The sequence below is a fragment of the Lathyrus oleraceus genome, chromosome 1 (genome assembly GCF_024323335.1).
Source record: "Lathyrus oleraceus cultivar Zhongwan6 chromosome 1, CAAS_Psat_ZW6_1.0, whole genome shotgun sequence".
Taxonomy (NCBI): Eukaryota; Viridiplantae; Streptophyta; class Magnoliopsida; order Fabales; family Fabaceae; genus Lathyrus; species Lathyrus oleraceus.
In genome coordinates, this window is record NC_066579.1 from 414434673 (window position 1) to 414506761 (window position 72089).

At 35.7% G+C, this 72089-nt stretch overlaps 2 protein-coding genes across 3 annotated transcripts; both read right to left on the reverse strand.

The window, feature by feature from the left end:
* Positions 1–11697: 11697 nt before the first annotated feature.
* On the reverse strand, positions 11698–17290 carry LOC127077183 (uncharacterized membrane protein At1g16860). Of its 2 annotated transcripts, XM_051018702.1 has the most exons (4): positions 16398–17288; positions 14275–14430; positions 12864–13075; positions 11698–12615 (listed from the first exon to the last, which is right to left on the reverse strand). In XM_051018702.1, exons 1-4 carry the CDS (start codon positions 17148–17150, stop codon positions 12423–12425), a joined length of 1314 nt encoding a protein of 437 aa, XP_050874659.1. In that variant the 5' UTR covers positions 17151–17288; the 3' UTR covers positions 11698–12422. The 2 variants fall into 2 exon arrangements, with proteins under 2 accessions (XP_050874659.1, XP_050874660.1); XM_051018703.1 differs by lacking the exon at positions 14275–14430 and having other exon boundaries at positions 16398–17290.
* Positions 17291–35584: 18294 nt separating this feature from the next.
* Positions 35585–39852, reverse strand: LOC127077209 (EH domain-containing protein 2). The gene is made up of 15 exons (XM_051018704.1): positions 39635–39852; positions 39404–39552; positions 39251–39308; positions 39039–39094; positions 38920–38962; positions 38744–38811; positions 37939–38052; positions 37686–37788; positions 37497–37546; positions 37219–37347; positions 36884–37135; positions 36695–36777; positions 36247–36373; positions 35953–36096; positions 35585–35869 (listed from the first exon to the last, which is right to left on the reverse strand). Exons 1-15 carry the CDS (start codon positions 39702–39704, stop codon positions 35684–35686), a joined length of 1632 nt encoding a protein of 543 aa, XP_050874661.1. The 5' UTR covers positions 39705–39852; the 3' UTR covers positions 35585–35683.
* Positions 39853–72089: the final 32237 nt, after the last annotated feature.

The following is a 72089-nucleotide window of genomic DNA, read 5'->3' on the forward strand; positions in this document are numbered from 1 at the left end:
ACATGGAATGGCCAAATTGGTTGATTTTTCTTTGAGCAAACCACATTTCATATGAACTTTCATGGTGCATTATTACATTTCATCAAAAATCATCATGGCAAAATGGCATTTTTCAAGTGAATTCATTTGCATTTTTAGCATGAAATGGTGATTTTGAGAATTACTTGGTTTTTGCATACAAGGCCTATTCATACACATCCCAAATAGCATTTAGAACTTGCTCCAACTGTCATTTACTGTTACATTGCTTAATTTGGCAAAGGCTATTTTGGACTTTCACTTGAAAATGCATTACACTAATCCAATCCAATTTTGCTAATTGTGATTAAGAGATGGATTAGGCATTGGTATAAAGTGTTAAGCATAACAGAAAATCATAATCACTTCACATTCTTCAAGATCATACAGAATTTCCCTCCAATTTTCACCAAATTCTCTCAAACTTTTTCCAACATTTTTCATCATTTCTCATCCAATTCTTCATCAATTGCAATGGTTCTTGTTTGATCCACATTCTACAAGTGTTGGTGCACAATTGTTTCATCAAATCAAGGCCAATAGCTTCAAGATTCGCAACTGTTGCAACTTCACTCTTCCATGGCAAATTGAAGAATCTTCGATCTGAAGCACAACTGAGCTAAGGCATTCATTCCAATCACTTTCTTAAGCATCAAGCTCCATCTGTTTTGGTGTTTTAGCCTTTGAAACATCCAAATTCATCATCTGCCATATCCATAAGGTTAGAACTCGAAATTCTTAATTGCGTGAATTGAGATGTGGTTTGTGTAGATCTTTCAATGTAGATTATCATGCAACTTGTGTTTCTGGATTTGGTTGAGTGTAGAGAGAGATATCTCGATTAGAAGTTTGATGTGCATACCTTATTTCGCTCGATCCGGTTGATGTGTTGAGAGTTAGGTAAAATGATTGCCATATCCATGATCTAGGTTGAAAGACGAACACAGTGATATATGATTTGTTGCATTTGGTTGAGAAATGCTCATCTGCATTTTCTGGAAATTTCTGGTTGTTCTTGATGAAGAACACTTCCAATTGCTCGTTTGATCCGTGTCTGCCTTGGCCTTTGTTTGAAGTGTGTTTACCGTCGTTTCCTAGCCAATGAGAGCGTGCCAACGAATTAATGGAAACGGCCGCGTTTTGCCTTGCTGAAGGATAATTACAAAAATGCCATTATTCCATTAAAAATCATTTTATTTCATTTTCTTTTTTTCAATTTCATTTCATTTTGATGCATGAACTTAGAAAATTCATATCTAATTCATTTCTTGTCCAAATTTTGTGAGGTTTTTGCATGATTCTCTTTATGATGTGTAGTTTTTAATGGTGATTTTTATGATTTTTGTGCACATGTGGAAAAATAAAATGCTTAGGGATTGTTTGGATGTATGCAATTTGTACATGCCTTGCCATATCACTCATGAAATGATGATGCTTCCAAAGAAATTGATGAAATTTTTTGTGCTTATTCTTGACTCTTTGCTGGTGTATTTGGTATGTAGTTTGTAATTTTTGGATCCCTGGTTGAGGAGATATGGATTTTTGATTAGAGGTGTGACAATTTGTGTCACACCATGCTTGATAAACTTCATGATTTTATTTTCCTTGCTTAGGGATGTTGAATTGAGCCAAATTTTTGTATGAATGAGCATATGTATGTTGAGATAACATGTGAATTTTTATGGATTTATTGCTTACATTTCCTATTTGATTGGAATTTTCTCTTCTGTTTGGTCATTTGGTGATTTTTTGTGACACATGTTGGCATTTGATTTGTGAAATTCTCATGGTTAATTGGATGGATGTGAAATTTGACATGTGAATTCTAGACACATTATAGGTCATTGTGGTTTTGATCCCATTCATTTATCATGTATTGTCACTGTTGTATGATTTTTGGAAGTTGATGCTTGTGTTGATGCCTTGTGTTGGCTTGTTTGAACTTGTATGAACTTTATGATTTTCATTGACCTACTTCCCTTAATCCAAATGAGCTGAAATTTGATATGCTATTCATTGAATATGTTCTGTTTAGACTTGAATTTTTGTGGAATTTATTGAAATGTTTTGATGTTGATTTGATTGAGATCATTCTGTTTGGTCCTTTGAGGTTGCAAATTGCATATTTGGTGCTATTTTGTGCATGAAATGATAATGGTGATGGATATGAGCATGGGACCAATTGCGTTTGTTTCTAAATTGTTTGATTGTGGTTTTAGATAATTTTCACTTGCTGTTTTGATTTTTTCATCTCCTTTGGACCCTAGGCTTGGCCTAGTGGTCTTGTTTCTCATGTTTGGTTTGGATTTTCAGGTTGAGATGCAAATGCCTTAAGGAGAAAAATGCAAGTTGATTAAATTGAGTTTGGTTGCTTGATTGTAAACTAACTTGTGTGTTTTGTAGGATGCTTGACTCAAATGAGTTGGTTGTGCTTTGCACATGGCATTGCTTGTACAGATTAACTGTTGGTTCTTATCTGTTTGTTTTGGCTTTTTGTCTGGTATACTGATTGTATTTGATTGATTTCAGGTACATTAGTTGCTAATAGTTCCTTGAGAACTTGCTTGCTGTGCTTGGTTGTGTAAACCAATTGAGGTATACTCTCTTGTCTCCATGTAGTCTGGAAGACCTGGCCTGTTACTTGGCCAGGCAACTGTCTGAAGTCCTCCTTAAGAGGCGATGTTTGTGATTGTTTAACTTTGTCCCCAAGCAGGTAAAGACCTTGATTAAGGCAATTGGCAGAACCCAAGGGATGTGCAATCCATCCCCTGCTATTCTTGTTGAGTCGTCCCTCTGCTCACACCACTGTGTTGATGCATTGGGACATTAACCCAAGATCTTGTACTGTTGTACAGTTGAGTCAGTGTCTTGAGTGTAGAAGGGTTCCCACTTTCTGAACCCACACTCCTTTGTCTGAAGCTCTCCCTAGTCAGGGATAAGAGCTGTGAAGTCTAATCTTCACTCACCTTTCATCTGGCTTCACCCTGACTCTCAATGTCAGGGTTAAGAGCTAACACTACCCTTGTACAGATGACTTGCCTTGGCAGTCTGACCCATTGTTTGAGCCCACTTCTGACTGGATATAGTGTGTGATAAATGTGAATGTTTGCTTTGTTTTGTTTATGCTTGCATGCTTGTTTTTCCTGGTTAGGATTAGCTTGTTGTTGTGCAAGTAGATAGAGAACCATAACATAGGGCAATGATGCATGATAACACCTAGGCTCGAGTCCGGCTCTCTAGTAATGCGTCTCCCTTTGTTTCTGGTTAGGAGATAGTTTCTCCCCTGTTTAGGGGAACTACGTTGCCCTGATCCTCATACCAGATGAGGTACGTAGGCAGGAGGTCGCACGAGATCTCTCCGGGCACCCTTTTTGTTAACACTTTTTTTTTTCTTTTTGTGTGTTTGCTTATTGTTTGTTCCCTTTTGTGTGTCAGGATATGGATGTAAGTCCAGCGATTGGCTGTCCGTATCCTGAGTGTGTTTGTTTGGTTCGGAAGCCGATGTAAGTCCAGCTATTGGCGTTCGGGTTCCATGTTTGCCTTTTTGTGTGTGTGTCTTGTTCGGCGTGCGTGAGCCGAACTACGGCAGCTCTGATTCTCGTTCCAGACGAGATACGTAGGCATAGGACGCGATGTCCTAGCGAGCCCTCTTCCCCTTTTTCCCACCTGTGTTTCTTGTGTGTGATGTTTGTTTTAGCAACCTTTTTCTATCTTTGAGCGTGGATCCCGTCGAGTACGACGGACGTGAGGGGTGCTAATACCTTCCCCTTGCGTAACCGACTCCCGATCCCATCTCTTTGGTCGCGAGATCATGCTTTTTCCCAGGTTTACTCTGAGCGTTTCCTTTCCCTCTTTTGGGATAAATAACGCATGGTGGCGGCTCTGTTTGTGTTTTGTTTTAGCCCGCCGGTTGTTTTTCGCGGATGCGACAGATATGAGTGATGCCCTAAGGCGAAGGAGGAATAATTAGGAGTATGCTCACCAAGGATTCACATCCTCGTGCCTACGTATTCTCATTGTGCAATGAGAAATTCAAAGCAATCATAGTTCGGAACCACGATAATAAAGGGAGAAAGGACATTTGTCTAAGCAACGGGTGCTCACAAGACAAACACCAATTCAAGGGATGATTGTAGTACTGTAGTACAAGGAATAGTATCACTTGCTGGGGAAACGAATAGTTCGAGATCAGAGGATGGTATCTTGGATCCAGGAAGGATATAGTCTCTGAATCGAAGAGCAAGGTAGGCATTTACCAATACATGGACTAGCAAGCCGCCACTATAAGGTAAAGCCAAAAAGAAAGACTGGATTAAGTGTTTGAGGTTGTAGCCCAAACAACTCTCGATTAATGAGGTGGACTGTCGTTAAGACATCCTAAAAGGATAGACAAGGAGTCCAAGAAGAAATATGATTGATCTCAAAAAGATGGTATAAATTGAATGAATGGAGAATGATGATTGATAAATAGGGTAGCTCGCGAAGAAACTGGGTTCTCCTGCCTATGTATCCTTATAGTGCAATAAGGAAATCAGAGCTTTCGTAGTTCAGCCCACTGGGGCTAAAAGCGAGGAGAGACTCGATATGATTTCCCAGAGGTAAGGTAGATTGCTTAACAAGCAAGGATGCGGTATTAACCAAAGATGGTGATCAATCACAAAGACAAACGAGGTTTAGCCAGAGTCCGAACTCCATAAGGCAAGAATGCCAAGATATGTATCTTATGGGCAAAGAATAAATCCAGAGTCTAAACTCCATGGGCTGAAGGGATTTGCCAAGGTTTGCACCTTGAGGCAAAGGATCAAGCCAAAGTCCGAACTCCATGGGCTAGAATGTTGTCAAGGTCTGCACCTTGAGGGAAAGCAATAAAGTAAGCCATAGTCTGAACTGATAGGCAATGCCTGAAGCTAATGATTGAGAAATGGGCATGTGACCCTTGCGTGGAATGGATGAGGATTGACTGATCGGAATTGAGGTGATATGAACAGAGAGAGAATAATTTCCGTTGTCTCTTGTGTGGATGAAGACCTTATCAATCGTTCGATTTGAGTTGCGCTAAAGTCTATGAATAGAGGTGAATACGATGAGCGTTGGGTCATTCGTCCCATACCCAAAGATACTCAGAATGGGGGTAGGAATTCTCCAGTCTCACTCCTTCTTTATTGCTTAAGGCTCGTGTCGTACAACTTGATTCATGATTGATAAGTTGTTGATGTAGTCCTTTCTTGTTGCCTTGCTTTGTAGTGGAGAGAGACTTGTCAATCATACAATTAGAATTATGCTAGAGTCTATGAATAGAGGTGAATACGATGAGCGATGGGTCATTCGTCCCATACCCGAAGATACTCAGAATGGGGGTAGGAATACTTCAGTCTCATTCCTTCTCTGTTGCTTAAGGCTCATGCCACACGCTTCTAACTTTGATTTGACAAGTTCTTGAAGATACCACTTTTGATATGCTTGTATTATCCACTGCTTGGTATGAATGAGGATGCCTTGATTGAAGATCTTGACTTGAGGCCTCGGGTTCCACAGCTTATAAGAAAAGTCTTATTAAGTGACCAAGTGTCTTTTGGTCACTCAAATTAGACTGTGGGATTATACAAGTTCAAAGATTTAATTAATCAAAATTTCTTTTGATCAATTTAATCATGGATTTATTTTGGTTTGAAAACTAGGTTAACACCTAATCTAATGGTTAGAAATAATTATAAGTTAATCCTAAGGGATCATGTCATGGTTAATTGCAAATTCTATGTTAGCAATCTTAAGGGAGAATGTCATGGTTAAGACTTTTGGATTAAAATTATAAGTCAAATTCTATTCCTAAGGGAGCATGTGATTATATGAGTGAAATGTCTAAAATTACTCCTAAAGGGTAAAATGGTCTTTTGACAAATTTATCCAATTATGAACCCAAACTTAATCAAAGTCTAATTAGAAAACTATACAAAACTCTAATTAATTATAATTAAAGTCCAAAGCCTAATTGGACCTAATTAAAATGTTAACAAGACAATTAGTAAAATTACCAACACAAAGCAAACTTAGGATTGAAGGTAATTGAAATGGTAATTAACGTGTTGGGCCAAGGGGGTGCAGGCCCTGAATAAAGAATGCAAAATTCAGCAACAGGGGCTTTGGGCTTAACAGGATAAGCCCAAATACTAAAAATGTAATTGGATTCAACAACTATGCTGCCAAGCAAAACATGGGTGTAGAAAGCAGAGTATTGGGCTTAATGGCTAAGCCCAACAAAAATTGCAAAGAGACATGTAGAAAAATCAGCACTCACTCTCTCATCTCTACACATCATTTTCCAATTTTCATGTCAAAACAAAAACACCACCGAAGTTCCGGCACCACCGCACCGGAGGCGGCGGAGCCGGCCGGAATCAAGAAAAAGCATCAATTTCTCACTCCTCTCAACCTCTTCTGTCCTAATCCCTCAATCATTCTAACCACAAATTAATTAATTCTGGAAATTGAGCCAATAAGGTCAAGAACCCTAAGTACGAAAATCTGCAATTAAATGGAGGTGGAGGAGAATCAAACCATCAAACCTTAGGGTTTTGATTCTCCACTACACAAGCTACAATATGGTATAAAAAATCCAACAAACAAGCACAGATGAAAGATGAACATTCACCAACCCACAAGACGGAGGATTGTCTTGGAATTTGTTGCAATTTGGAAATGATGAAGATGAAGAAGAGAAAACCAGAGATTATGCTACTTTGAACCTTTAATCTTCTCCTTCTACTACGAACTCCTCCTCTTCAAGAATCAACTATGAAAAATTCTGAATTGAATTATTGTTGTTAATGTTGATCATGTGAATGTAGGTATGATTATTGAGTGCAAGAGATTTAGCTTAATTGATAACAAACTTCAATGTGAAGCTTACTCCAATGGTGATTTGAGCTTTAGTGTAGGGAACGGAATTGGAGAAGATGAATGCATAAAGTTGAAGGTGATTTTTGTAGAAAAGGTGAGGGCCCTGAAATGATGGTGAAGATGTAAATTTATAGTGATTAGGCTTGGAATCAATATGGCTTGGAGTTAGGCTTGGAGTTAGTTAAATGAGGTCTGGAGTTAGTTGGGATGAACTCAGTGAGTTTAGGTGGTTAACTCACTGAGTTGGAAGTTAGTTAATTGGTTAATTTAGTGGAATGTATTCAAGTGATTGTTTATGATTGGTTATTGCAGGTTAAAACTTGAATGAAATTAGGCTTTATTGTTGGTTAATGACCTGATATCTATTTGCTTAGGTGCAAGGTAACTTGCAGCTGTGGGTTACTCATTGTATGGTTATGTTGTGCAAGAGTGATTTTGGGTTATGTTGTGTTTGTGCAGGTTCAAGTGTTTGGGAATTGGCTGCACTTGGTTTGTTGTAGAATTATTGTGTTCACAATGCATATGGTTAAAGCTTGATGAAGTAATGAACCTTGGAGTGTTGTTGAATGCTCACGGTTCTCCCGGTGCTCATGCAATTGTGCATACTTGTCTTGGACGACAAGCCATAGCTAACTTCAATGATGAAGGATTATGCTTCAACCCAAAAGTTCCCTTCTCACATTAGTAGTGCAAAATCCTACAAAATAAGCTATGAATCGACTCAAACAGGGAATGAGTCGACTCAAACAGAATTTTTCCCAGGGTTGAGTCGACCTGTCCGGACCCGCGACGAAATGAATCAAAGGAAAACTGGAAATGAGTCGACACAAGGCATGAATGAGTCGACTCAACTTGGATTCCCCAGAATTGAGTCGACCTGGGGGTCGACCTGTTCCGACCTAGGGGTCGACCTGTTCCGACCCGAGGGAACAAGGTTCAAAGAAAAAGGTGAATGAGTCGACGTGAAGAGTGAGTGAGTCGACTCACTCAAGTTTCCCAGAATTGAGTCGACCGGAGGGTCGACCTGTTCGAACCCGGGGGTTTTGAGCCGAGTCATGAGTCGACTCATAGAGTAAAAACACCCAAAAATGAGTTTTTGCAATGTATTACACCTTTTTTGCATTTTTTTTTTGTATGTAATGCATATTTTAGGGATGGAAATGAAAGGAAATGGTCAATTTAATGAAAACGAATCGACTTAATACATGAACCTGACCATAAACCCAAACTCAAGATCTAAAACTGACACATGGAAGCGAGAGACGGGAACCTATGGACCAAGCAATAGTGGTATGACAATGGTCAAGTGAATGAATGAAAGTGGATGGAAGTTATGAGACCAAGGACTTGGATTATGACCAAAAGACTCGAGCACCAATGGGACAAAATGGATGGATCAAGTACCGGATGCTGAGTGCGACACACTGAGATCACCTGAGATTAGGGTTTTGGAGGCCTTTGTGCCTTGGTGCAAGTCCAAACCAAGCATTTCCAGTTATTGTACCAACAAACCAAAGCCCTACAAGCCAACCACTTGAAATCTATAGTAATGAATGATGTTTATGCATGAGTTATTAATGTATGCAATTGAATTCTAGTTAGATGGTTCGATGGAGATGTGAAGAAAGGGGGAGGGCAAATTTTGGGGTACAACAGCTGCCCCTATTTAATCTTCTTGAACCTGAATACAAGAATTGCGGAAGCTTTTCACGTATTCAAGGTAGAAGAGGATTAAATACTAACGTATCCAAAAAAAATCTCGTTGGAATGGATGTAATGCGATGAAAGCCAAGCTAAGGTTAGGGTTTGGGTTAGTCATCAGAGTTGGATTTCTGGCTTTTTTGTTTGCACGGTTTCATGTTATGCTTTATGAATGATATGCATGAGTGAAACGACGTGGTTTATGCATGATGATGATTTATGCAATGGTTAATCCAGATTCTCACATAAAGGGTGGTGGGAATTTTGGGCTAGGATAAGGTCATTCAGACGTGATTCTCTGACACCTACTTCGAGATGAAAATTGTTGTTACACCTCTGGCCTTGATCTGAAACATGGAGGGAGCCTGCTTCTGCCCCAATATACTGAATATTTGCACCAACTGCCCCAGTTACAAGTTATGGAGTAGTCTCATCGTTTGAATATCTCAAACCGGCCTGCCCCGACGTCTTGAAACTGTGTTCTCTTGATTAACCATCTTGGGAGTAATTTATTAGCCATAGGTTTTTGAAGATGATGGGGATGAACGTTATGAGGGAGGAAGAGAAATGATTTTTTTACATGGTAGCTTTTGTATGTTGTAGGTGGGGTTACATGAACATGAAGGATGAAGATGTTATGTGACTTACATCAAGAAGGAAATAAGATGAAGGTTATCATGGACGAGGGTGGTTTAATGTTGTTGCAGTAGAAATGATGAGTTTGTGTTTACGTATGAGACAGAGCCAAAAGGGAAAAGGAAATGCAAGTTATTGGTGGAGGAAAAATGATGAACATGTTGCACTCCCAGAAGAAAATTAAATCTCTTTTTGTTCTCTTCTTCTTTTCTCCACTTTTAAAAATGAGAGAGACTGAGTGTGTATGGGGAAGCACCACTTGACTCATGGATTGATTATCAGTCTTCCTCCTTTGGTTAATAGCATTGAAAGTCTATATAGTAAATAATTCTAGGGTTTTCTTTTAATTCAAAAAGCCAACAAGATCCCCTTAGATGACTTAAGGGACAAGAAATGAGCTTTTTTAAAGTTAAATGGTAAAAAAATTAATAGAGAAATAAAAATCAAATGACTATGCATTTGTCTCTATTTACTTTTTTCTCAATATTTTTATAAAAAATAAAAATAATAAAATAAATTGAAATGAATAACAATCGGGCGCGAAACTGCGTGAAAAAAATAAAATGAATGCATTAAAATTATCTACGTGAAATAAAGTTCTGGAAAATAGACAGATAAAAATCAAATTTTGTAGTAAAAAGTGTCTGGTTGAAAAGACTTAGGCTAATCAAAATGCGAACGCAAATTGAAACAAAAAAAATAGAACGAGCACATCAGGTTGAACTACGCGAACTGTAGATCAATAAAACTGACAGCTGCAGGCCCGATCTTGAAATTTTTTATCCGTTAAATTTACGCACATTTGAGAATCGATTCAACCTATATGTCTGTAAAACCGGAATTTTATTCTTATAGACTTTTTAAGCGTTGTGCTGAAAGAAATGCATGTTATGATATGCAGATGATACAAATGTCACGATGAATGCATTTATTTATTGAATTATGGACAAATTGGGGTATGACATAAGTATAGTTAATTTTCTCTTTTGTTGGGCTTAGTTGTAGTCATATTACTCATATTTTGATCCCGGTCATGACGCTCTATGTAATTCTTCTCATGCTTTAACATTTATAAATTAATTGTTTTTACTGCTTATTTTGGATTAGCTACCTTAAACATGTTTTCATGATATGACCTAATATTCGAAAGGTACTGGTCATTAATAGATTCAAGTTTTTCATCTATTGGATATGTTAAATTCTAGACATAGATTTAGGTCCGGTATTTGTATTAATTGTTAAAACGTAGTGTTATCATATTGGTTAATAGGATGAGAGGTTGTCTATTAGATAATATGACTAAACTCATATTGTTGATATAAACATGAGTTGCAATGAGAGTTTCTGACGGTAATATTAATAGCCGATTAAAATTGCATATTAGTGATCAAGTGCACTACATGAGAATAGGTCAATAAAATCTAATTGCAGCAAATTTTCTAAACGGTTAAACACCTAAGTTTCATTTTATTTTATGTTATTTACTTTCAGTATTTATAAACAAACCAAACACCTAAATAAATCATCCTCAAAGTTAATGAAACTATTGAACGGTCTTTAAAAAGCACAATCAGTGTGTGTGTGAAGGCGATAAAACTGCACTTACACTTCTATACTACAATACTTGTTAGGATTATTATTTTCAAACATTTCAAATAAATTGGCAAAAATTCTTAACATGTTTCAAAGAAAATTAATAAATAATCAAAAGTAGAAAGATAACAAAACTAAATACAAATGCTCGACATGACTTCTAAAAACCAAAACCTTTAAAACCTATTTTTATTTTTTATTTTTTAAAATTCTTAAATAGAAAATAGTTTACAAGTAAACTCAAGCTACCAAACAATTTTATTTATTTTCAAATTTTAAAAATTACAAAACAATTTTACAAAAGCAAATCAAACATACCTAAATGTTTCTTTTTAAGAATGCCAAAAAAATTTGTTTCAACTTCATACTAAGCTAGCGATAACAATGATAAAGATTATCAATACAACATTTAAAAGGAGCAAATCAATGAAACCAAATTACAAAGACACTGAAAACGCATAAAACATGATGCAATCACAGTATAAAGGGCAAATCCCACCTCAAAATGTTGGGTAGAATTATCCTTGTATAAATAGCGAGTTGTGATTTAGGAAATTGGAGTGCAAATGCAGATTAGAATTCGAAGGTCTCTGAAGTAAAATGAAGGATTTGTGAGAAAGACTAAAGTTAAAAACACCCCTAAACAAGGACTAGAAGAAACATATTTAATCCTAAAAAATACATCTAATTCCTAGAGATCTCCAAATTATTTGGAGATTCTAGAAAGATCTTGAACTAAAACACTGCAATTAAATCATCCAACTTATCAATAATTTGTATCCAACACAAGAAAACTCATTACCTCCATGTTTGGCAACGCACAAAAGAACAACAACTTAATTTAAGCCAACATTTACACAGCTTTATCGTGCTAACATTGATAGTTTTCAATTTTTACAACTAGTAACAGTGGCATAACAAAATAATATCAACTTAAGAATAAAACTTAACCAAGCATTGACAATTAATATTTGTCAACAAAACTACAATCCTTCTAGAAATCAGCTCAAACATAATAAAGCAACTACTATGAACCCCTTTGGGCTCCTCTAGCTATATGTACATAAAATAAATAGAAAAATAACAATGCTCAACTTCGTGGAAACATTGATATCATATTCCCAAACTGTTTTTAGTTTGGCCTTGATGAATCCTCACATAATATGGGTTTGAATTTTTGTGGTAAGTTATGCAACGCTTCACGCAGTCAGTATGTTGGTGATAGTTGGATTGACACCGGAGTTAGTTCACATTTAAATTTATATTTTAATTTGAAAAAACTAAAATACCGATCTTGAATTTAAATTGTCCGATCTCAATCCAAAGGCCATCAACGAGCTAACTGTGTGAATGCGTAGATTGTTGACCGCAGCAAATCCAAATCTCATGTCATATCAATGAGGTGGTATTCTGATTATTAGGAAAATATTAGTAATCTGCTATGGATCTTCTTCGGAAAACGTGCATGTGGAAAGGAAATAATACTTATTCCGTAGCATAGGATTTCCCCATCGGTTTGTGCCAACTCAGTATTGTGACATCTATTTCCGAGGAACAGAAAGCGAGGGAAGATTACACTAAACAGCAATGACATCGGCATTTTGGTTGTCCTCACATGTCATGATAAGACCTTCAACGTTGGTTGGCAAAAGGCAGCGGCTCCATTGACAACCAGTTGAGGCAGGCTCTGTTGGAGGAACAATCATGAGCACATTCTCGTGTCGACGGACTATTCCCATCACACTTACTGTGCTGCCTTCTTTGATGTACCTGTACATTTCCCAAATAGAAGCAAAACTGTAAGAAAATACCTAGGAGCATGAGGAAAATGGTAAATTTCACTCTCCCTATTGCAGTATCTAGATATCTTTCTTTTCATCTTTTTATTACTTAATATATGTTTTCCTTTGGTGTAAGGCAAAGAGCCCCTTTTTTGTTGGATAAATATTATTCAGAGATTTTCAGTTCCTATCAAACTTAACTCGGACAGTAATCCGTAGAATAATGAGAGACCGTACCCTTCCTTGAGGCGCATTATTCGGTCATCAGTAGAGAGTTTGCGGTCTGCGAGCCAGCCTAAGAAGTTTGGAGATAACTCTCTGTTCTCCTTTGTAACATCAACAACAGTAGTGGGTTCCACGAAAGGAGCAACTTTGGCACCATAGCCTGCTTTCACTAATGCTCTTAACCCGGTCTGGAAGTCTGATATATAGAAGTCTGCTACGTATTTCTGCTCATAGAAAATTATAAAATTATTGTCATTATGCCGCGTAAGTGAGGCAAACACACCATACATTAATCAAGAAACAAGACAGAACCAACCAACCACAGAAGTTTTTGTATTTGGAGTTTATTGACTCTTAAAACAGGCATACACACAAGAAAATACTTGCACCCAAATATCTTTGAACTGTGCATTGAAGATAGTATCAATTTGAGATTCAAATCTTGAATCAAAAGACCAATTTCTGAATCATGCGTTGAACTTTATTATGAATCGTAAGAACAGTAAGATACATTACCATTAAAAAACAGGACACTTATAAGTAAAAACAAATGAAATAAAATTATATGCTGATATATCATATATGAGCCTCAACAATTCATGTCATAAATCAAATGACAAGAAAAGTGGCCATACAGAGTTGAGAACAAAAAGAAGCTGACTACACTAAGTTTAGATAGTGATTCATTAGAATGAATTGAGATCCATCATTCATCATAGAGAATCAAGATTCATAATAATGAATCAGGATTCAAGATGAGATTCATGTCCAAAATAGACACTAGAAATTCATATCAACTGGGTTGAATTTTGCATCAAATCGAGATAGGAGATACGACGTACATACTATATTGTAAGATACTGATGACCATGCGTATAACAATAATCTAATGTTTTGGGTATTTGTCCTCCTGACAATACAATCCATTTAAAGATATGCATGTTAATTAGTTTATTTAGTCCTTGCGTTTATGGCTTTCACATCTTACGTGGATCGGTGCAGCTGCCACTGGGCAGCACTAGTGATGGACAGTTGGGCTTGATCCTGCTGAAAGCCTGTGATCAGTGTGCTCTTTAAGATTGGTTGAAATAAGCTATTTTGCTTTTAAGTGAGCATCTGCAGTACTCTTTTTGCTAATCCTATTTTATGGAATCAACAATTTCAGTTTCATTTGGCTTTGGTGTCATAATATTTAATATGGATGTGTAGAAATATCTTCTGTTTAAATAGTGAACATACGGCGGTGTCATTATATATCAACAACTCTTGCCTAAATTTAACTATTATTCCTTAAGCATCTAGTCATTCTATATGTCATTCGAATTAACAAAGGTTTATTTGTGTCCGTGACGCCGGACTCTTATCAAACTGAGTATAATCCTCCCGTGTCAGTACACATAAATCATAAATAAAGTAAACTAACCTCAGAGTATCTAGAACCCCAAGTAAGACATCGATGTTTAGGATTCGCTGATTTCCCACCCCATCCTTTATATTCATATAATTCTGTGGAGACATACACACATCTAGATACTCTTTGATAAGATGACTCCAAAGGAATACTGCCACAAGTTACAACCTACAAAAGGGAAAAAAAGTAAGTATAAAAATATACAATGGAGTCATGCCAAGTTCTTCCCCTCCAGGCAAGGCTACTAAACTCTATTTCTCACTCATATCACTCCAGAACTATAATAATAAGGTGTCAGCTTAACAGTAAGGAGTCTGACCTTGTATAATCTTAATGGAAGAATTTCAAATCCCTTTGGGGACGGTTGTAAAATGACTATTAGTACCACTTATAATTTCCAAAAACAAAACTATATCAATAAGGAAACAGTGCCATATAAGACTATAAAAGATTAGTTATTAGGGAGATGTATGGAAAATGACCATATGTTTCATAGAATTAAGAGTATGAGTATACCCTATTCGGAAGGAAATATGATAAAAATCTGAAGCATTGACACCTCTAATAGAAAGCGTGTCCGGTGTCCGACACAACAAATCATGTCATTGCATTCAATTAATTAATTTTCTTAAATTATTACCACTGTCATGTTCAATTTTCGTGTATGTGATTCATAGACAAAAATAACTAAGAATATAACAACCTTACTAGCATGATATATCCATAATGTCTAGCAAAAGTTTTTTTTCCTGCAGCCTGCTACTTAAACGGCCACATGAAAATATTAGGTGTGAAGAGTGATTCAAAAAAAGATTTCATAAATGCTATGCAATTCTATAGCAATGTGAACTTCCCAAAAATATCACAACAGCAGAACCCAAAAAGCCAATGTTAATAACTAAATATCCATTTTTAAAACACAAATTTTTTCACATGGTATGCTTTTTTGGTACAACAACAACCAAGCTTTAACCCGCTAAATGGGGTCGTCTACATGATCAACTTTTGTCATAATGTTCTATCCAAATCATTAATCTCAAATCTTTCTTGATAACTTCTCTTATAGTTTTTTTAGGTCTTCCTCTACCTCTAGTTTGACTCCTCTCCATCTGGTCTACATGATCAACTTTTGTCATAATGTTCTATCCAAATCATTAATCTCAAATCTTTCTAGATAACTTCTCTTATAGTTTTTTTAGATCTTCCTCTACCTCTAGTTTGACTCCTCTCCATCTGGCCTACATGATCAACTTTTGTCATAATGTTCTATCCAAATCATTAATCTCAAATCTTTCTTGATAACTTCTCTTATAGTTTTTTTAGGTCTTCCTCTACCTCTAGTTTGACTCTTCTCCATCTGATCTGCTCTCTTTACCACATAATCTACCTATCTTCTGATATGACATGGCATGCATTTTTAATAACAAAGCAAAAAGCTTCCTAATTCAGACATTCTTAGAGAAGCAAATATCTGATCCTTATTAAGTTAATTGACCACATAAATGCACATCAGACATCATTATTATTCCTTAACATCATCTACACGCCTAATTCAAGTGGTCACCATAATCACCACTTTAAGTAGAATAAGAAAAACATTCCCCAAAATGCAAGTTAACTCCAACCTTTCTAGCCATGATTTTCGCCCCTGCTAATCATTAGGTAATACCAATAGTAGAACCTATCTATACATTATAAACATCATTTACTGGCTATGTTCTTTTACAAAAAGCAAAATTCAGTAGCTTAAATACTGATATTGGACATTCCAGCAACCCCTACCTAGATAGAGCCATCAATATATAGGTCAACTACAAAAGAAAAGTCTCAATCAAACATCAAGCCAAATTCATTCCCTATCATATATAGTAAGTATCAAATCCATACCAAGAAAATCTCATACCTAACAATAAAATAATAAACTATTTGAATATAATAAACAAACAAACCTCTCCACACACTCTCCTAATCCAAATCCAATAAAACAAATAACATAGAGAAAAGAAAGCGTGATCAGAATCAAAATTAAACAATGTGAACTAAACACAACTAAATAAATAATCATAAAAATGAGATACCATAAATTATTAATATTATGACTCTGCAAAAGAGAAAAGATTGAGAAAGAAAATTACCCCAGTAACCTTAACATACTGTCCATCAGTGGCACCTCTAAGTTCAGCATCAGGATACCTTTTAACAAACCCTAAAAGCCCTTTTCTTCCCCAAACACAATTCCAAGTAATCAAAACAACAACCGGCACAATAATCCCTCCAAGTGCAAACAAGATCACCGGTTTCTTCACAGCCACCATCAAAAACACTCCAACAAGCAAACACATTGCAACCACCACCATAAAAATCCACACCACCGACCTCGAAACCCTAAACCCAACTTTCACTTCATCGCCCAAACTCGTCACCGCCGAACCATAAACCGCTTTCCCTGCTCCAACCGAACCGGGTTGCTCCAGCTGACCCGACCGCCTACTCACATTAATCGGACCGGATCCCACTGGTCCCGACGTGATTAACCCAGTCGGCTGCAACGCTATAGGACCGGAGCCAGTTGATTTCCTTGACATATTACCGGAACCGCTATTCCTTCCAATTTGACCCGAACCGCTATTCCTTCCAATTGGACCCGAGTTCGGTCTGGATCTCGCCTGACCACTGTTATGTTGAGAGGAAGAAGACGGATGAGAAGATTTAGGATCCAATCCAGGAATATCAAGCATTTTACCAAGCTCGCCGGATTTCTTGGGGTCACCGCCGGTGTACGGAACAGAGCGCGACGACATTGTCGGTAACCGCTCCTTCGGCTGTTCGGGTCGACCCGAAACATAGAGTCCACTGCTTAACTGATGCGAAGGGATTCGAGTCCCCATTGAGAAAGCGAGAAGCTTTCAGAGAGTCGGAAACTCTTGTTTTTCTTCTTCGCTTTTTGTAGTTACTGTTACACTGTTTTTGATGCGAGTGAGTGTGTGTGAGTGAGTGAAGGTAAGAAGCACTACTAAGTGAGGAAGGTTCAACGGAATTATAGAAATGGGAATCAGTTTTCTTGAAATGACATATATGTCCCGGCTTTGACAAACTATTTATAAAACGGTGTTGTGCTAGTTGGGGGTGAGATGGGTAAATCAAAATTTGTTGTTCTTGTTTTTTCTGTCCCCACTCTGCTCTGATTATTTTTACATTCTTACCCTTTTTATTTATGTATCTTTTTGTTTTCCCTTTTATTCTTTTTAAACAAACTTTATATCTTTTCTTGCTTTACTTTCTGCACCTTATCTCCTAAATACGGTAATAGTTACTCTCTCCACAATCATATGTAATTTTTTTATTTCAAAATAATTGTTTTTTTTATAATATTTATTATTCTTTTTCTATGCTATATTTTTATTAATTAATTTTTATTTTATTCAATAATTTTATAATTACAATTAATAAAAATATTTTAATAAATGATATTATTAAATTTATCATTAGGATATTTAATAATTTTTTTTAAAATCATACATAATTTAAATAAGATATTTTTTATGAGACATTGAGAATAATAATGTTGAATGTTCCCTCTTATTCTTTTTATAAAAAACATTATTGTAATAACTTTTGACAAATAATGTTTTATTATTATGATGAAATGTTTTTGGATTGATTTTAAGAGAAATAATTATTCAATTTAAAGGTAATATATGTGCAAGTAAGAGTGTAATCAGTTCAATTTAAACTATTTTTTATTTAAAAAATTGCTCAAACCGATAATATCTATATCGATTTGGTTTGGTTCGGCTGTGTTTTTCAAAAATTGAACCGAACCGAACTTACAATTTGATTTGGTTTTGTTTGGTTTCGATGATTAGTTTACATTGTTATTCAGGATCATACAAACATACCTCAAACAGGTAAAAAAAACATATATATTTCTCCATTATAGATATACTTTACACACAAGATATGACAAAAAATAAAAGGAAGGTTAGCCCCATAATCGAAACGACTTTCCCATCTTTGAGCATGTGATTCGGCCGAACCTGTTCTCTCTAAATACAGGTAAAAACAAAAAACGTATATATTTCTCTATTACAGATATACTTTACACACAAGATGTGACAAAAATGGAAGGAAGGTTATCCCCGTAAGCGAAACGACATTCTCACCTTTGAGCTTGTGATTCTGTCGAACTTGTTCCCTCAAAATACCCTGAGGATGGTGAAAATGCTTCATTTGCTACAAGGTGTTCTCTAAAGACTATGAAACAGATCAAACACTGGCAATAGAACAACCAGTTAAACATTGAGCCAAGGAAGCATTCTCACGATGCAGAGACTCTAGATCTCTTTGAGCCGCCGAAAGAGACGCTTGAGTAGACGTCAAAGTAGCCTGGGCACAAGCAAGAGACTTGTCCTTCCTCGCTACACCTCTCCCCTAAATAGTCACATGGTCAGTAAGAGATCCAGTGAGATTAAGGGGCGTAAAGCATCACCTATCCTTGTAAGAAAAGTGGAAGATGTATATATTTCTTGTATGTACATATCACGTGGAAGCGTCAGGCTACGATAATTTTTCTCAAGTCATGGTTTCTCTTTGCGTTCGTGGTAAGGCCAAATAGCGTCCTATTGACCGACTCCGCTAGTGACTAAAGCAACAGATGTGCGTCGAGTTTAACGCGTTAGATTTGCCAAGTCTTCCTTTAGGGCATGCTCGAACATGTTGGCTAAGTATGAGCAATCCTCCTTTGAATGAGGAACTTGGCATTCCTTAAAATAGTGTGGACCTGACTCTCTCAATGGCATGAGGGTCGGAGCACCCGATGCGCGCGGCCACTAAGGAGCATTCAAAGTAGCAACATCCATGGAAGGCTCTGAAGTAGTTGAAGAGGACGTTACTTTTCACCCTAGTCGGATTCCCCACTGTAAAAGACAAAGCACTTCCTCACCCTTCCTTGAATCTGCACGAAATCATTAGCAAAATAAATACATTATAAGTAAACAAGTTAAAGGCAAAGAAGCCAAGAGCTTTTGAGATTTACCAAAATTAGTCTTCCTATCTTCCCTAGTACGAACATCCATTAGTAAACGAGTGTCCATGAGGAGTTTCAAGCGTTTATAGAAAGTTTCATCCTAAAGAGTAATGTCCCTGGGGTAACCCATGTAAGTATGTAAGTATTGAGTGTGTAACCTAAGATGGGGTGAATTAGGTTTGACGAAATTTTCTTGTTCAAATTAGAGGAAAAGTTGAAAGGCGATAAGGAATGGCAATAACTTTTTATGCTTTAAGTTTTTTAATAATTAAATCTAACTTAAGAGGCATGGACCATTCTGACATTGATATAGGTGTTCCTATTCTAAAAGGGTCATTGGGTAAATGAGTAAACTTTGGGCGGCAAAATTCAAATTCACCTTGATTCAAAGCTTCTGGTAAGTATTGTTGTAATAATATAAAATTTTGTTTCCTAATTTGAAGTTTATTGTGCCATGCTTTAGCATCTAAATGTAAAACACTTGTAATATTTCTATAGTCATATAAAAAATTGAAATATTTTTGGAATTTCATGATTTTCTCAAAATGTGCACTTGATCTTTTAGCACTGGGATCTTCCATCGACAAAGAAAAAATTGAAATTATTCTATCAATAACAATGAATTTCATCGGTGTATTTTGATGATTTGTCGCATTTTCGATTATCATTTTGTGTAATTTAATTTTGACCACTCATTATAGTATTGTAGCTTGATCTACTCATTACATTCAATTAGATTGAATCCATTACTTTGTTTTTTAGCTTGAGAAGATTGGTCAAAGTCAAAAACATATGTGCCTTGAATCACAAGTTAGAAAGCTTAAAACAATGTGTTTTTGAAGCTTAATTCAAATTATGGATTTTGTTTATTCTTGGGAATTTTGGGAATTTGACATTATTACGATGATTTAAATCTAGGTTGTGTCTGAGTCGAATAAAAGACCTCCTTGATGTGAATCCTGATTCAAATCATGATCAGTTGAATTATTTTAAAAATCACTTATGGTTGTGTGATTCAAATCAAGTATTTTCTTGATTTGAATCACATGATTCAATCCAGTGGTTCAAATCAAACATGTTATTTCCAAAGTTTATTACCTTGATTTATGTCATTCTTTCAACTGATTCAAAATATAATTGTATGATTTGACTCAAATCAACTACTCATTTTCTCACTTATTTTTTGCCTTACCTCTAACCCCTATATATTTAATTTTTCTGTCACTCTCCATACATAAAAAAATGAGTTTTTGAAATTGTTATTGTTCAACAATATTGAAAAGAATCAGAAACCATACTTTCACATATCGAGAAAAGCCATGAGTGCTCTTCTTCCATGTCTTCTTTCTTAAGTCAAGCCTATAGAAAAACTTCATAGTGTGTTGATTGAGGTATGCATGTTTAGGAGTTATGTGAGATTCTTTAGATCATAATCATCGTTAACATTGAGCCAAGAAACCCCATTTTTATGGTGGTCAACTCTAAATATTGAGTGTGAGTGGTAGATGCAATGTACATTAGCGATTTTAATGTTTTTTGAAGCTTTTTATGTGTATTAGATTGAAGATTTGATATTATAATTATGGTGCTTGAAGGTTGACTTCCAGCAGGAAATAGAAAGATTATTTTCTCCTCCATTGAAGACATCGGTAGAACCAAGTGAAGGTTGTTACATAATGAAGTTGGGAGTTTTCAAGCTCCTTTAGTAGAACAAAGGGTCGGAAAATAGACTTCTGGTATGGTTGAGTGAAGACTGCTTTGGGTCTAGCAAGAAAATTGGGTCAAAACCAATGATGATCTTGTGAATTTGTCAGTTTTGAGTGTTTTGCCTCAATAGAAGGGTAATCCAAATTTAGACTTGTGTTGACTTAATAAATTTGTCTTGAAGTGTTAAGCATTGTCTTGATTATCCATTATACTAAAAACTCTTGTATATTAATTTGCAAAATAATGGAAGACCTAACAAAATTTCAATGGTTCTCCATTGAAGAGTGGACTACGCGCAAAGTGAAGGCAAATGTGAATGCGCTGAACAAGTATAATGTTGGTGTACAATATCTCTCTACCTATATTTTTACATTTCAGTTCAGATTTTCAAGATTAGGTTTTATTGCTTCCTAGAACTACATGTTGATAGCTTTTATATGCTTATAGTGATTTATTGTGTAAGCGCAAGTGTGTGATTGATCTAATAATTGAAATTATCTTTATGACGATTATGATTGTATAAATTCTTAGATTGATTGTTTGATTAATAAAATTTAATTGAGCCTTCTGTGTAAATTGAGTTATGTTAATTGTTGCATTTCTTGTTTAAGCAACTTCATTTGTCTTAGTTGTTGTAAGTTTTGATAATTTGAGTTAACTGTAAAATCCATTCAATCTTATTTTTATAAAACTCCTATATCTTTTGATTTTGTTTGTAAACTGCGCTTCTGCTTATAAAATTTTGATTTTAAAATAAAATATTTTCGAAAAGGATTTTAGGGGAACTTTCTATTCAACCCCCCCCCCCCTCCTCTTTTAGACCATTCTATATGATTATTGTCCCTTAATAGAAACATCAACAATTGGTCTCGAAAAACTATCATCAAAAGACTTCAAAGTTTTATTAAATTTATTGGTTCACCAGGTGTCAGAGTTAAGCGTTGTATAAGAGCAAGTTACTACAAGGAGATTATATAAACCAAGTTTCATTTTATCTCCACAAATTAATAATTTGTCCATATTATCTTGCTAAAGAGATAGAGATAGTTATCAATAAGTATGATTGGATAAGGTTAAATTTGGGTGAGCTCAACTTATCTAAATACTAGTTGAGGTTGATAAGGAAACACCATAGTTTCTTTCTGTGATATTTTGGATCGAACTATAATCTTAACATGGGTAGCCTCTTGGTTTGATTGGGTTGTGGCATGCTATAGTCGAAGTCTGATCTAGCATGCAATAGTCGAAAAGGTGCATGTTATAGTTGAAGTCTGATCTATCATGCAATGTTTTAAGTTAGTTATGTACTTTGTAATATAATAGTTATGTATGTCATGTATGAGCGTTATCACCATATATGACATACATAAATTATGAGTCTATATATAGGATGTACTCTAGTTTGTTAGAGAGAAGGTTACGTTGTTGTTCACTTGTAATCTTTTAACCCTAATTAAGAAAGTGAATAGAAAAAATATTTTTTAACCAATCTTCTCTCTCTCTCTCTCTCCATAAATGAATCGTTTTCTTGTGTTTGTTCAAGAAAACTTCTCTTTCTCAATATTTCTTCGCTCTTGTTACGATGATTGTCACAACAAACTGGTGCGTTGAGTGTGTATCAAGATGTCGTCAATGAAGTATGATATTGAGAAATTCATCGGTGTTAATGATTTCGGATCATGGCACTTGAAGATGCGAGTTCTTCTTGTTCAACAAGATTTGTTAGAAACGTTGAAGGGATCAAAAAGAACAGACGTTACCCTAACGAATAAGGAAAAGATGATGATGGTGGAGAAATTCCACAGTGTAATCATCTTGAGCCTTGGTGATAAGGTTCTGAGACAAGTTTCAAATAAGAAAACTGCAGCGGATGTGCGGAGGAAACTCAAAGGTTTGTATATGAAAAAAATTGTATGTTGGGAAATGGGGCACATGCTACCAATTTTATATAAGTTGCGACCTTGTCAGGGTCGGTCTTGACTTTTTAAAGGCCCATGGCAAATAATAAAAATGGACCATTAATAAAAATATATAATTTAAAAAAACATTCTTGAATTTGCCATATAAAAAGATTTTACTGCACTCATCTCTCTACCAAATCTTTGTATTTGTCAGTATCGATATTAGTTATAATTACTTCCTTCTCCGACCTAAATACCACAACAACCTTTACATAAGTCTAAATAAATAATAAAACAATATTATGATCGACCTTTATATAGTTGGTCACAAATGAAAATTATCATATTTTGTAACATTTCTTAATAACAAAGAAAGAACGACCTTATACTAAATATTCTTGAAAAAGAATACAAGAATCTTTTATACGTTCACATAAATACCTCATTCCATATTTACAAAATCAGCAAGAGCTTCAACGGTATGCGCGCCTTTAACATCGTACACGATACCAACACATCAACGATGATGATAATTTTAAAAAATAAAAAATAAATATAATCACACGTGTCACTATCCAGAACCGGTCCAATCAATATAAAAAAAACCCTATTCTAATTTTAAAATGCCTAAATTAAAAATAAATATAATTTTGATAATTAAAATAATATAAAAAATATATATAATTATATATTAACCAAATCAAGCAAAAAAAATTCAAAGTATCGTGTACACTATAAAGAAAAATTCTTACAACTTAAATTTTTTAATTACTTAGAATCTTTCTCGAAATATTATTTTGAAACAAATTCATCAACTAAGTATTTATATTTTAGTGTCTTCAGAAGATTATTAAAAAATTAAAATTAAAAATTAAAAATTAACAATTACAAAAAAGAAAGAAACAATAATTAAAAAATAAAAGAAAAAACATTAAATCTTCAATTTTATTTAATTTTTGTATTTTATATTCATCTTTAAATAGTTTAAATGATTAATATTTATCATAATATAAAAAACCATGCAAGAGTAATTAGAATAGAAAAGATGGCCGCAACATAGAAAAAATGACTGCAATAATAATCAGAAAAAATAGATGCAACTGTAATTAGAAAAAATGAATTCAAGAGGATTGAACACATAATCTTTACTAACATGTTTCAAATCTCCTCTACTTCCATTATGCCATTGACAAATTCATATTTATTTTTTATTTTATAATTTATTTAATATATAATTAAATATATATTTTATTTATTTTAAAACAAAATAACGCTCTTTAATTTGGAGTCTTTGAACTAAGGGTCGTCTTGCATTTGTTCATAACAAACCCTGGTCCCGCCAACGCCGCGAGTAGATAAAATTTATGTGTTGGGATTATGTGTAGTTAATTATGATTATATTATAAAATCTTCTATTTGACGGTTAAATTAAATATTATTTCTAGTATATCGATGTTATTATTTTAGTTATTAATGTTTTTTAGAATAAACTCTAAAATTGATTATTTGATATAGAAAAATCAAGGAATGAATTTTCTATATAATAGGTTGTTAATAACTTAATTTGTAATAGCTAATTTTTAAGAATGGTTAAATTTACGATCACTATATACTATTATATTATAATTGGTCAACTGAATAAGAAGTGAGAAATTAAAATATATTCAATAGACCTCGCGTCGCTTGTTAGGAACTAAAATATTCCATGTGCGATAGATAGATTTATACTTAGGAAACTTAAAACCGTAGAATTGATGAATATATTGCTTTAGATGATTAATAGATGAAACCTACTCCCGGCACACTTTCTTAAATTATGATCTTTTCGTATTTTTATGTTGACTTTGTTCAAAAATAAACTCTTTAACTATTGAAGTAAAATTTCAATTGATCAACTTCACTTTGATCCTAAGATCAAAGTTCAAGAGAATAACTATGAAGAACTTAATTAAATCCCGGAAAAATATGCTTGCGAATACACAATAGAATAAGGAGAATTGTCTACCTCTATTGTTTTAATTCAAAAAATCGTGACAACATGGTTAAGCATGCAACTTTTAAAGGTTCAAACTATACTTAAGAAAATTGGAGATGAAGATTAGCATTTTGCAACTTTTATATAAAAATATATTCACGAGAATGGATCATGAGAATCTAATCAAACTAAGATTGAAAATGAGTCGAATTGAATTTAACTTAATTCAAATCGATGAGATAAAATTTGGTTTAATTTAAAATTCGATTATAATTTTTTTTCTAATTTGAATTAGACTCGTTTAAAGATCACAAACAAAGTTCAATTTAATAAATCTAACTCGGTCTAACTCGGTCTAACTAAAATACAAATAAATATTTAAAACAACTCAAATTTTAACTAAAGGCCATATAATTTACACTAACCCATTTATCAATTTTCTTATATAAATTTTTTGTCAAAGCTCAACAATGTCTTACATGTGTGCTAGTCCACTCTATATATATAGGAGAAAAAAGTGTAAGAAAATGTATTTTTTAATATAGGACTTCAATAGTAAAATTGAACTAATTAGTTAACTTTGAGCAATATTATTGCAATTAAAACAATTTTATTTAACTTTATAGTATTCATAAGAGTTATAGACAACATTTTATCTTTTATATAAAATGAGTTTCATCTTAAAAGGATATTTATAATTCATGATATTATCACCAAAAGTATCAAATATAAAAATATGCAATGTCATGCCTTACAATTGTAACTATTTTACTGTGTCAAATATTGAATTTAAATTCCTAAAATAATAGTGTTGTAGTTATTTTTATCATTTTTTAAATGGTAAAAAGAATATTTTATATAGCTTAAGTTATGATATTTTATTTAATTCATTATAATTTTGATCCTTATATTTTACTACATTTGTGAAATTAATTATTCTATTTTAAATTAAATAATTTTAATTATCTTTCATATTTTTTATCTTAAAATTAATAAAGTGTTTATTCCTAAATGACGTGTTATCTGTGAAACGTGACAAATCTTCGTATATGAACTTTTGTAAAGTTTTAAAAAAATATTAGAAAGTAAAGTGAAGAGTGTTATTTATAAATAGAACTATCTATTTTTTATTAAAAAAATAAAAATTTGAAGGGATCAGAGAGATGCCTTCGATTATGAGGCTCATCTTATTTAATAGTACTAAATTGATATATTTTTTCACTTTTTATTATATTTTACTTTTAAATAAATTTTTAAAAGAAGCTGAAAAAAACTAAAATCCGGTTCAATCTATGTGATTTGAAAAATCCCCGGTTTTGACTGATTTTTTCGATTTTCATCCGATTTTTTTATTTTTGTCCTGGTTCTTTGACAGATCGATTATACGAATTTAATAGATCGGATATAGATCTGGTTTCCGATTTAACCGGTTGAATCGACTGGTCCAATCCGATTTGCGTAACCTTAATATTTTGTCTTCTGAGATATATAAATATACATAACAGTTTTTAAATGATAATTGTTTTATTTCAAAGTAACATTTGTAACTTAAAAATATGACTAAATCCTTCCATTGTGTTCAACGTTATCTTGAACAAATTTATTAATTTTGTTTTATATAAAAAAGTTACATTATATATATATATATATATATATATATATATATATATATATATATATATATATATATATATATATATATATATATATATATATATATATAAGGTTAGGGATTCTCGTTTTACTATAATCTTTTTTTTTAAAATAACGATTATGAATTTGTTAACTGTTGAATGGAGTTGATTTTTGGGCACAAGTTTCATAAGATACAATGTTACACTTTCACCATTTGAATCGTCAAAACAAGGTTTGAGGAAAGATATATCATTTTCAAATGACACTAGGTATTTTAAGGATACTCTGCTAGGGTTTAAAAGGAAACCTAATCGGCACAGGCTCCTTTTGGGTAGGCCATTAGCATGGAAACTTTCCATGGTCGGCTCTTATTCCTCAAATAACTCCTACATCTATATCCCAATCTCGAGCACAAAATAAATCATTTGCACAAACTCTTCAAAATGCGTGGGACATACTAATTTATAGTATTGTTAAGTCTTGCCTCATAGGTAATTATCTCTCAATCAAGAAACTTGAAGGGGCTTACAATGTAGTACTTGAATGCTGCAGGAATAATTTACATGGGAGATTCCTCACTAGTAAAGGTAACATGACATCAGAGGCATCAAAATTATGTAATAACTCGTGAAATTATGTAGTCCAATTACTAGTTGAGATTTAACTCCTTTAGAACATGGATATTTTGAATTTCACTAAAATCAAGGGAGGATCGCAACAAAATTTAGAGTTTAGGGACGTGGAATGTTAAGACCTTGCTCTTACAATTGTCTGCATCGACGCCATATTTTAGATCTGCAAATTTGAAGATTACACATGCTCAAGTATGGTTGATGATGTATCATTTTCCATTAGAGTGTTGGGAACCAACTACTTTATTTGCAATTGATTATAGTGGTAGAACTCCTTTATCAATTGATGAACTTACAAGAAAAAGAACTCTGGAGCACTTAACACATGTGCAAATAGACCTTAACATGTCAGATAATGTCCATGATCGTATTTGGGTGGAACGAGATCAAAATATGATAGCTTTCCTCTTTTTTGTGATCACTATGTTTGTGTATTGTTCATAATATTTAAAATTTTGGGAAGTTGAAAGGCAAGAAGGTTGAGAAGCCACTGATTAAATAATCTACAAGATACACGCCTAAAAAGTCCAGAAAGACTATACTAGTTAATGTCAGTGTGAAAGTTATAGAGAATGATAAGTCTGTAAATGTAATAGTGAATGATAACTCTATAGATTTGAATAAGACATGGAATCATACTCTTTATAATGACATAGAGAAAGATGACTTATAAGAAACAAGCTCTTTGAACGAAGAAGAAATAGCAGTAGAGACTGCTATTGATTTGAACCGGAATTTGGTGGTTGAGAAAGAGATAACTGGTGATAAAAGAGAGCAATCTGATCTTGATCATGTGGTTATGGAAAATAGTGGTAAGCATTTAGTGAGAGATCCATATGATGGTTTAAATTTGGAGAAGATAATAACCTTTAGGGTGATAAAGATAACTTTCCTAAGCCACATCAGGAAGAATTTACTATGGTCAAGAAAAATGGTAGGAGAAGGCATAAACTTACTCAGCCAAGAATGAAAACTAACACCCGAGCCATGTCGAGTAAACACAATACCGGTTAGTTATAGAGGAGTAGGAAACCTTGATAGTAGGCTAGTTATTAAAAATCTCCATGATCAACAAAAGCCTGACTTGCTTTTGATTGTTGAACTAATAATTCCATATATTCATTTCCCTACTAAGTGTCTTAAACAAATTAGACTTAAGAGATTTGCATTAAATTTTAGACAAAAACATGATTCAAATCTATGGGCTTTTTATGCAATAGATATGAATCTCATTGTGTTATGTTTATTTGAAGAACATGTAAAAAAAATCATAGAAGTGGATCAAACTAAATTCTTCATTGTTAATATATATGCAAGTAACTCTCATATAATTCGAAGACAGATATGGAATGAACTTACCAATCTTCAACAGGCCAATCCTGACCCTTGTTTCATGCTAAGTAATTTATATGTCGTTATTGGTTCCCTTGAAAAAATTGGTAGATGCCCTCCAACAAAACTTCTATTTATGAGTTTCTTAGTTGGACAAATGAAAATGAGCTTATACATCTTGAAAGTAATGGTACATTTGGACCAATGGGAGGAAAGGTGGTACTTACTCTTATGTCTGGCTTGACGAGCCATTTGTAATCAGAATTGGCTAGATGATTGGAACATATACCATCACCATATTTTTCTCCATTGTGACAAAGGTAGGTTTGATTCGGCTAGGCCATTCAAATTTTTGAAGCTTCGAACTCTAGAATATAGATGCAAATAAAAGATTCATAATTATTTGAATACTGGGGTGGTTGGTTTCCATATGTTTGTTTTATTTGCTAAGTTGATATCACTTAAACCTATCATTAAGAAAAGAAATAAAGAGACATTTGACAATATTCTCTTAAAGTCGGTGAAGCTACTAATGAAGTTAACAAGATACAAAGTTTTATTAACGATGCAGGTTATAATGATGATCTTGGATCAGGTTATATATATGTTTTTTTGGGTTGACAATTGATTGAGATACAAAATTAAAGATTTGCACCTAGAATTTCCAGTGGATATTCAATTTATGAAAACTATTAAAATCATATCAATGATTCAAGACATAAATTAGAACATTCCTGATGGCTTATCCAGTTTTCCTCCTCAAATTGTTGAAGACATTTTGAAGAGTAACTTGTCATTTCATAATACTAGTTTTGGTAAACTCATTTGGACTGGATCTGTAAATGGTGATCTATCTTTTAAAATTGCCTAGAATTGTATCGTAAGGGATCACATTGAGGCTTCTTGGACAAAATTCATTTGGCATCCCTATATACCACCTGATAAGTCATTAGTGACTTGGAAACCAATATGTAATGTTATTGCAACAGGAGATAAGAATATTTGCATTGGAATTCATATGGTTTCAATGTGCTCTCTCTCTCTCTCTCTCTCTCTCTCTCTCTCTCTCTCTCTCTCTCTCTCTCTCTCTCTCTAATCATGATGTGGAAGTTGCGAACCACTTATTTCTTATATGTATGTTAACTTTACTTTTCTGACATTAGATTGAGTGATTGTTTGACATGAATATTGATAGAACGAGTTATGAAAGCTAATTCAAACTTGTTGGTAGAAGTTGAAGCTCTCAAATTCAGAGTTTGATCATGACTCTCAACATAATAATTCTTTGGAAAACTTGGCACACAAGAAATGATATTAGGTTTCAAAATGGTAAAATTGACTTTCTACAAACTATTCATATATGTCAAACTATTCATAACTCGAGCTCATTAATATAAATTCATTACAGTTTCTCATTTTCCTCCTTTATTTGTTAGACAAAAACTACAATTACATTTTAATATATAAAATAATTTATTACTTTGATTTATTTTACAGTAAAAAAAACATTATTGAAGTAAAAAAAATCTTTAAAATCACATCACTTCTCACTTTCTACAAAATTTAAATTTCATATATTTGTATCAACCACATATTCACCAAGTACCCACATGGTTGTCCCACACAGAGTATAGTAACTTTCCTTTTCTTCACATGTTGGAGAATTTCTTAAAGTATATTAAATCTTTCTATTGCACCACATGACTTTTCACAAATGCCCTCCGTTTTCGAAGATGCATCTCCGGACACACCTCTTACACACTCAAATAAGGCCATTCTGAGAGACGCCCTATATGTTGGGTAATTTTATTCCAGAGATGTATCTCTAGAATATTTTAAAATAGACCTTAATTATTTAAAAGTTCAATAGATATTTCGGAGATGCATCTCCAAAATTATGGGCAGCACATCACAATTGACATGGTTGGTTTTCAACCAAACCCTTTGTAATGCCCCAGACTGCTTTCAAGATTATCGACTGACTCCCACAAACTAACACGGGTCTTTTCATCATGTTTTATCCTCACTCACACGCTTTCCGAGAAACTTCCCAGAAGGTCATCCATCCCAAAATTGCTCCAAGTCAAGCACGTTTAACTATGCAGTTCTTATGGAACGGGCTACCGAAAAGAATATGCATCTTGTTTGTATAGGTAATATAAATTAATCCTTACAAGCCTTCCTTCAATCATGTAGTCTCATGCATGCACAACCTCATGATCCCTCTCATTCCGATGTCAATTTAGTTTTTCCCTAAAAGCTTCTAGGACTGTTTCATTGTCATGCCTCGTGCACCAACAACCACTTCCTCGTCCTCGGGTGTGGCATGTAACCATTCTCTGTCCTCTCTGGCCTCGGGTGTTACATGCCCACCAGCTTCCACTTGGTTCGTCCCCGAACCACATCGTACTGGGAGAGGTCTGACTCTGATACCATTTGTAATGCCCCAGACTGCTTTCAAGATTATCGACTGACCTGACAAACTAACACGGGTCTTTTCAGCATGTTTTTCCTCACTCACACGCTTTTTGAGAAACTTCTCAGAAGATTACCCATCCCAAAATTGCTCCAAATCAAGCACATTTAACTATGGAGTTCTCATGGAACGGGCTACCGAAAATAAGATGCATCTTGTTTGTATAGGTAGTACCATTTAATCCTTATAAGTCTTCCTTCAACCATGCAGTCTTATACTTGCACTGCGTCAGGATCCCTCTCATTCTGATGTGAACTCCGTTTTTTCCTAGAAGCTGCTAGGAGTGTCTCATTGTCATGCCTCGTGCACCGACAACCACTCCCTCTCCCTCGGGTGTAACATGTAACCACTCTCTATCCTCTCTGGCCTCAGGTGTTACACCCTTCACCTTAAAAATCCTTCATTCTCAATCAATTTTTTCACTCCAAATCTCCATTATTTTGGCTCATCACATCATATGGAGCAAAAGAAGATATAATTTCAAGTAAAGATTATTCTCTCCCCTCTATATTGCTCACATTAATCTTCCATTTTTACTAAAAAAAAGTTACGTCGTGTCAAAAAATGTATCTCCGAAACGTATATGAACTTGTCCGGAGATGCATTTCCGGAATTTGTCTATGTTTATTTTTGAAGTCATTCTACAACAATTGTAGTGCTTATGTTCTGTTATGGTTTTAACTGTTTTCATTAGATAGGGTGCACCCCAATGTTTTCTCAAAACAAGTTGTTTCTCCGAATGTCCAATGTGTGGTTGTTTCTCTGAATGTTCAAGGTGTTGTTGTGAAGGCGGTAGATATTTGCAACGACTTTAAAAACAAGCAATAGTTTGAATCTCTTGATTAAATGCTTCAATGGATTCGTAAGGAGGCCTATAAACTTGGTTTTAGTATGGTTATCGGAATTTCTGATAATGGTTCATATAGAAGATACACCTTTGTGACAGTGATTTGCAAAAGAAGCGGGAAATATAGAACTCATCTCCGAAATTTTAAAAGAGACAACACTGATACAAGAAAATGTGATTGTCTGTTTAAGGTTTGTGGTACATGTTGGCAAGTAAAAATTAGAGATTTAATGTGATATGTGATTTGCATAACCATGATTTGTGTTTAAAATTAGTCGGTCATCCTAGTGTCTGTCGGCTAAAGCCGGAAGAGAAGAAATGTGTTGCTGACATGACCTTGAATCTTGTTCAACTGAAAAATATACTTGACACGAAGAAGACCATAAAATATATCAAATATCAAGCAAGTGTATAATATTTGGTACCTCACTAACAAGGCACATAGAGGGGATAAAACTGAGATGCAACAACTCTTGAAATTGTTGGATGATAACAGTTACATGTTTAGGTATCGAACGTGCGATGATGGAGTTACTGTTAGAGATATTTTTTGGACTCATCATGATTCCACAAAGTTGTTCAACACATTTCCTACAGTGATCATACTTGATTCAACCTACAAGACCAACAAGTATAAACTTCCATTACTGGAGATGGTTGGTGTGACCTCAACTGAGAAGACATATTCTGCTGGTTTTGCATTTCTTGGGTGTCAAAAAGAGGACAATTTTACTTGGGCATTAGATGTGTGTTGGAAACTGTTGAAGGTACAAGGTGAGATGCCTAAAGAGATTGTTACCGACCGTGATACCGCATTAATGAATTCGGTTGAAAAGGTATTTACTTCTTCTTATGCATTACTTTGTAGGTATCACATAACAAAGAATGTGAGAAGTCGGGTTAAACCCGCGGTAGGGACGAAACATATAGAGTCCGGAGATGGAAAAATGGTGAAGGCGGGTGTGGTAGTGGAAAAAGTAATGGATGCATAGAATCGTATAATAAATTCTTCCACAAAAGAATTATATGTCAATTCTATTATTTATTTCAGGAAAGTGTGTGAAAAGAATCCAAATTTGTTGAAATATGTTGAAAGCACAATTCTTGACCAGGTGAAGGAGAAGATAGTTTGTGCGTAGACTAATAATGTTAGACGCCTTAGAAATACGACAACTAACAGAGTTGAGTCTTCTCATGCTACTTTGAAAAATTAGTTGGGAAATAGTAAGGGGGATTTATCTAGAGTCTGGGACCCCGTGAACCACATGATTCAAAACCAACATAATGAGATACAAATAACATTTGGTCGGAGCATCACAGTTTTGAAACACATATTTAAAGATAACACTCTATATTCTCAGTTGGTTAGTAACATTTCTCGAGAGGGTTTAAACTATATTTTTCACAAGGCTAAACGAGCTGATAATGTAGGCTCCGATAGCGCAAAGTGTGGATGCACAATTGTGAAAACATATTGTCTCTCATGTACTTGTGTTATTGCTAAAAAGGTGAAACTTGTGAAAACATATTGTCTCTTTTGTACTCATTGAAAGAGACTTAGGTTTGATGATAATAGATGTATGAATGAAGATAAATCAAATATCTCTATTTTTATCGAATGGGAAGTAATACAAGAGAGATTTTGAAAGCCATTGGCAACATGAAAGTCCACATCAAGAACAATTGAGGAACATTGCCTATCCAGAAACCACCGACATGAAACCGCCCTCTCAATCCGTAAAAACAAAAGGTGCTCCAAAGAAAATGAAGCCTACACTGAATGACAATTTGACTACACAATCTCGTTCATATTTTGAACATGTTGACAAAGTTTTTCCCGACTCACCGACTCCAAAATCTCAAAAAAAGTGTTGTCAAATGCGCTCGCATTAGCAAACCACCTCTGACGCCACTTCCACCGGAGATTCCATTCATTGACGAGATGTCGATTTTTATGCACAAATATATCGAGCAAATCGTCAATGTTGAGGAGGACGGTAATTGCGGTTACCGATCCGTTTCAACTTTACTCGATAAAGGAGAATATAGTCATACACTTGTCCGCCATAAATTTATCCAAGCGTTGAAGATGTATAAAAAGTCATACACACGATTGTACGGAAAGAAATAATACTTCAACAATGTTTATGAGTCTCTTGTTCCTTACCTTAGCAGTTCGACACCGGAGGCAAAATGGATGTGCTTCCCTGACATGGGTCACCTAATAGCATGTGTGTATGACATAGTGTGTATTGATCTGACACAATACGGTTTTTCAGAAACCTTTTTCCCACTGCGCACCGCCCCACCTCAAAATCCAAATTATCGTATTATGTGTATTGGATGGCTTTCAAAATCAAATCATTTTGTTCAAGTTTACTTGAAATCAGGATGCCCTATACCACTTGCTTCAACGGAGTAGACGGCTCATTCAACAACAAAAGTTGATACTTGACCGGATCATTTTACAGAAATGATGCCAGAGTTCGAGAAATTGAGCAATATTGAAAGAGAATCAAATGCACAAAAGTTCAAGGGAGTAACGCCAATAGATTTAGTCAGCGACATATGTTTCGATTCGTTTTAATTTCTTGTTTTACCGTACAAATAAGTGTATGTAATTGTGTCTAAAAATAAATGAAGTGTTATATATTCACTATTTGTTCATATTTTGTCTTAATGCACCTTTTATCTTCTCCATAACAACATTCGTGTTTTTTATAAATGAAAAAACAGATTCTGTTATAGGTTTCATCCTAGAACTAGTTCAGTAGAAGTTCCAGAGATGTTTCTCCGGAATAAGATAATAGGGTGCGGTTCCGAAGATATATCTCCAAAATCAACATGATAGTCATTGAGTGGTCCATACTGATATATGTCTTCTATAAATTAATATGTTCTTATGTTATATTACACACAAACTGAAAATGTCTCAAATATCGCAACTAAACATTGACTGGTATGTCGCAAATGTCTCCTTCTCCAACGGAGCCCCCAGGCACACGTTCAAGCTCAACGACTTCACCTCCCTCGATGATATCAAAGACGAAATCTATTATATCCTACCTTACGGAGACAATCGGAAGATTGTGAAACTCGAGTACCGTTCACCGTCGATTGACAACGGAGGAAAGATTGAGTTTAGCAAATTTAAGCTCAAGACGCGAGCGGATGTAAGGGCTATGTGAAATGCATTTTTCCGTTTCAAAACAAAAGTTCCGCTCAAGTCATACACTATGTGTAATGTTGCATTTTATATTGAACTCATCTATGTAATCCTAATTTTATTTTATGAATCTTGATTTTAATTTGATTTTTTTTTTTTTTTTGGATCGTTACTAATGTCTCTGGCTTACGAAAATGTAACTATAGGATATTTCCGGAGATACATCTCCAAAAATTCTACTAAACTGATAAATATATAAGATATTTCTTAAAATATTCCGGATATATATTTCTAGAATAAAATAAACAAAATAATAATGTGCCAATGTGAATGTAACTATATGATATTTTCAGAGATACATTTTCAAAAATTCTACTGAACTAGCAAATATATAAGGTATTTCTTAAAATATTTCGAAGATGCATTTTCAAAATAAAATAAACAAAGTAATAGGGCATCAATCTAAATAGTCTCACTTGAGTGTGTGTTGAGGTATTTTCGAATATATATTTTCAAAATCAGAGAGTATTTAATGAAAATTCGCTCGATGTAATAGAAAGATATATTGTGGGTTAAGAAACCCTCAAATGTTATATCAAACTAAAATAATTTGAATATTAATCAATGAAAATGAAACCATCTACAATTATTTAATGATTAATTCAAATATCAAAGTCTTACACTTATCAAACATATATGATGATAGATCAAAACATTTTTCATTTTAATCATAAGGATTTCTGAATTTCTTTAAAAGCTCTGGAATTTCATATCCAAGCATGTCATCTATGGCCTGGATCATTTTTGGCTTAAGTTTCTCAAACTTGTCGATGCTATAACTACTCAAAACTTCTTTGAAGTGTTCAACACTGGGAAAGTCACCAGCGGGTAGATGGTACTCCCTTTGAACCTGTTTTGTAAAACATAAATGAAAAGTACTTGAGAAATTAAGCAACAAACAAAGTAGATAAAAAGTGAAGGTGGAGGAGAAACCTTTGCAAATTCACTATCGAGATTATCAATAAGTTTTTGTTGAGCCTTGGCTTTGCCCATTATTGCTGGCATCTCTTTTTTAAGATGGCTAATTATATATGCATGAATTTTGACCGATCTAGCTCGTTTCACAAATTCATTGATCTGCACCAGGTAAAATGACAACAAATCTTTGAAATGTTAAATATAAATAATTCATTTTTTGTTAACTAAATGCAATTCAATTTGCTTTGTCATCTAAATACAATTCAATTTGCACCAAGTCACCTAAATAAAATGAAATTAGCAACCTACCCTACGATCGCACGTCTTCTTTGGGATATCGAGCAAATCTGCTAACAAATCGTTCTGTTCCTTCTCAAAGAGATTTTTTCCTAGTGGACCAACAAATCCTTCAGCTATAGGCTTATCATTAAACGACCTGCAAAAATCAAATCAATAATAGAATATACTAAGAGCCAAAGAATATCACATTAATTGGAGAAATAAAGTAATAATGTAAACGTAAATCTCATTAAAAGTAAAAATTTCAGGAATAAATTTTTTAAAATAAACAATTACTTTAAAAACTAAAACTCCAAATAAAGAAAATCCAACTACGTGCCATCATTATTTAAATTTTCAAATCACAAGCCATCATTATTTAAATTTTCAAATCACAAGATGGTAAAATAATGGTTAACTTCTAATTTGTTCGGAAAGAAGTGGTTCAAAAGACATATTTGAAAGATAACAAACCTACCCAATGTATACACGTGGAACTTCCGGAGTAGTAGTCAGAACCTTCCCTAGTGACCACATCAACGCTCCATAAACTCTCATAAGCTAAAATATTACAGTTACACGTGACTTAAATAAAAAATAGCACACCATTGAATAAAACAGTGTGTAAATAAAATAAATTGGTTCAATCTTGTTTAATGTGTCTTACTTGTTGAGTATCAACTTGATCTGACTTATTCAAAACCACGCGAATCTTGTCCTCATTGCCATGTAATGAAGAAATTACACGTTTTAACTCATCACTGATGTCAAGTTTATGCGGGTCAAATAGAAGAAGAATGACATCGCATTTGGCAGCAAACCAAGATACAACACCAGTGAAATCATAGCTTCTTTGTGTCCTTTGTTTCTCTCCAGATAGGACACCAGGAGTGTCCACAATTGTTATTTCATCCAGCAGCTAAAAAAGAAAAAAAATTAATTCAATTTCAAGTACAACTATTGACAAAGTCATTTGACTTGGAACACATAAATAGAACTCACTGGATGTGGCATTCGAGAACATTGGAACTTCGATAAGAATGAACCTCCAAAAGTTGTCAGGCCACCAAAAGGCATATCAGCATCAACAGCTATAGTGTTTCCAGGAATACTCCTCTCATCAGGGCCGGACTATAAATAACAAAAGATTGTTAGTTTTGAAGCAAGCTCTAATAACACAAACAAAACAAAACAAACTATAGAAGATAAGTATTCTAACAATAACAAGAACAAAAACAATTGATTTCCACAGGCAATACAGGAACAAAAACTTTCCGTACCATGACAGCAACAAATCTATCGGTTGTAGGCTCTGGTCCGATGTGTGCTCCTGTCCAAAGAGCGGGTTAGAAGAGAACATATAGGATCAGTATATTAGTTAACTAGTTATGTCCCTCGGTCATCAATTTTTTTTTCTAAAGAATTAAATACAACGATGTAGCTGCTGGATCAACCACAATTCAACCAACCTGGATAGTCACATTTTAACAAATGTTTTATAAATGTTGTTTTCCCCGTAGAGTATTGACCAAGAAGCATGACCATGGGTTTAGCATCAAAATCACTGTTAGTCTGAAAGGAAGAAATCAATACATTCTTACAGTTAACATCATCATATTTACATGGATAAGAAGTGTTAAGTAGAGCATGTAACATGCTCACACATGAAATTGGCAAAATTTGACATGTTTGACTTATAAATTGGGTGCAAATGCCACTTACCAACAACGGAGATGCAAAATCATCATATCTATAAGTGGCTTCCAAGGGCTTTAGTCTTTCAATATACAATTTCTTCAAGCCATCCACTATTGATGTAACTGCATTGGGAGGTAACTAAGAAAAAGCAAACTATTGTGTTTAGAATATATACAACAAATTAATATTAAGAATATATGAAGTAGATCTTAGTATTTGATATAATCAATCACAGAAGCACATTCTGAATGGTTTTAATGTTGAATCACCATATGTTGGTTCAAATATTGGTTCGTACACATGATTCATCTCATCAAAGTAATGAATGGACATGGATGAGGAACGGAGCTACATGAGACGAAATACTACATTCCTAATAGAGGTGAGGTGTGTACCGGATTGACAACACTTTCCAACCGTATTTGAAACAAAAAAAATCAATAATAAAAGTATTTACCGAGGAAAAAGTAAGGTGGATGTGGTCTACTTTCCCTTATTTCTAATCTAACCGCCATATCCTCTTCACCCAGAAAAACAACAAAGAGGAAACTGCACTTATGTAATCAATGAGTGTAAACTATATATTTTACTTCAACTCCTTTAGGTAATTATGAAAGTGAGCACAACATGCTTCAAGGATCTCTCAATTACATAAAGATCTCCAAATAAAAATTAAAAAGAAATAGAGAATTCATCTTCTATTAAGATAATGTATAGTCAGCGCCAACAACTAATTGAACAAGATGGAAATCAAACCACCATATAGAATTATGAATTTCATCAAAATCAACTACGTTTTCTAAATCTGAGAACGTATAACTAGACTCACTTTCTTTGAAGATCTTGATTTTGAAGTGAACCATGAGTTAGCTAAAAATGGTTGAGGCTGGGCACTCACTACATATTATCAATATCAATAAAAAAAATAATCAAATCAAATCTCAAACATTAACAAAAGCATCAAGGGTCATGAAAATTATAAAAAGAATAAGTTACATATCTAACCATTCACTTCCGGCTGTGCAGTTATTGTCAAACTCTTAGTTTGCTGTACAAAATACAATAAGGGAGAAAATCATTATCTTAGTAATCAAGCACAAATGTGATAGAAAAACACTACTTACTGCCACTAAAGTATCTAATCCTTCAATCACAGGTGGTTTAACATTTTCCTTATCCACTACAATCAATAAAAACGAACTAATCAGTTTCATTGAAACAAAATAATAAATAAATAAATAAATAAATAACACAGAAATGGCAACACATTCTAAACTCGATGCTCGATCAGAAATTGAAATTAGAAATTCAATCTTCACCATGAAAGCACACTTACATTGAATCTTTAGTAAATCCGAATTAAGTTCATATCCTGCTTGTGCAAGAGAAACCAACTGTTCATGATAAAATTAAATAGAATCAAAATATTCATTATCGAAACAGAATCAAAATCCATAAATTGATGAACATAGGTTAAAATTGTAGAAACCTGCATCGCAGTAAGAAACTCTGTAAAACCTAAAAAACCTTGACGTTTGGTATCAGAAAGAGCCCAAAGCTGCTTGAGTTGTGAACGAGATAAGTTGGAGAGTGCGAAGAACTTCGTAGCTTCGTTTCCACTGATGCGTCCATCTCCATCTAACATATAACGAAACAAAACGAAACGAATCGAATTAGAAAGTGTATGCATGAGTGAAACGAAAGAGTGAACCATAGTTACCTGAATCTGCTAAATTGAACCATTCTTGATAAGTCGCAGTTTCTTCTTTGGATCGGTTTTCCGTCTTCATCTTCGAAAACGCTCTCAAATTTTCGCAATCTGTTATCGGAAATTCAGATTACGTTGTTTTGGAATTCAAATGGGAGAGCCTCTCTATGCTTCTTTTCATTTCGGTATTCGGATTTTAATCACGGAGTGGTACTTTTCTTCTAGATTATGACGCGTGGATCTTGATGTGATGAACGGCTTATATTTAATTTTGTTTTAGAGTGGGACCCTTTAGGTAAGTGATGAAGGATTTGAGACTTTTTTAGTTTAATTTGAGTCCGCTAGATATTTTATTCGGTGGAGTTTTAGGTGGACGTGTTTGTAGTGAGTTCTTTCTTATCTGATTTGCTTATTTCGAATTTTTGCATTTCGGCGCCCACTGCCTTGAGGGCAACTAGACCGTTACACTTACACAGGAAAACGTTCCCATCGCACCGACTGTCACGCATAAACCATGCCATCCCAAATGATCAAAAACGATACTAGATCATTATTAAATTAAATTAAATTTAAGCTCGTTTTTTAGACAATTTTTTAATTTAAAAAATTGTAACTATTTAAAGTCTAAAAATTCTTTTATGTCAAGTATTTGATTTTTCCTTGGCTCAATGAACCTTCATTTTTATGTCCAGCTACTTTATTTAATACTCTTACAAGTTTTTTTTTTTTGATATTCTAGGCAATTTGTCTAGGTAGTTTGGTTTACATGGTTTAGGTAATTTGGTTCATGAACTTTATCATGTTGAACATAGAGCTAGATGTCTCACTTACTAGCCGGTACAGTGAAGCCTAGATTTTGATTTGGAACAATATATTTTGAAGGATCGATGGTATAATAATTTGTCATTCGGTAAGATATTGGTCTATTTCTATTTGTGTGACGCATAACCAATCATAAAAATCCCCTCCACATATTTAAAGGATAAACATAATTATAAGTGAGAATGATAAATGTAATTATATAAAACATAATATCTTAATACTACATGTGTTTCAGAAAAACAGACAACAAATGTTATTGCAAAAAGTGTTTTAACATTAGAATTACTTCTTGGCCTTTGACGATAACTTTATCAGGTTAATCATTGAATGTTTGTCCTATACATTAATTTTTATTATATTGTATGCTTAAGACAAAACTGCACATTAATTTATATGCTTAACCAAAATTTTGACCAACAACAAGCATCTAAACACAAATTAAATTCTTGTCTTTCCACAATATGCATTGACATTTATATCAAATTATTTAAGTTATAAATTCAGTAACTTGTGCAGACGCACAGGTCTTTTACTAGTTTTATAAAAAAAAAATATTATGAATTCCAGAGATTTCATTCAGACTACATCTAAATATCAAGTCCAACGACTCAATACCCAAACAATACGAATGAATTGCTCTTTTCACTCTTAAGGATGTCCCCCCGTCGTGAAAAATCACAATTATCTTTAATATTCGAAGATGCATCTTCGAACACACATTTTTCACACTCATTATCGCAAATTGATGAGAAGCTCTTGTTTTGCCAAAAATTAATTCAAATATGTATCTTCGTATGTGTATGAAGTGATTACGAATATGCATCTTTGTGAACACCATTAATTCAAAAGTTCAATGGGTACATAGATGCATCTTCGGACGCATTTAATACATTAAGTTGCACCATAACCTTTCGTTTTCCTCCTTCATTTGTCTCAAAACTCGTAAAAAACTCAACAAAAAAAACTAAATGGTGTTCTTCCTAACAAATCTAAGCTTCTCAACCAATTAAGCTTCTCGTATGCATTGTACTTCATTTGCGCTAAAGTTTCTCACTACATTCAAGCTTCTCTTCCACAACTTAGATTTGGTAAGTTTTTCAAAAAATTATTCATTTTTCGTGTTTTGAATGATTTTTTTTTGGGAAAATAATTTGTTTAAGTTACAATAGGTAGCGTGCAATCGAAACAGGTATCCTAAATGGACATGCATCGCAAGTTTTTTCGATTTTAGGACTGCAATGACGTTTTTGCCATTTATGCAAAATCACAGCTTTATTTGGATGTATCTAGATTTTCTCTATATTATTTTCGAAGATATATCTTCGGATTTGTGTATGGCTGCAATTTTGTTGAATTTGTGATGTGATTGTCTGGTTTTATCACATCTGCAATGGCTGAAAACAACTCTGGCAAAATTAGGCTCAACTATGTGTCCCAAATTACGCCGATCATGTGTGTCAGGATTGATGTATCCTTATCTGCCTGAGTGAGTGATGTGTCAGTTTAACAATTAGCATATTATTCTGAGACACCCATTAGAGTCTGCTCCTCCCACGGTCCACCATAAATATCAAGATGAGATACTTTATAATTTTGAGAGTCATCTAGTACCAGATAAGTATCGCAAAGCACTAGCTCTTGTATATTGGGCATATGCAGATGGCTACATGACATGGTTCTATAAGGTGTCATGTAACACCCTAAACCCCGAAATGTGAAATAAAGAGAATATACAACAACTACACACATAAGTTGGCACTCAAAACCCAACATAAACCTACTTTGTAACACAGGTTATGTAAAACATGCATTAAATTAAAATTTGTCATCACATGCTCACCTTTACATAGATTCATCGCAATAGAATAATCAATTTAAATAATCCAACAAACAAATCAGTATCATAATATAAACATGGTTATGGAAATTGCCCTCGACAATATTGCAAATGATAACAATAATAAAAAAACAAATGTTCGCCATACAGATCAGAGCAACGAAATCTAAAATAGTGCATAAAACGGAAAATAAAGAACAACAACCTCAACGCCATCCTTCAGCTTCTAAGTAGCTACTCATTTACATGCTCATATGTACCCCAATAAGGAGCACAAAACCACACAAACAAAAAAGAAGCGAGAATACGTTCATAATATATAATGGTGCAAAAGTATGCAAGGGTAGCTTAAACGACATCAACAATTATTCAACACAATTCAATCACATGCATCACCAAAGCATTCTCAATCACCAATATCAACGAAATCATTCACTACATATGCAAAAAAAAAAATGAATGCAAATGTACTTTACACCTCGACTCAACAATGCATGTGGTGCCATTATAGATAATACATGTTCATCTCGCTCTTGAATCCCCATCATACGACCCAGAGTACACCAATCATTACCATCACTATAGGTAACGTTTCACCAATTTCCATATGGAACTGACTACTTGCTCCTGAATCCAGACCATCGAACCAGAGCACACCAAAATTCGTTGCTATCACCATAAGCAATATATCACTAATCCTTCATTGGAATTAACTACCTACTCATGAATCCATCCCATCGGACCAAAGCATACCAAAATTGGACCAAAGCCCGTACACCATGATGCATGATTCACCATAACATGCAATCTCACAAAAAATAACCACCATAAAATCATCACCAATATGCACAACAACATTCTCCATACAACACAAGATAACTAATTCAATAATAACATCATAAACAATCATCATATGTTGCCAAGTAATGGCCAAGCAATCGCCTAAACACAGCACAACACCAAAAATTGGAACGACAAAACTATTCATACATTTAATAATATATCAATCAATCATTCAAACATGTTAATTCATCTCATAAGACACTACCATAATATAGCTTTGTGTGTTAGATTTCCAACACTTCGAAAGACACCTCATTTGGGCTTATAGGACTAAAGTTATGTCATTTTTAGTTTTACTTCAAAAAAATATCCTACCATCCAGCACTAATCGATTATCCACCCTGAAAAACAAAAAAAAAACTTAATTTTTAAGCTAACCCATGACGAAAATACTGAGTTTCTTCCATCTAAATCCCTTTCAAAATCCTATCCAAACATGCCCTAACATATTATAACATTTTTTTTCAAAAATCTAATACTATACACCCCATCCAAACATGCTCTAACATATTATAACAACTTTCAAAAATCTAACATTATACACAAATTATCTACTATTACCACATCATATACACCAAATAACATGCAATTTCACTCGTTTGATCATGGATTTGCATATTTTATTCATCAAATTCATCACACACACATACAAACCTCACAAACATGAACACATGAATCTCATAGTAAAATAATGCACGAAAATCAAATAGTACATCATATCGTTCATGTTATTTCAAAATATCATTCTTGTTCATCCATCATTCATCAAAAAGGGAAGGTAAAGAAAAAACTAAAGGGATTAAGGATTTCCCTTTATCCAATCATGCAATATACACCTTGTTAGGAGAAATCCCCCCCCCCCCCCCTACATTAGTTTTTTCAGCAAAAATGCACCTTCAAGCTCTTACAATGGAGTTTTTCTCTAAGCCTTAACCTCTTTCATCAAAATTCTATTTTTCACGTACTCTTTTTTTTTCTTCCAAAACTCTAATAAATAATATTATATATTATAACCTAATTATTTAATATCTTAAAATTGCGTTAAAGCCCAAATTTTTTACAACTTACACTACTCTCCTTACATTCTCTAGTTTTCCGTTATTCCACCCAAAACTCCCCCTTTCTATTTTCTCATCATATAATTATTATCCTATTATTTAAATCAAATAAAATTACTTTAAATCCCGATAAACTCAATAAATCCACATTTATTCTAATACTTCACTTATTCATCAATAATCACATACCTTCATATATAATAAAACATGAAAATTCATTGAGCATCATAAAATAAAAAAAATAAAAAATTAGGGTGTTACAACTCTCCCTCACTTAAAATTTTTGATGAGACTCTCTCATCCGAATCTCCAGCTCCCAAGTCACGCTTCCACCTGTCAGTCCTCCCCGCACTATCCTCACCAAGGCAATCTCTTTATCATGTAACTACTTCACTTCCAGATTCTCTATCTGCATTGGTGATGCCTCAACATTCAGGTTTTCTCTCACTTGTACATCGTCCACTTGGATCATAAGAGACGGATCCAGAATGTATCTCCTCAATTGAGACACGTTAAACACATCATGAATATTAACAAGCGGCAGTGGCAAGGAAGATCTGGTATGGACCAACAAAATATGCCGTGAGTTTTCGAGACTTCAAAGCTTAACCAACCCCGGTCACTGGGATAACTCTCAAAAACACGTGATCTCCCTCTTGGAACTCAAGTGCTCTCCTCCTCTTATCATGGTAACTCTTATGACGACTATGTGAAGCTTTCATCTTCTCTTGGATCATTTTTATCTTCTCATAAGTTTGTGGCACAATCTCAAATCCAATCACCGCACTCTAACCTGATTCATACCAACACAAATGTGTCATACACCTCCTATCATACAACGCTTCAAATGGATTCATTCCAATACTCGAATGGAAACTATTATTGTAAATGAACTTGATCAATGACAAGTAGTTATTGTAACACCCTTCTAAAATACCCCAAAATTAATTAAAATAATAAACATATAATCAGAGTAATAGTGCACCAAGGGTGTCACACAAACATTTCACACCATTTAAACAATATAACAATCATGCTCTTTTATTTAATTTAAATATAAAGTATTTGCACAATTACGCAGCGGATAGAGATCAACTCAATCATGCAAAATATGTAACATCACATGTAATTTAGTTCAACCACAACAACAATAATAATCAAAGTGTTCCCGCCCGATGTTACATCTATCAGAGCATGACCCACTAGGGAGACTACACTAGACTCCAAGCATTTGCTTCTACTCAACTCATTTCTCGTTACCTGAAAAATAGTTGTAAGGGTGAGTTCCTCAATCAATATAATAAGCATTATAAAACAACATGTAATGCCAAGTAATTAACACATCAATCACCCTAATTGCAATACACATTCAGTAATAGCTCATTGGCTTAAACATCATACTCAACATCAATATACAATACCAGTATAATCTCAAATCATACTTAACAACAACACAACACACGTATAATATTGGAACACATCCATTCATATTATACGCCTTACATATTTTTATGCAATGAGACTCTACACATGCGGTACCGACTATCCTTGAACATATAGTTCAAGCTCACCGATCCCTCCGGATACGGCTACTAAGCTCACTAGTCCCACTCATTGAGACCTAATGACTCACTCACTAATTCCTCACCATGGGAATTAGCTACAGCCCCAAAGGCTAGACTATGCAAGCTAATCATCTAGCATGCAAACATCAACAACAATTCACAACGATTCACTCACCAATTCCTCACAATGGGAATTAGCTACAGCCCCACAGGCTATGCCATGCACACTAATCATCTAGAAATGCAGCATCAACAACAACTCACAATGGACGTATGCTCACACTCTAAGCCATACAACAGTCCATTCACAAATACATGCACAATATATATACATTCACAACATTTTGCATATCATCATACATCATCAATACATGTATCAACACATCATCAACACATGTATAAAACACTTCCTCAACACATGTATGAAACACCTCAGCAACACATGCATAACACTTCTTCTGCCTTGCTCGCTAGGCGAGGCAGTGGCGAAGCTCTGGTTCGCTAGGCGAGCTCAAGGCGAACAGCTCCAGGAAATTGGTAAATTAATTCGCTAGGCGAGCTCAAAGCGAAGGTAATAGCGAACTCATTCTGTTTTGGTGAAAAAACACAGCTAGCACTCACTCGCTAGGCGAAGCTCCAGCGAGTCCACAACGAACATTACAGTAGCAAAACCTCTCAATCTCGCTGGGGCGAGGTTGAGGCGCGTTCCTTCGCTAGGCGAAGGTTATGTTCGCTAGGCGAACATGACAGTTCACCAGACGCGTTTTCTTTGGGCAGGGATCTCATGTGCCCATTCCGGACCCTTCCCACTCAAACTTACTCGTCGCCATTCATCATCAATTTATCGGTTTGATTACACACACAACTATCAATTTGATTACGGTTTTCACTCAACCTATTCATCACAAATTTTCAGCATTCCAAATCCCAATTAGGGTCAAATTAACGGCTTATCACTACCCATGACATATTATCCCAAAATACCCATTAATCGACGATAAACCCCCCTTACCTTAACAATCCGGCGAATCTTTGAGCTTCAAGCCTTTCCGTTCTTCAACCTTTGCTCTTCAGCTCCTTTCTCCTCTTCTCTGCCCTTTTCCTTTTTCACGATCCTTTCTCTGTTTTCACGTGAAACTTTCTTTTTACCAAATGGGATTCTTTCTCTTATTTCCAACATATATATATTTTCCAAATAATAATAATAATCCAAAAATAATAATAATAAAATTTCCAATTATTTAATTAAATTAATAAATAAATTATTAACTCAATTTAAATAATTATTTTATTATTATCGGGGTGTTACAACTCTCCCCCACTAAAAGAGTTTTCGTCCTCGAAAACATACCTCAAGCGAACAACTCTGGGTAAGACTCCTTCATCTTACTTTCCAGTTCCCAAGTCACGTTGCCACCTGCTGGTCCTCCCCAAGCTACCTTCACCAAGGCAATCTCTTTACCCCTCAACTGCTTCAACTCTCGATCCTCGATCCTCATAGGTGATGTTTCAACAGTCAGGTTATCTCTCACCTGTACATCATCTACTTGGACTATATGCGACGGATCATGGATGTACCTCCTCAACTGGGACACATGAAAAACCTCATGCAAATTCGCAAGCGACGGCGGTAAAGCGACACGATAGGCTACCTCCCCTATCCTCTCCAAAATCTGATAAGGACCAATAAATCGAGGTGTCAACTTCTTCGACTTCAAAGCTCGACCAACACCAGTTATCGGAGTAATACGAAGAAACACATGATCTCCCTCTTGGAACTCAAGTGACTTCCTCCTCTTATCATGATAACTCTTCTGACGACTCTGAGCAATTCTCATCTTCTCCTGAATCATCTTAATCTTTTCCGTAGTTTGTTGAACAATCTCCGGTCCAACTACAGTACTCTCACCGGACTCATACCAACACAAAGGTGTCCGACATCTCCTACCATACAAAGCTTCAAACGGTGCCATACCAATGCTCGAATGAAAACTATTGTTGTAGGTAAACTCAATCAAAGGCAAATAACAATCCCAAGCGCCTCCTTTTTCCAAAACACAAGCCCTCAAAAGGTCCTCCAGTGACTGAATCGTCCTCTCAGTCTGACCATCAGTCTGCGGATGATATGCAGAACTCAACCTCAGCTTAGTTCCCAAAGCCCTCTGCAAACCTTCCCAGAACTTCGATGTAAATCTAGGATCTCTGTCCGAAACAATACTAGACGGGATACCATGCAAACTTACAATCTTCTCAATATACAACTCGGCTAATCTCTCTAACGGATAATCCATTCTGATCGGAATGAAATGAGCCGACTTTGTCAATCTGTCAACAATCACCCAAATAGCTTCAAAATTCTTATTTGTCCTCGGCAAACCAGAAACAAAATCCATACTGATACTATCCCACTTCCACTCCGGAATAGCCAACGGTTGCATTAGCCCAGACGGCTTCTGATGCTCAATCTTCGACTTCTGACAAGTCAAACAGGAATAAACAAAACTCGCAATTTCTCTTTTCATTCCCGGCCACCAAAATAACTTCTTCAAATCATGATACATCTTCGTAGCTCCAGGATGAATACTTAAGCCACTACGATGTCCCTCCTCAAGAATACTCTTCTTAAGCTCAATAACATTCGGAATACACACCCGACTACCAAATTTCAAAACACCATTCTCATCAACTCTGAACTCACCACCTCGACCTTGATTCACTAAAGTCAACTTATCAACCAAAAGCATATCGGATTTCTGACCCTCTCTGATCTCCTCCAGAATACCACTCGTTAACTTCAACATTCCCAATTTAACACTGTTGTGAGTACTCTCACACACCAAACTCAAGTCTCTAAACTGCTCAATTAAATCCAATTCCTTAACCATTAACATAGACATATGTAATGATTTCCGACTCAATGCATCAGCTACTACATTTGCTTTACCCGGATGGTAATTCAAACCAAAATCATAATCCTTCAGAAACTCTAACCATCTCCTCTGTCTCATATTCAGCTCTTTCTGATCAAACAAATACTTTAAACTCTTATGGTCACTGAAAACCTCAAATCTTGATCCATACAAGTAATGCCTCCACAACTTCAAAACAAACACTACAGCTGCCAACTCTAAATCGTGCGTCGGATAGTTCCTTTCATGAACCCTCAGCTGTCTCGAAGCATAAGCTATAACCTGCTTATTCTGCATCAACACACCACCCAAACCCAACAATGAAGCATCACAGTAAACTTCAAATGGTTCCGACGAACTCGGTAACGTCAAAATAGGAGCAGTAGTCAACCTTTTCTTTAACTCTTGGAAACCTTCTTCACATTTTGAGTCCCAAACAAACGCTTGCCCCTTTCTAGTCAACATCGTCAACGGTAACGCCAACTTAGAAAATCCCTCAATGAACTTCCTATAATAACCAGCCAAACCAAGGAAACTTCGAATCTCAGCAACAGACTTCGGAGCTTCCCACTTAGATACCGCTTCTATCTTAGAAGGATCAACAGCAACACCACCTCTTGAAATCACATGACCAAGAAAACTAACTTCTTCTAACCAAAATTCACACTTAGACAGTTTAGCAAATAACTGCTTTTCTCGCAGCACTCCTAAAACCACTCTCAAATGCTCAGCATGCTCTTCTTCAGATTTCGAATACACCAAAATGTCATCGATAAACACCACAACAAACTGATCCAAGTACGGATGGAAAATCCTATTCATGTACTCCATAAATACTCCAGGCGCATTAGTCACACCAAAAGGCATTACAGAATACTCATAATGTCCATACCTTGTTCTGAAAGCAGTCTTCTGAATATCCTCAGTTTTCACACGTATCTGATGATACCCAGATCTCAAATCTATCTTGCTGAACACACTCGCACCAACCAACTGATCCATCAAATCATCAATCCTCGGCAAAGGATACCGATTCTTGATCGTCACTTTATTCAGTTGCCTGTAGTCCACACACAACCTCATAGTACCTTCTTTCTTCTTAACCAACAACACTGGTGCACCCCACGGTGACACACTCGGACGAATAAACTTCTTATCCAACAGATCTTCCAACTGACTCTTCAATTCAGTTAACTCAACAGCAGACATACGGTACGGAGCCATCGATATCGGTCTAGTACCAGGTACCAATTCAATCGAGAACTCAACTTCACGCTCTGGCGGTAACTCATTCACTTCTTCCGGAAACACATCAGGAAAGTCACACACCACTGCTAGATCACGAATCACCAGTTTATCTTTAGCCTCTAAAGTTGCCAACAGCATAAACAACTCTGCCCCATCTGCCACTTCTTCATTCACCTGCCTGGCTGATAGAAACAGACTCTGCCCTTCCTCAATCTCAGGAAATATCACCGTCTTATCAAAACAGTTGATATAAACTCGGTTAAACACCAACCAGTTCATACCCAAGATAACGTCAATCTGCACTAATGGAAGACACACAAGGTCTATCCCAAAATCTCTACCAAAAATATTCAAAGGACAACTCCGACAAACCGAAGTAGTAGTCACTGAACCCTTTGCAGGAGTATCAATCACCATACTTCCACGCATCTCAGATATCTCTAACTTAAGCTTCACAGCACAATCCACAGATATAAAAGAATGAGTAGCACCTGTGTCAATAATAGCTATGAGAGGAAAGCCATTAATATAACACGTACCTCTGATCAAACGATCATCTGCAGAAGTCTCAGAACCTGATAGAGCAAAAACCTTGCCTCCTGACTGATTCTCCTTCTTCGGCTTCGGACACTGGGGACTGATATGACCCAACTCTCCACAGTTGAAACAAGTTACAGTCTTCAATCGGCACTCTGCAGCCAAGTGACCACCTTTCCCACACTTGAAACACTTCATCTCAGCACTGGTACACTCATGAACACGATGTCCAGCCCGACCACATCTATAACACTTAGCAGGAGCACTAGAGTCTCCCCCACTAGGCCTCTTCATCCCACTCTGCTTCTGAAAACCTTTGCCAGCTGCATACGGTTTTCCACGATCCATCTGATTCTTACCCTTCCTATCAACCCTCTGCTGATAGCTTTCTGCTCTAGCCTTGGAATCCTGTTCAAAAATTCTGCAACAGTCAACCAAGTCAGAAAACACCCTGATCCTCTGATATCCAATAGCTTGTTTGATCTCAGGACGCAACCCGTTCTCAAACTTCACACATTTCGAAAATTCTCCAGCAGCCTCATTATAGGGAGTATAGTACTTTGACAGCTCGGTGAACTTCGCAGCATACTCAGTAACCGACCTGTTACCCTGCTTCAATTCCAAAAACTCTATCTCTTTCTTTCCTCTGACATCTTCTGGAAAATACTTTCTCAGGAACCTTTCCCTGAACACAGCCCAAGTGATCTCAGTATTCCCAGCAGACTCCAACTCAGTGCGGGTAGCAACCCACCAATCATCTGCTTCCTCTGACAGCATATGCGTACCGAACCTGACCTTCTGGTTATCGGCACACTCAGTTACTCGGAAGATCCTCTCGATCTCCTTCAACCACTTCTGAGCGCCATCTGGATCGTATGCTCCCGTGAACATTGGAGGATTGTTCTTCTGGAACTCACTCAGTTGACGGGCAGCTCCCATTCCTACAACATTTGGATTCCCTCCAAGTACTCCAGCCAGCATACCCAGAGCCTCAGCAATCGCAGCATCATCTCTGCCTCTTCCAGCCATCTCTATTCTGAAAACCCAACAAACTAAAACAATAAGTACTGATAGGGTTACACAACACCTATCCCGTACAGGGGAAACAGAATAATTACGACTCGACACGACCGACTATGCTCTGATACCACTAATGTAACACCCTTCTAAAATACCCCAAAATTAATTAAAATAATAAACATATAATCAGAGTAATAGTGCACCAAGGGTGTCACACAGACATTTCACACCATTTAAACAATATAACAATCATGCTCTTTTATTTAATTTAAATATAAAGTATTTGCACAATTACGCAGCGGATAGAGATCAACTCAATCATGCAAAATATGTAACATCACATGTAATTTAGTTCAACCACAACAACAATAATAATCAAAGTGTTCCCGCCCGATGTTACATCTATCAGAGCATGACCCACTAGGGAGACTACACTAGACTCCAAGCATTTGCTTCTACTCAACTCATTTCTCGTTACCTGAAAAATAGTTGTAAGGGTGAGTTCCTCAATCAATATAATAAGCATTATAAAACAACATGTAATGCCAAGTAATTAACACATCAATCACCCTAATTGCAATACACATTCAGTAATAGCTCATTGGCTTAAACATCATACTCAACATCAATATACAATACCAGTATAATCTCAAATCATACTTAACAACAACACAACACACGTATAATATTGGAACACATCCATTCATATTATACGCCTTACATATTTTTATGCAATGAGACTCTACACATGCGGTACCGACTATCCTTGAACATATAGTTCAAGCTCACCGATCCCTCCGGATACGGCTACTAAGCTCACTAGTCCCACTCATTGAGACCTAATGACTCACTCACTAATTCCTCACCATGGGAATTAGCTACAGCCCCAAAGGCTAGACTATGCAAGCTAATCATCTAGCATGCAAACATCAACAACAATTCACAACGATTCACTCACCAATTCCTCACAATGGGAATTAGCTACAGCCCCACAGGCTATGCCATGCACACTAATCATCTAGAAATGCAGCATCAACAACAACTCACAATGGACGTATGCTCACACTCTAAGCCATACAACAGTCCATTCACAAATACATGCACAATATATATACATTCACAACATTTTGCATATCATCATACATCATCAATACATGTATCAACACATCATCAACACATGTATAAAACACTTCCTCAACACATGTATGAAACACCTCAGCAACACATGCATAACACTTCTTCTGCCTTGCTCGCTAGGCGAGGCAGTGGCGAAGCTCTGGTTCGCTAGGCGAGCTCAAGGCAAACAGCTCCAGGAAATTGGTAAATTAATTCGCTAGGCGAGCTCAAAGCGAAGGTAATAGCGAACTCATTCTGTTTTGGTGAAAAAACACAGCTAGCACTCACTCGCTAGGCGAAGCTCCAGCGAGTCCACAGCGAACATTACAGTAGCAAAACCTCTCAATCTCGCTGGGGCGAGGTTGAGGCGCGTTCCTTCGCTAGGCGAAGGTTATGTTCGCTAGGCGAACATGACAGTTCACCAGACGCGTTTTCTTTGGGCAGGGATCTCATGTGCCCATTCCGGACCCTTCCCACTCAAACTTACTCGTCGCCATTCATCATCAATTTATCGGTTTGATTACACACACAACTATCAATTTGATTACGGTTTTCACTCAACCTATTCATCACAAATTTTCAGCATTCCAAATCCCAATTAGGGTCAAATTAACGGCTTATCACTACCCATGACATATTATCCCAAAATACCCATTAATCGACGATAAACCCCCCTTACCTTAACAATCCGACGAATCTTTGAGCTTCAAGCCTTTCCGTTCTTCAACCTTTGCTCTTCAGCTCCTTTCTCCTCTTCTCTGCCCTTTTCCTTTTTCACGATCCTTTCTCTGTTTTCACGTGAAACTTTCTTTTTACCAAATGGGATTCTTTCTCTTATTTCCAACATATATATATTTTCCAAATAATAATAATAATCCAAAAATAATAATAATAAAATTTCCAATTATTTAATTAAATTAATAAATAAATTATTAACTCAATTTAAATAATTATTTTATTATTATCGGGGTGTTACAGTTATCCCAAGCACCTCTTTGTTCTAGCACATAAGCCCTCAACAGATCCTCCAAGGATTGAATAGTTATCTCCATATGACTGTCTGTCTGTGGATGATAAACATCTTCCTTCTTCATTCCTGGCCATCAAAACATCTTCCCCAAGTCCTTATACATCTTAGTGTCACCGGGATGAATAATCAAACCACTCTCATGACCTTCCTCAAGAATACTTTTCTTAAGTTCCGGTACATCCAATTGTCGCATGTCCAAAAATACGATCCTTTGCGATGGTCGCGGAAAAAATAGTTCGAACAGAGTCGCCACCGAACTTTATTTATTTCGATGGTCGGGGAACTACTGTTTGTTGGTGTCTTTTAATAAACGAGTGTTTAAATCGCATTCTAAGGGTTAAACATTGGCTTGTTCAATCGTGTGGAAACTTAATAATTTGTATACGCATTAGATAGGACTAAAAATGTTCTTTTGTAAAGAACAATTAAGTTGTTGATCGCACGAGGGCGAGAAATTAAGTTTAATGTATTTGGTATTTTGAAGGAACGACACAAACTTTAGCAATACGGCACACACCAATCGTTCAATTATTCGAGGAATAATAAGGCGAACACCTCCTATTTTCTTTTCGTTCAAATTATTATTGAAGGTTGTTTTGCAGAAATCGAATATGCACGGTAGTGAGGCGAGCGCCTCCCACTTGCTTATTCGATGAATAATGAGGTGTGTGCCACCTATTCCTTTATCCAAGTTTATTTAGAGTGTTTTAATCAGAAGATAAAAAATCGAGCAATATGGCGAGTGCTAATCGTTCAATCATTTGGGGGATAGTGAGGTGAACGTCTCTCATTCCCTTTTTCATCCGAAGTTTAATTAACAAAAAGATTTAATCACTTCAAGTAAGTGGAAAAGAAACTCGATGTTGATCGAGGGTTCATCACATTAGTGAAAATGGTTTGAAATGATATGAGGTGCTTATTAAAGAAAAAAGCTTAGTGGGATTTTGAAAAATGTACTTGATGTTGATCAAATACCTTTTATCTTAGTATTTTTGAAATATTAATTTTAATGGTCATTTTGTCTTTTTTGATTAACAATTATACATCAACTAAAAATATAATAAAATAAACTAAAAAATAAAGCAATAAAAAAGGTAAAATAAATAGTAAAAGGGAGGGACACATTATCAATGCAAGAAGTAAAATGATTAAAAAAACTAAAGGAAATAAAAGAAAGAACAAAAATAAATAAATAAAGCAATAATAAGAAAATAAAAAATAAAAAATATATACACAAGACAAAAAAAAGTTAAATATTTGGGGCGTAGCTAGAAAAATCTCTAGGCCCAAAGAAGGGAGACTCACAGGGATGCATTGAGCAATTAGAAGATGTGAGGGAGACTTTATCTTCTCCAACATCATATTTGATCATTATTCCCATAGCAATAAAAATGGAAGAACATGAGTTCCAACGAAAACGTAAAAATAACATAACTTTCTCAACTTTTCATGGAATTAATCAAATAAATAATGAAAAATTATCTACTCGATCTCACAAACACAATGGTATATTCAAAATCATAAAATAAACAACATTTTTTTTCGAAAATCAACAAAAATGCAGCAACATATATTTGCTTGATTTGACCATTTTATACACTCTCATGACAAACGAACTATTGATTCATGCTCGGGGTGATGTAGGGAAGTTATTGAATATATTATTTATGTAAAACAAATATTAATTTTCATTTGTCCCTTTTTGTTCATGGAGGTTCAAGAACACTTTAAACTTTTGATTTTGAAATCAATTTAGTTTCCATACAAAATGGTGATTATTAAGGTACTAAATAAATAAAGTAAGGGTAAAAATGTAATAGAATTAAATAAAGAACAAGCATAAGAGTTATTTAAATAGCAACAAATCACTTTTGCTTATGGAGGTTCAAGAATACTTTTCAACTTTTGATTTAAAATCAATTGAGTTTCCTTGCAAAATGGTGATGATTAAGATACTAAATAAAAAAGAAAGAGTAAAAATACAATAGAATTAAATAAAGAACAAGCATAAGAGTCTATCTATTCAATAAAAAGAAAGAAATAACTTGAAAGAAAATGAAGAGAAAAATGAAGAGAGTTTTGACTTAGTTTTTGTGAATGATTGATGGTTTATTTATAGGCTCTACAAAGATTAGTTTATGAATTATGCAAAAAGTGTGAGTGTCTTCTAGAAACTTATTTAATTAAATAGTGAATAATGATGTAATATATGCATGGAATAATAATTTATTATGTGAATGGAATAATGATGTAATAAATGAGAGATATTTTAGACCTTTTAGAAACATTGATTTTTATTTTATGATGCATAAAAATGACTAATAAAATTCAAATGGATATTTTGATGATAAATCAAATGATCATGAATTTATTTTTTTCAAAATGCATAATGAAAAAATGTAATTTTAGTCAATTTCTTCAACGTGTAAAATGTTAACTTTATGTTGATTTTTTTACTATAATGCATATACGCATGATTATGGTGACTGTATTTAATGATAAAAATGCATATGGCTAAATATATAAAACTTGACAAATGGACATGTATCAGATAAATTTGAAATACCCAGACAAAATTGGGATATGACACCAGTACGCATACCTTGTCTTTGAACCTCTCTCACCATTCTCGTCAATTCTGAAGTCGCCTCCCTTACCTTGATTGATTAACACTAGTTGGTCAACCAATCAACTTTTTGACATTCTATAATCTCTTCAAGGATACCATTGATTAGCTTTAACATAATCAACTTTGCACTATTAGGAGTCTTTTCACACACTAGACTCGTGTCTCTAAATTGCTTAATCAATTCCAACTTTTGACCCATCAGCATCGACATATATAAAAACTTCCTACTCAACGCATCAGCTACAATATTAGCTTTACCCGGATGGTAACTCAAGTTAAAATCATAGTCTTTTAGAAACTCAAGCCATCTCTTCTGTCTCATATTCAACTATTTCTGATCGAATAGATACTTCAAACTCTCGTGGTTAGTGAACACTTCAAATTTAAAACCAAACAAGTAATGTCTTCAAGTTTTCAACACAAACACCACGACTGCCAATTCTAGATCATGCGTAGGATAATTCCTCTCATGAACTTTCAATTGTCTAGAAGCATAATCTACAACCTGACTATTCTACATCAATATGCCACCTAGACCCATCTTTGAAGCATCACAATACACAAAAAATATTCATTCGGATTTTGCAAAATCAAAATTGGAGCATACATCAACTTCTTCTTGAGTTTTTGAAAACTCTCTTCAAAATGCAAATCTCAAACATAAGCACCGCCCTTCCGAGTCAATTGCGTTAAAGGCATTGCTAACTTCAAAAAGCGTTCAATAAACCTCCTGTAATAACCAAGCAAACTAAGAAAACTTTTGATCTCTGTAACAGACTTCAGAGTCTCCCACTGCAACATAATATCTATTTTCGATGGATCAACAATGATCCACCACTCAAAATCACGTTACCAAAGAAGCTCGCCTCTCGCAACCAAAACTCGCGCGTGGACAACTTCACATACAACTTCTTCTCTTTCAAGGTCTGTAGCATAACTCTCAGATGCTCCACATACTCTTCATCAAACTTCTAATATATCAGTTTATCTTCGATAAACAAAACCACAAACTGATCTAAATACGGATGGAATATTCTATTCATGTACTCCATGAACACTGCAGGAGCATTAGACACACCAAACGACATCACTGAATACTTATAATGAACATACCTCATTTTGAACACAGTCTTCAAAATATCCTCTAACTTCACATGAATCTAACGATAATCCAAGCGCAAATCAGTCTTGCTAAACACGCAAGCACCAATCAACTGATCCATCAGATCATCAATCCTTGGAATTGGATATTTATTCTTGATAGTCGCCTTATTCATTTGTTGATAACCAACACATGGTCTCAAGCTACCATCTTTCTTCTTTACCAACAACATCGACGCTCCCCATGATGAAATAGTCGGTTGGTCGAATAAACTTCTTCTCAACCAACTCTTCCAACTGTTTCTTTAACTCGCTCAACTCTAAAGCAAACCTCCTATAAGGATCCATCGACACTGGACTAGTACCAGGTACTAAGTCTATAGCAAACACAACCTCGTGCTCCGACAGTAAATCACTAATATCATCTGGGAACACCTCCAAAAAATCACACACCACCACTGGCAACTCACCAATCACAACTTTACTTTCATCCTTCATAGAAGTTAATATCATAAACACTTTAGAATCAACCTTCATGAACTCATTCACTTACTTAGTAGACACAAATAACTCATCACTTGCATCAAACTCTGGAAATGACATTGACTTGTCCAAATACCTGCATTCTTGCAAACAACAACACGACAGACCAACTCTCCACACCTGAAACATCTTAGAGAAGTAGAAGTTTTTCCTCTACTTATTTCATTCTCGCTCCTACAGGAAAGCGGTTAGAAAAACAAACGAGCATCGACACATTTCGCATACTAAGGAACAAACAACATTACAAAAATCTGGCCAAATTGACTGACCTGCTTTGATACCACTATGCTGTTAGACGGTGTGGCTAGTGATCGAGAGGGGGGGTGAATAGATCACCTCTTTAAAAAGTTAACGGATTTGACGTTTAATCAGAGTTTTCAAAAATGGCGGAAAAATCGGTCCCGAATCGACTTCCGTCTATTCTGAACCGCTACTAGAAAACCGGACACGCAAGTGCAGTTGCTGGATTTTAATGAGAATGACAGAATTAATGCACACAGAATATTAACAGATTGAATGCGCTTATCCTCAAATACTATTTCCAATGAACACAATCAGGTTAACCGTTTTGTCAAACAGTTGGTGTGTGAGTGTTTGATGATAAACAGCAATGGTGTATGACTAAAGGTTTTGTTATCACTGCTGTCCAGAAATATAATCAATCACCACACACTAACAGAATTTGCAAAACAGTATTGAAACGTAAAGAAGATTAAGGTAAGAGTAAGATACGCAGAGATTTGTTAAGGAAGTTCCCCACGTCGTCCTCGCGTATGGGTACGTCTCCCTCTCAATTTCAAATGAAATTGAGAACTTTGATTATCAATTATTGTCGAATCCGTTGATACAAGGTTTTGATACAAAGACAGAATTTCTAAACTCCAAGAACCTCTTCTTGTATAAACCTTCACTTGATCTGAGCTCGATCAAGATTTTCCTGCACAAAGTTGCAAACAATTCACCGGTTCCACGACCTGCTTGCGAAATCCCCCGATCTCCAAACGCAACGCTGCGGCTGAATCTGTTCTGCAAATGTGACTCCCAAACCCTCAAGAACACACCAGTTCTTGAAGGACAAACCAATAGGTTTTTCCTAGAAACCCCCTTCAATCTTCGACTCAGCTAGATCCTCGATCGTTCCACTGCAACCCACAGCTAGATCCTTGATCACACCACTGAACGTTATCTCGATACTTCTTTAATCCAAAGAACAAGAATTGTTATGTGTAATTGTTCTTGAAGAGAAGTGATTGAGAAGATGAAGAAGATGAAGTCTCTTTCAGGTTTCTATGTGCTCACTGACAATTGCTCCAACACTTCTTTGATCTTGTGTTCAATTGTCTTTTTGCTCAATGAATTCGTCCCTTTCACCTGCTGTTGAAACCTGTATTTATATCCTAAAAAAAACAGTTGCTGTTATGACTTAAAATAACTCTGTGTATTGATACATACAAGGGTGTATCGATGCATACTGTAAGTTGCATAGATTTTTGGTGAAATTAACAAATCATGTATCGATGCAAGAATCGTGTGTATCGATGCATGTGAATTTTACACTAATATGTATCGATGCTCAATGCGTATGTATCGATGCACAGGCTGACTCAAGTAGTCATGTATCGATGCAGGTGTCGTGTGTATCGATGCACAGAGTTTTTGGCTTTCCATGTATTGATGCATGGTTCGTATGTATCGATGCATACTGAACAAGAATTGTCTTGTGATTAATCACAGGCTACATGTATCGATGCAAAGGGTCATGTATTGATACATACTGACATAAAATGCATTTTAATTGTTATTTTAAAGGAAATTTTCAATGTAGGCTTATATGTGTGGTTATGCAACAATAGAATGGGATGAATTACAAAGTAAGAACACAAATATATCATGTAATGCAATGCACAACCAATTTGGATGATGATCACACAATTTGCTATCATTAAAAGTTAATTCAAGTTTAAAGAATTCTTTCACAAACTCCCCCTTTTTGATGATGGCAAATTCTTGGCAAGATGTGTGATACTCCCCCTGAGTTTGTGCATATCTGCATTTTTCTCCCCCTTTGTCAACATCAAAAAGAGGAAGAACCATAGTTATCAAGCAGAAAGTGAAGCAGGGCATGGCAAAAATGGATAATAGGCTATCAATCACAAAGAAAGAAGCTGCAAGTTAAAGAATCATTCACAAAGAATCATTCAAACAGTAAGGGCAATAACAAATAGAGGTAAACAGAATTGAAAAGCATTTTAAGTCTGCGAACAAGTTTAAGAGTTACATAAGCGAAACCATACAATGTGCAACAAAATAAAACATGAGCAATATGAAATGAAATGCAGTGAGATGAAAGGGTGATTGGTTAATGTGGATTGTTGCCACCACAGGACTCCTCATCATGTCTGTCAGGATCTCGGTAGCTTGGCGGAGGCGGAGGAGGAGGCATTGTGTCTGGATTTTGGCCCATGAAGGAGTATCGCCTAAATCGATTCTGAACTTCAGTGCTTCTAAAGCTGTCCATAATCCCAGGGTTTTCACGACAATCATCCATAAAGCCGGACATTTCGTTGTAGAAAACCTGATGCCATTTAACAAAGTCTTGGTGCCAAGCGTGTTGATTGTGATACATTCGTGTATGCTCATCATGCCAGTCCCGATGCTCGTTGTGTCATTCAGTTTGTTGGACATGCCAGTACCGTGCTTCTTCATGGCGTTCTTTGTTGACGATTTCCATCTGTTGAAGCATGTGAGTGATGTCCGCATTTTGTGTTGAGGCTGAAGTACCACCGGCAAATGGAGGGGCTGTAGGTTCAGGTACGTAGTTAGTGGGAGACCACCTTCGTGGCACCCACTCACCCCAACCAGTATTGGCCTCAGCTTGAGGCACATCTGTTTCAGGCGCATCCTGCATTTCTTCATCAGGCTGTTCTTCAGCAACATGGATGCGTTCAGAAGGCACATCAAAGTTATAAATTCTGGTTTTGGATTTTCTTTCAAAAAAGTAGAAGCACTTGCGGTCTTTGTCCCATCGATATCCCATATGCGATAGAGTGGCAGAATCAAATTCTTGAGCTGCAGATGGAGATAGGAGAGGCACAATAGGCATTGTAACTTTCCAAAACTTGAGAATTTTCATTACTTGAGAGGCATACCCTAGCGCCACAGTTTTGGAGCTGTCTCGCACATAAAATAGACGTTTTACAAAGTAGTTCGCCCAATTTAAGTGAATCTTATTTTGCAGAATGTAGAGAAGATGTATGCTAGGCCTATCCAACCGAGAGTGGCCACTGTTGGTTGGACGCAGAATGTGAGTAATGATCCAGTGCAGAATGCGCGGAGTTTGTTTGATCATACCTGACGTGACGTGTTCGTCCTCACTCAACGGTCTATCAATCTTTAGGATAGAAGTTGTAAAGTCCTTCAGGTCAAATTCAGGATCAAAATGCAGGTCATGCCAGGACTTGAAAGCCATCGACGGAAGCGGCATTTGAAACACTGTTTCCCAATTACTGGCTTCAAAGGTATATGTTCTGACTCCGATAGAACACCGGAACATATAGCCTGTACCAGTTTGTAAACCAGCATAAAAGGCCCGGATGAAATCCTCATGATAGTCATCTTTTGTGGATAGAAAGGACCCAAGTCTTTGTGCATGTAACAGTTCAACTACTTCATTTAAGTGCAGATGAACAGCATCTGTTTTATCAAAGATATGAGGTTTCATTACCAACCTGGCCTTGAAGGATTCCTCAAATTCAGCAGCAATGGCAGGATGAAGAATGTCTAAGGCATTTGAAGGAACATCTGGTGGTTGCTGAGACGTACCGGCTGCTTCCTTTCCCTTTCCTTTTCCTTTGGCTCTGGCTGGAATGGTGCGTGGAGGCATGGTGATATGAGATTTAGGGTTTTACCAAGTTTGTGAGAGAGTGAAGATGAGAAGGATTAGGGTTAGACACTGGTTTTGGGGTTTTTGAGGGCAGATGAGATGAAGTAATGAGATAAGAGATGATATGATTGGTTGATGTGTCGATGCATGAGAGAGAAAAAGAATGCATTTAATTCAGATGACAGCAGTAAGTATCGATGCAGAGAGTTATGCGTCGATGCCAAGTATTTCAAAATTGTCATGTGTATCGATACATGCGATGGATGCGTCGATGCCTAGTGTTTTCAATTGCCTTGTGTATCGATACATGCGATAGATGCATCGATGCATACTGAATCAGTTTTTCAAAAAATTTAATTTCAGAGCATATGTATCGATGCAGGCTTCGTATGTGTCGATACATACTGATGCTGAACTGGTTTTTAATGAGTTTTTATGCAATATGATTATGCAGTTGCACTATGTCATGATAATTTTGCTCAGAAATCAGATTGTTAATGAGCACACATTATAGACAGGAAGTATATTCAAGCAAACTTTACATCAACTAGAGTAAGCATATTTGTTCTAACAAACACAATCACTAATCAATAAGAAAATTGTAGAAAGGTTTGATATTACCTCTGTTGGAGAGATCTTGTGAAGGATAATTGACATCTAAAACAGTGCTTGTCACACACGGTGAGGCATAATATAATTAAGATGTAACATGCTTATGACATCAAATGAGATAGATCTAAGATTCCTAATTCACGACGTATGTTGAAGAAAGGTTCCGTTGCCAATGGTTTAGTGAAAATATCAGCAAGCTGATTTTTGGAGTCAACGTGCTCAAAGACAACGTCTTCTTTTTCAACATGATCGCGAAGGAAATGATGTCTAATCTCTATGTGTTTAGTGCGTGAGTGTAAAACAGGGTTTTTAGTAAGGTTTATGGCACTAGTGTTGTCACATTTGATAGGAATACGTTTTAGTTGAATGTTGAAGTCTTGTAGTTGCTGCTTAAGCCATAAAATCTGAGCGCAACAACTACCGGCTGCAACGTATTCAGCCTCTGCAGTTGACAAAGCCATAGAAACTTGCTTTTTGCTGTGCCAACTGACCAAGGAGTTTGAAAATAGGTGACACGTACCACTTGTACTTTTCCTATCTGATTTGCAGCCAGCAAAATCAGAATCGGAGTACCCTACTAGGCTACAATCACTTCCTTTAGAATACCAAAGCCCATATTTAGATGTTCCATGAAGATATCTAAATATGCGCTTCACCGCTTTTAGGTGCGATTCTTTAGGATTTGATTGATAGCGTGCACACATGCAAACACTAAACATGATGTCAGGTCTAGAAGCAGAAAGATACAAGAGAGATCCGATCATACCTCTGAATCTTTTGACATCTACACATTTACCGTGCTCATCCTTTTCTAGATTTCCGTTGGTAGGCATTGGAGTGTCGATTGATTTTGAGTCATTCATTCCAAAGCGCTTGAGTAGTTCTCTGCAGTATTTTGTTTGACATACTGCAGTACCTTCATCAAGTTGCTTTATTTGCAGTCCTAGGAAGTAGTTTAGCTCCCCCATTAGACTCATCTCAAATTCACCCTGCATAACCTTAGAAAATTCTTCGACCAAGTGTATGTTAGTTGAACCAAATATGATGTCGTCGACATAAACTTGAACTAAAAGAATGTGCTTCCCTTTGTGTTTAATAAAGAGAGTATTGTCCACTTTACCTCTTGAATATCCATGATCAATTAGGAATTTGCTAAGCCTTTCATACCAAACCCGAGGGGCTTGTTTAAGACCATACAAAGCTCTTTTTAATTTGTACACATGATCTGGATTTTCAGCATTTTCAAAACCGGGAGGTTGTGAAACATATACTTCTTCATTTATGACACCATTAAGAAAGGCACTCTTTACGTCCATTTGGTAAAGCTTAAAATCCTTAGAACACGCATAGGCAAGCAAAAGACGTATAGCTTCGAGGCGAGCAACTGGAGCATAAGTTTCCTCATAGTCTATGCCCTCCTCTTGGTTATATCCTTGTGCTACTAAGCGTGCCTTGTTCCTAGTAATCACTCCGTTTTCATCAAGCTTGTTTCTAAAAACCCACTTAGTGCCTATGATATGATGATCTCGCGGACGAGGGACAAATTCCCAAACGTCATTTCTTTTAAATTGATTAAGCTCTTCTTGCATGGCCATTAGCCAAAATTCATCAATCAAGGCCTCTTTGGCATTTTTAGGTTCTACTTGTGAAACAAACGCGAAGTGAGAACAAAAGTTACTTATCTTAGACCGGGTCATTACTCCTTTTGAAATGTCTCCCAAAATGTTGTCGATGGGATGGTCTTTTGAGGATCTCCAAGCTGTTGGAAGATCATTCACTTCAGCTGTCTTTTCTTCCTCAATTTCTTCATGACTTGTATCTTCCTCCTTCTCATGGGCAGCTGTTTTGGACTGATCAATTTCCTCAACAGCTTCCTTGAGTATGTCTTCTGTAGATACACCTGCGTCATCAAAAGAAATACCTTTTCCGACATTTTTCGGATAAGACTCATCAAACGAAACATGAACCGACTCTTCAACAGTAAGTAAACGCTTATTATACACTCTATATGCTTTACTTGACATTGAGTAACCAAGAAAAATACCTTCATCCGCTTTTGCATCAAACTTCCCAATGTTTTCCTTACCGTTATTCAAAACAAAACATTTACAACCGAATACGTGAAGATGTGACAAGTTTGGTTTTCTTCCTTTCAAAAGTTCATAAGGAGTTTTGTTCAAAATAGGGCGAATTAAGATTCTGTTTAGGACATAACAGGCTGTGCTAACAGCATCAGCCCAAAAGTATTTTGGTAATCCACCCTCATTAAGCATTGTTCTTGCCAACTCCTCTAAAACACGATTTTTACGCTCCACAACGCCATTTTGTTGTGGAGTGCGAGGGGCTGAAAAGTTATGCTCAATGCCATACTTGTCACAAAACTTCTCAAAGTGATAATTTTGAAACTCACCACCATGATCGCTACGAATTGTAACTATTTTGGAATTCATTTTGTTTTGGGACAAATTTGCAAAATTTTTAAAAGCAGAAAAAGTTTCATCTTTGCTATGAAGGAATATAGTCCAAGTGAATCTAGAGTAGTCATCAACTATTACAAAGCCATAGTAGTTTCCACCTAGGCTCTTTGTCCTAGAAGGTCCAAAGAGGTCCATATGGAGAAGCTCAAGGGGTCGTGAAGTTGAAATTACATTTTTAGATTTAAAAGACACCCTTGTTTGCTTTCCCATTTGGCACGCGTCACATAGGTGGTCTTTTGAAAATTTTATTTTTGGTAGACCGACTACTAGATCCTTAGATACAACCTTGTTTAGCAAATCGAAGTTAACATGAGCTAAACGTCTATGCCAAAGCCAAGAATCATCATTCAAGGTGACTAGACATTTAGTATTTGTTAACGGTACATCAAACAAGTCAAGCATATAGATGTTGTTTACTCTTACACCCTTAAACACAATGTTTTGTTCAGCATGTTCAATTATGCAGCAAGTTTTTGAAAACGAAACTTTATAGCCCATGTCGCATAGTTGACTTATGCTCAACAAGTTGTGTTTAAGTCCCTCAACTAAATGGACATTTGAAATAGTAGTGGTGGAGGGATTACCTACACTACCTTTCCCGAGTATAGCTCCTTTGTTGTTGTCTCCATAAGTAACATATCCCTTTTTCTTCGCCTTGAAGTCTATAAAAAGCGATATGTCACCGGTCATGTGCCTTGAGCAGCCGCTGTCAAGAAACCACCTTCTATCTACGGAGGCAAGGCACTCATCCTACAACATCAAAAGAGAAAAGTTGGTCCTCAATTTTCATTGGGTCCAAGAGGGTAAGTGTTAACATGGTTGCCTTTTGGCTTCCATTGATAAATACCTTTAGGGACTAGAAATCTCCTAAATTTGCATTTCTCAATGGTGTGGCCAGCATGACAACAATAATGACATAAACCATGATGATGTGTTAGTTGTTTCTTGTTCATTGAATCCTTTAGAATAAAAGAGTATTTTGCATATGGAGGATTCAATGACTTCTTAAACAACTTGGGGTCAACGGCATAAGTAATTTTAGGTTGTAGCGCTTTCTCTAGTTTGTCCTTAAGAGTGTTTACCTCTTTTTGCCAAACATAACAAGCGTCACAATACCTAACTCTACTACATCCGTCAATGTCAATAGTTTTTGAATTTTCTGCAATGCTAGTTTTCAATGCTTCTAAATCAATTTCAGCTTTGTTTACTTTACCTTCCAAAAAAGAGAAGATATGTTTGTCGGAAGCAAGTCGTTTAAAAGCATCTACAGCTTCGTTATGCAGTTTTTCAAAAGCTATTTTTAATTCCGAAAAAGACATAGAGGAGAAGTTATTGAAGTAAGCTTGTTTTACCTTTTTGTCATTGCTTTTCTTCTTGTGGTAGGACTGAATTTTTGAGTGAGCCATAAGGCACAGATTTGCAGCTTCATCATCATCACTTGAGCTTTGTGTGTTTGATGACTCACTGTCACTTTCCCATGCAATATACGCTCTCCTTTGCTTGCTATGACCTTTTGGTGAGTCTTTTCTTTGGTCACTATACTTCATAGGGCATTCCGTTTTAAAGTGTCCGGATTTACCACAATTAAAGCATGATCCTCTTCCTCTACTCTTCTTGTTTTCTTCTTGTTTCGAATTTATGGATTGTCTTCGAAACTTCATGAGATTTTTGTCGGAATGCTTGACTCCATTCTTTCGAATGAATCTATTGTATCTCCTTACAAACAGTCCCATTTCCTCATCATCCGAGTCTTTGTCACTACTTGAATCATTGTCGCTTTGCTCTTTTCGTGAGAACTTAGAGCTAGAAGCCACAAGAGCTATTGGCTTCTTCTCTCCCTCTTTGTCTCTTTTCTTTTCCTTCTCCTTCTTACTTTTATTCTCATATTTTTCAAGACTTTCCAAAGCTTGCTGATGTTCTTCCAGCTTTCCAAACAGTGTTGTAATCGTAAGTCTTGTAAGATCGTTGGCTTCCTTGATTGCTGTAACTTTAGGTTGCCACTCCCTGCTAAGACACCTGAGAATTTTATTAGTAGCAATTTCATTGGAAATAGGTTTTCCAAGAGCATTCAATCGGTTAGTTAGATGGGTGAATCTCTTTTGCATGTCGGAGATGGATTCTCCTTGTTTCATGCGAAAGAGCTCAAATTCTTGATTGAGTGTGTTAATGCGGGACTGTTTTACTTCAGTAGTACCCTCATGGGCAACTTCTAAAGCGTCCCACATTTCTTTAGCAGTCGTGCAATGTGATACTCGATAATATTCATCAACACCAAGTGCTGAAATTAACATGTTTCGAGCTCTCCAATCACACGACCACTTTTTCTCATCTTTCTCATTCCAATCATCTTCTGGTTTAGGTACTATGGCGCCAGCCGCATTAGTCATTGTAATTTGAAACGGACCGTTTTCAATGGCAGCCCATACTAACCTATCCACAGAATTTATATGAACTCGCATGCAGTCTTTCCAGTAGCCATAATTTTCACCGTTGAAAATAGGCGCTCTATTATACGCCCCCTTTGGTTCAGAATCCATACTGTTACAGGCAGCCACAGAGCACCAGCGAACCGGCGCTCTGATACCACTTGTTAGACGGTGTGGCTAGTGATCGAGAGGGGGGGTGAATAGATCACCTCTTTAAAAAGTTAACGGATTTGACGTTTAATCAGAGTTTTCAAAAATGGCGGAAAAATCGGTCCCGAATCGACTTCCGTCTATTCTGAACCGCTACTAGAAAACCGGACACGCAAGTGCAGTTGCTGGATTTTAATGAGAATGACAGAATTAATGCACACAGAATATTAACAGATTGAATGCGCTTATCCTCAAATACTATTTCCAATGAACACAATCAGGTTAACCGTTTTGTCAAACAGTTGGTGTGTGAGTGTTTGATGATAAACAGCAATGGTGTATGACTAAAGGTTTTGTTATCACTGCTGTCCAGAAATATAATCAATCACCACACACTAACAGAATTTGCAAAACAGTATTGAAACGTAAAGAAGATTAAGGTAAGAGTAAGATACGCAGAGATTTGTTAAGGAAGTTCCCCACGTCGTCCTCGCGTGTGGGTACGTCTCCCTCTCAATTTCAAATGAAATTGAGAACTTTGATTATCAATTATTGCCGAATCCGTTGATACAAGGTTTTGATACAAAGACAGAATTTCTAAACTCCAAGAACCTCTTCTTGTATAAACCTTCACTTGATCTGAGCTCGATCAAGATTTTCCTGCACAAAGTTGCAAACAATTCACCGGTTCCACGACCTGCTTGCGAAATCCCCCGATCTCCAAACGCAACGCTGCGGCTGAATCTGTTCTGCAAATGTGACTCCCAAACCCTCAAGAACACACCAGTTCTTGAAGGACAAACCAGTAGGTTTTTCCTAGAAACCCCCTTCAATCTTCGACTCAGCTAGATCCTCGATCGTTCCACTGCAACCCACAGCTAGATCCTTGATCACACCACTGAACGTTATCTCGATACTTCTTTAATCCAAAGAACAAGAATTGTTATGTGTAATTGTTCTTGAAGAGAAGTGATTGAGAAGATGAAGAAGATGAAGTCTCTTTCAGGTTTCTATGTGCTCACTGACAATTGCTCCAACACTTTTTTGATCTTGTGTTCAATTGTCTTTTTGCTCAATGAATTCGTCCCTTTCACCTGCTGTTGAAACCTGTATTTATATCCTAAAAAAAACAGTTGCTGTTATGACTTAAAATAACTCTGTGTATTGATACATACAAGGGTGTATCGATGCATACTGTAAGTTGCATAGATTTTTGGTGAAATTAACAAATCATGTATCGATGCAAGAATCGTGTGTATCGATGCATGTGAATTTTACACTAATATGTATCGATGCTCAATGCGTATGTATCGATGCACAGGCTGACTCAAGTAGTCATGTATCGATGCAGGTGTCGTGTGTATCGATGCACAGAGTTTTTGGCTTTCCATGTATTGATGCATGGTTCGTATGTATCGATGCATACTGAACAAGAATTGTCTTGTGATTAATCACAGGCTACATGTATCGATGCAAAGGGTCATGTATTGATACATACTGACATAAAATGCATTTTAATTGTTATTTTAAAGGAAATTTTCAATGTAGGCTTATATGTGTGGTTATGCAACAATAGAATGGGATGAATTACAAAGTAAGAACACAAATATATCATGTAATGCAATGCACAACCAATTTGGATGATGATCACACAATTTGCTATCATTAAAAGTTAATTCAAGTTTAAAGAATTCTTTCACATATGCAACACCCTAAACCCTGAAACGCAAAATAAAAAGAATATACAACTTCACACATAGTGTGTCACTCAAAACACAACATAAACCTGCTCTGTAACATGGATTGTATAAAACATGCATTGAATTAAAACCTGTCATCACATGCTCGGCTTTACACAAGCTCATCGCAGCGGAATAATCAATTTAAACAATCCAATAAAAATAACTATCATAACATAAACATGGTTATGTCAATTGCCTTCAATAACATAAAAAATGATAACAATAATTGTTGGAAAATATGTTATTTCCGGTTTTATTATTGCCTTTAATACTACCTTTACTTTTCTTTATTCTCCATTAAGGAGAAAATCAATTGTAATAATTGTATCTTCACTATATAAACCAGCCTAAGGCTGACGAATAAGATATAACAACTTTTACCTATTTTTTCCAATATGGTATCAAGAGCACTGAGTTAGGGGTTACCGTAAAACTTTTCTCAACCTATTTTTGTTGGGTTAAGAGCACTGGGTTATGGGTTACCGTAAAACTTTCTTCAACCTATTTTTTTTGGGTTAGGGGTTACCATAAATCTTTCCTCAATATATTTTTGTTGGGTTAGGGGTTACCATAAAGCTTTCCTCAACATATTTTGGTTCGACTCGCTTTCTTACCCGACCCGATTCACATACCCGTTTAGTCTCCTATGGCGAATAACAACAACAGGTGGTCATCCCCATCACATGCCTACACTGGATCTAACCATGGAGAACAACCATAACCTGAGTCTGGCGTCGGCCGCAGAAATGGCATACGAGAGGAACCGTCAGTGGTTATAAACAATGACAGTAATGACGACAACAATGGAAACAGGAACGACATTGTTTTTGGTGACAATTATTCCAACATAGGTGGTAATGATCAAGAGGGTTCCTCATATTCCCTCAAGGTCAATATCCCTAAAATTAATGGGAATAACCATAATGAATGGGCTCAAACCGTTCGGTTGGTATTGGATAGCAAAGGAAAACTTGGTTTCTTAACAGGAGTAGTAGCTGAACCGACAACATAAGACCCTTGTTACAAATAATGGAAGTCGGAAAACTCCTTGATTATTGCATGGCTGGTAGCTCTACGAAAACTAGAGTAGGTAAGCCTTACATGTTTTTACCTTCCACAAAGGATGTGGGGGAAGCTGTTAAGGAAACATGCCCTGATATTCAAAACTCCTCTCAAATTTTTGGTTTAAAATCAAAGTTATGGCATGCGAAACAAGGTGACAGAAGTGTAACTGCTTATTATAACGAGTTGTTGACATTGTGGCAAGAGTTAGATCTTTGTTATGATGATAATTGGAGTTCTTCATAAGATAGTGTTTTGTTTCTCAAGAGGCAATAAAATGATTGTGTATTCCTGTTTCTCACTAGGCTCAATAAAGACCTTGATGAGGTAAGAGGTAGAGTTTTAGGAGAAGTACCATTGCCAACTCTTCGTGAAACTTTTGCAGAAATAAGAAGGGAAGAGGCACGATAAAGAATTATGATGGGCAAGACACCACGAAATTATGAATCTGAAGGCTCAGCTCTGGCTACTAGGAACCTTGATGAGGAAAGAAGGTCAGACAAAGTTCCTTGGTGTGATCACTGCAAGCGTGAATGGCATACACGTGAAACTTGTTGGAAGCTCAAAGGCAAACCTCCTAACTGGAAGAAGAAAAATGGTCGTGCATCTCAGGCTAGTAATTCTGATCAAGGGCAGCAACCTCATTCGTCTCAATTTTCACTCACTACGGAGCAACTAGACAGACTGTACAAACTCCTTGAGTATCCAACCCTTTCTTGCACTATAGCAATAAAAGGTAATTCTGCATTTCTTAGTGTCAGTCCCTGTCATACTTGGATAGTAGATTCAGGTGCCTCCGATCACATGACAGGTGAATCTACTTTGTTCTCTTCATATAGTCCATGTGCAGGTAATCAAAAAATAAAAATCACAGATGGCTCTTTTTCAGCCATTGCAGGTAAATGGTTAGTTGTGTTGTCTCCAATGTTAACTCTTAAAAATGTCCTTCATGTTTCAAATTTATATTGTAATTTAATGTCCATCAGTAAATTAGCTAAAGATATAAATTGTCAAACTAATTTTTTTCGATCTCACTGTCTTTCAGGATTTGAGCTCGGGGAAGATGATTAGTAGTGCTAAGGAGAATGGAGGACACTACTACATTGACACCGGATCTGCATCACAACTACCTTAAAAAACAATAAGTTCCTGCTTTGAGTCTTTTTCTGTTTTGAATAATAAAGATGAAAACATTATGATATCGCATTTAAGACCGGGTCATCCTAGTTTTCGTTACTTAAAACACTTGTTTCCTAAGATATTTCACAATAAGAATTTTTCTTTGTTTAAATGTGAAGCCTGTGAATTTGCAAAGCATCATCGCTCCCAGTTTTCAATACAACCTTATAAACCATTAAAACCTTTTTCTATTATTCACAGTGATGTTTAGGGCCCTAGCCGTATAAGTACACTCTCTCAAAAAAATGGTTTATCACATTTATAGATGATCATACAAGAGTATGTTGGGTGTACTTGTTAAAGGGTAAATCAAATGTTTGGCAGGCTGTAAATAATTTTTTTCAATGGTGCAGAACCAATTTCAAATAAATATCAAAGTCTTTAGAAGTGATAATGGCAAAGAATATTTTAACACTATCCTGTGTGATTTTTTTTATAAAAAGTGGGATTGTGTATCAAAGTTCATGTCCTAATACTCCTCAACAAAATGGAGTGGACGAAAGGAAAAATAGACATTTACTAGAGGTTGCTAGAGCTTTACTTTTTTCAAATAAAGTACCAAATTATTTATGGGACGAAGCTGCTTTAACAATTGCGTATTTAATTAACAAAATACCCTCCAAAATTCTCAATTTTCAAACTCCTATTAATGTCTTCAAAGAATGTTTTCCCATTACT

Excerpts from the sequence above, each read along its gene's own strand:
- LOC127077183 (XM_051018702.1), bottom strand. The coding sequence starts at position 17,150 with ATGGGGACTCGAATCCCTTCGCATCAGTTAAGCAGTGGACTCTATGTT. Across the intron at positions 13,076-14,274 it reads GGGGTTCTAGATACTCTGAG|AAATACGTAGCAGACTTCTA; the intron begins GTTAGTTTACTT and ends TTCTATGAGCAG. Across the intron at positions 12,616-12,863 it reads ATAATGCGCCTCAAGGAAGG|GTACATCAAAGAAGGCAGCA; the intron begins GTACGGTCTCTC and ends GGAAATGTACAG.
- LOC127077209 (XM_051018704.1), bottom strand. The coding sequence starts at position 39,704 with ATGAAGACGGAAAACCGATCCAAAGAAGAAACTGCGACTTATCAAGAA. Across the intron at positions 37,348-37,496 it reads ATAGATTTGTTGCTGTCATG|TCCGGCCCTGATGAGAGGAG; the intron begins GTACGGAAAGTT and ends TGTTATTTATAG. Across the intron at positions 36,097-36,246 it reads AGAAGACGTGCGATCGTAGG|ATCAATGAATTTGTGAAACG; the intron begins GTAGGTTGCTAA and ends TACCTGGTGCAG.